Source organism: Spermophilus citellus (genome assembly GCF_964194105.1).
Source record: "Spermophilus citellus genome assembly, chromosome: 1".
In the NCBI taxonomy this organism is placed as follows: Eukaryota; Metazoa; Chordata; class Mammalia; order Rodentia; family Sciuridae; genus Spermophilus; species Spermophilus citellus.
In genome coordinates this window covers 168,979,587-169,051,675 of record NC_138182.1, presented here as the reverse complement: position 1 = coordinate 169,051,675, position 72,089 = coordinate 168,979,587, and positions in this window count along the sequence as shown.

Here is a 72,089-nt window from a genome sequence, read left to right as displayed (position 1 = left end):
CATCTTGAGTATTAAGTCTACCTGCATCTTTAAATCTTTGCCTAGAGAAACAGCTCACTCTGGCCATTGACATCATGGTGCACTCACCTTTGTAGCTCAGTCTCCCATACAAATAGGATAATGGAAGAGACTGCTACGCTTTAACAAACTACTCAAAGGTGGACTCTCCCCTTGAGCTTCTTCACATTGAAAAATAGAATCATGGCAATTCGTCTGACAGGAATAGAATTCTTGGAACCTGAAGGCACCAAAATAACCACAAATCAGTATGAAGTGGGCATAGAGTCCCCACTGGACTCAAAGAGTAAAACATTAAAAGTCTCATTAGGTTATTGATGGATTAATTTAACTTAACCTTTTTTCATTTGCATCATATCTGAGAAAAATTTAGTAATACACACCTTATTTTTAATTATTATACATCAGATCAAATGGAGAGCTGGCACTGAAGCATTCACCCATAATTTACCCAGCTACTAAGGAAACTGATGCAAGAATATCAAAACCAAGTTCAAGAAGAAGACCCCATCTAAAAAAAAAATCAGATCAAATGGCTCAATGGAGCTAAGATTGGCCTTTATAAAATGAGAGAGTAACAGTATAAAGAGGCAGTTGACATGCTAAGGGACAGCTTGAATATCTTCATTTTCTATCATCTCCTTTCTGTCCACACTGCCCACCACACCCCCATGCCCCCCTCCAAAATAAAAAAAAAACACCCAAAGTAAATTTACCATCTAGATTAAAGCATTGCTTTGCCATAAAATGTCCAAAACCACATATTCTAGCTCTCCTATTTCTAACATATTGCTACAAAAAGCCTCCCCAAGAAAAATGGAGATATCTGGAGACCTGGAGAAAGAGATTGGACCCTACTTACCTTGGTAATTACTACATGCAATCCTCCAGACTTTTTTTTTAAAGGACATTTATGGACTAGGATATCCATGAGACGTTCACTATAAAAACCCCAGGATTCTTTGTACTATCACAGAATTAACTTTGAGCTTTCCAAGGGCTGAACCAGCTTTCATATTAACCATGCTTATATATACAGACGCAATACTTTATGAAAGGATTCAAAATGTTTGCTCAGAATAAACAATAATATTTACTCAGTAGGCAACATGTATTAGTTGAAGTTACACAACAACTATCCCACCCTACCCTTCTTCATACATCGTTTGCATCTTCCCAGCCATGGCCAGCTGCAAGCAGCTTATTCTCAGCACCATGGAATATGGACTCTGGTGTGGAGTGACTTGACAGATGTGGCAAAATACAGAGCAGGAACAAGAGTTCCTCTACTCAGCTAGGGTGTGCCGTATATTTAATGGAAGAAATAGCCCACAACAGTAAGACATCAAACATTAGATGTGATTCTCATGACAATTTAGATGAAGACAGGCTGTGCCTCATATTAATTATCATATTATTTTCTTTTCTCTTTATCCTGTTAATTGAAAGATTATTATTTGAGCATATAATTCTATTTACAGCAGTTTTGAGAAGGACTGTAGCACAGACAATTCATGTGGTGTTCATACAGGAAGGGATTTCAAAATTGTCAGTGGGTATATCACATTTCAGGGGGGAAAAAAAAGCAAATTGCTCCTTCAAAGAAGAAGCCTGACATTATTGAGGATGTTGTTCCCATGGCATCATTGACTGTCCCATGATAGCAGCTTAAAATTTCCATAGAAACTGAAGCTGACAACGTCTACTAAAAGTGAGGCCCCCTCAGCATTATCAGTTAAAATAAAAAGGAAGCAGAAAATGTCCTATCTCAGTCTCTTCCCACCGCCTGTCATCTTGCAATGATTACATTTCCTTGTCATAAACTATTTTATTTCACATTGACTTTCAGCCAAAGGATTGGCTTCCTAAATCTTCAGAGATACAATAGTAATACAGATAATTCATCTATAAAATTAAAGCATATAGTACTGAACTTTATTTGTTAAGGTAAATACATTGTAAGTCTTATGGCAGAAAAGTTTCAAAAATGTTTAGTTTCTTTTCCTCTTTCCTCTTTTTCATTTCTTCTTTTCTCTTCCCTCCTTGTATCTTTTCTTCATTCCACTTATTTTCTCCCTCCCTTCTCTTCTACCTCTTCCTTCCTTCCATCTCTCTCCCTTTCTCTCTTTCTTGTTTCCTTCCGTTTTTCACATCCTTCTTTCCCTTCTTCCTCCCTTAGACATCTCAATTTTCCTTTCCATATTGAAAGAGCATCCAGGATTGTATCCTCCAGTAACTAAGAAACTAAGTGTCCTTTATCTTCCTCTCTTGTTTCCTGACTTTGTCTGATTTATAACTATTCACCAACTAACCTCAATCCCTTCTAGGGTAACTGAGAACCCACTGTGTTACACCTTTAAAGATACAGCACTTTAATGTTGTCCCATTGATCAGAGAATTTTAAAAAAAATTGGCTCTCAGAATCTTTCCGGCAGACTATTCAACAGGAAAGGTAAGATTTTCCCCTTCCTCTTTATATTGTAACAAGCTGTTGGTTTGGCCTTTCCTCCAAGGACGAAGGACCGGAGAGGAAAATCTTGAAGCAGAACTGGATACAGGCTTGATCACAACTTGATAACAAATTTTTTAATTTAAAAAAAAATCCTGACTACAATGTAACTTTACTACTTTGCATCCTCAGAAACAGGGGGGTGGGGGGTATTAGGTCTTCGTTTATTTCCTGTCTGGGCTCATTTGTCCATTTATTTATTCATTAAATTACTTATTCATAAAACAGGTATTTATTAATCCTCTACCATTTCCTTACATAGTGCTTCTTATCTGTTCCCTTTCACCTTGCACTGTTCGTTGGTTCTGTTCGTTGGTGCTGGGATTGAAGGCAGGGCCTAGTTCTTGCTAAGAGTGCACTCTATTCCACTGAGCCATATTTCCAACCCCACTTGTGGTTTTGATGTTACAATTCTAATCATGTCACACTTGTATTTCTTCAATAGCCTCTTACTTAATTCTCTTTTTTCCCATGGTCAACCCTTTTCTCCAACCCACCCTACAAACCTGTAGCTACGTCAGGCTTGCTAAGGGATTATTTGGGTGCTGCTATCCTAATTTTCATGAACTTCCAGAAGCTTCCCAATTTCATGGACTGAAACTATTTAGACTTTACTTAGTGCCCTATAATCTGGGCCCAACCATTTCACTTTTCTAATATATTTAAGCCATGCTAAGTGATTGGTCCTTCCCTCTTCTTGTCCTCTTTTTCTCTTTCCCCTTCCCACTGTGCTTTCCACCTGAACTGGTGTTTGAAAAGATATTTCTTTCCTTTTTGGCATTCTACTTTTGCTCAAATCCTGGGCCTCTTTCAATTTTCCCTTTCCTGTTCTCCAGCTGGAAGTCATTTCTGGCTCCTCTAAAATGCAAGAGCACTTTACCCCTCCTACAAATATTTGCATTTTCTCACTCAATAAGTATTCACTTGCATGGCTTATTTACCATTGCAGAATAGAAGCTCCTAGAGAGCAGAGTTCACTGCTGAGTCCTTACACCTGTGACAATAGGGTGCCTTAAACCTAGAGCACAGTTGACAAAATGGATGTACATACTGCCACAGCACTGGACCAGGTCTAAGAAGACACATTGAATAACTAACCTATTTTTAATTTCAGCTATGATAGGTGATATTATGGTCTTGTAAGTGTCTTTAGGTTGAGGCTTTGCAATCTTCTTCATCTGTAAACAGTGGCAAGCCCATCAAAACGTGGGCAATCATCACCTTCCTTTGGTACAAATTATTGTGCATCTGCATTTTTAGGATAATTAATATTCAAACTGAGGAATGTTCTCCTCATCCAACACAAGAAAATATTTTCCATTCTATTTACTAACAGTCTTCTTTAAATGTATTTTTACATAAAATGCACAAGTTTCAAACATTGAAGCATATTGTTAAACATTGCAAAAATCTCCCTTCTACCCTATTTCTCAGATATTACTGTTAAAATTTTGTATCGTCTTTCCAGAATGGTTTGTTGTAGTTACTTGTTGTTTAGTCTTTTTATGGGTTTGTTTTTTATTTTTTATTTTTGTTTGTTTGTTTGTCTATGAGATGGAGTCTCATTACATTGTCCACACTAGCCTTGAACTCCTAGTCTTAAATGATCCTCCCATTTCAGCCTCTCAGTAGTTGGGACTATAGCTTGCACACCACTCCCAGCTTTAGAAAGGTTTTTCAAAAATAAATTTTCTTGTATATATTTAAAGCATACAATATAATTTTATGGGATACATATATAGATGTATTCCTTGTATGGTTCCTATAGTAAAGCCATGATCTCATGTCGATATACATGAGATCATTTTTTTCAGTGTGTGTGGCAAGAGCAAATAATGTTTGCTCAATTAATAAAATACAGTGTAGTATTGTATTATGACTATAGTCCTCATGTTGTACATTAGATCTCTAGATTTGTTTTCATTCCACCTAATTGCTACTTTGTATCCTCTAACCCATATCTCCCCATATCTTCCCCAGTCCCTGCTCCTTGAAAATTTGTTTATTTTCAATCTCCTCAGAGAAGTTTTTATGTCTATGAAAACAAATATAAACAATTTCCCCATGTTTCCCTTCAATGATAGAGTTCTGTATACACTCTCTGCCTGTGCTTTTTACTTAGTAATGTATCTTGAAGATCTTCCCACATCAACACACAGTGCATATTCTATTGTTTGAAAATAGCATAAAGAGTTCCTTACTGATGATTAAATTTGTTTCTAAACTTGCTATTACAATCTGTCACAATGAATAACCTTATAAATATGTTTTCTATTTTGTGAACATATATACATGTATATATGTGTGTACATACATGCATATACATAAGATCCATTCCTGGAGATGGAATTGGTTGCTCAAAATTTATATACCTTATAAATTTTGAAAGAAACTTCGAAATTGCTCTTCCTAGAGATTATAACAATTTATACTATCATTAGCATTGAATGATGTGGCTTCTCCTACCCAAATACTTGCCAAATGTGTTTTAAATTTCTTGGGTTTCTGCCAAGATGATGCTGAAAACAGTATCTCAGTTTTGATTGTGTTGTTTTAACATGGAACTTTGTGAATTTGTACATCATCTTTGCTCAGGGGCCATGCTAATCTTATCTGCATAACATCAGTTTTTGTTGTATGTGCTGCCACAAAGAGCACCCTCTGTTTAAAGTACCTTGCTATCATTGTGAGTGAAATCACTGCACTTTCATGGATGTAAGAACCATTTGCAAAATTTTAATTTTGTCATAAAACTTTATTCCTATCTTTTGCCCAATTTTCTGTTTATTATTTTATTCTGATTTGTTAGAATTCTTTATAAGATAGAAAGATATGCTATGATATGACTTGCATGTATTTTTCCAAGTTTATTGCTTATTCCTTGATGTACAGTGTGGTAGTTTTTGCCAAGTAGCAAGTGTTTGTTGTTGTTTTGATGGATTCTGAATTTTGAGTCATAGACTGGCCTTTGCACACTGAGATTATAAATTCTCTTGTTCCCTACCACCACTATGCTCCACATCCAGTAGTTTTGATGGACTCTTTTCTCTACATTTACATCTAAGAACTGTTTGATGTTTATCCTGTTATGTATGTGACACCCTATTTTTATACCAATAACATTAATTTAATAGGTCATTTTATCCATACTTGTATGAGATGACAATCACATGCTAACTTTAAGTATAATTGACACTGATTTTTGAAATTTCTATCTGTTCTATTAGACTGCATATTCCTGTGCCATCTGAGACTTACATTTTTGATGATTTGGAAGATAAGCTGAAGTGCTCCAAAGAGGAGCACCTCTGAACACAAAGGATGCTGGACCAGCCTCTGCTTGAACTGAATGATATATAGAGCTCCCCAGTCCTGCCCTGCTGCTGCTCCTCTCTCTGACCTTGACTCTGCCTGAGGGTAACCAGTCCAAAGCTTAGGACTGATTTTTAATTGAAAGGCTGCTTTCTCCTTTCAACACCTTGTCTTTTTTCCCACCCCCTTGTCTTTTTCACCAAATTGTCTCTGTCTCCTCCCACAGATTCCAACTGGGCTAGAGGCTAAGCACCTTTGGGAACAATATTTAAGGGAATGTGGGTAAAAAAGAAAAATTTCTTTTAAAGCATGTTGTGTTGTACACATTTTGTAATTACATTTTTGTTGTTACAGGAACCATTTGTAAAACATTCCAAATAATTTCATAGCTCTGAAACAGCAATCTAATTCCTTTCTCACTTTTGGAAGGTAACTTTCCAGCCTAAACCCTATTCCCCTCTCTGAAAAGGAGGAAAAGAGGAATGAGCCTGCCTTACTGAGAGCCAAACAGAGCCCAGGGAAAGACTCTATTATGGGAAACCTCATAGCTCTGCAGAGTACCAGTCAAACCAGACAGGAGTTAGTCAAGAAACAAACCCTGTGCTATTTAGGTTTTGTTTTGTTTTTAACTTTAAGGTGTCTTTAGACAACTTTATTATTATTTTTTTTTTTACTTTTTTTCATCAGAAATGACCAAATTAACATGGTACGACCTCCTAGACTTTTTGTTTTTGTGGTGCTGGGAATTGAACCCAGGCCCTCATGCATGTTCAGCAAATGGTCTACCATTGAGCCATATCCTTAACCCTGAGAACTAATGTTTCTCCCATCTGTACCCACTTCCCAAGTGTTCACAGAATGGATCATGGGACCCTTAATCTTGAGTGACCACTTAATTGCTCTCCTGCCTCCTTGAAAAAAAAAAGAAAAAGAAAAAAAATTGTTTTTGCCACAGATTTAGCCATATGAAACTCATCTCATCACCCTTTTCTGGGTCTAAAGCTGCTGTATCTAAAAGTGCCATCTCACTGTGCTTTGTGTCAGTGCTAGAGAATCTTGAATAGCTTATGTACAGAACTTTTTAAATTTTATATTAATTTGAAACTTTGCATCTTTGGGGTTGGGTACCTGGTCACCCCATCTCACGTCTTGCTGTGAGGGTCCTACAATCTAGGCTGGCTGTGTGCTGATCTTTGAAAGTTTCTTTGCCAACCAATCCTCACTTTTAGGTGAGGTTTCTGTGAAGTCTATTGTCCTGCAGCTATTGGCTTAAAATGTACTCTGCTTTGTTTCGGTCTCTCTGGGGCCAGTTGGGAGAAAGAGAAACCAATAGTGCAACTGCTTTGATACTGAATCTTGACAACTGTCTTTTTGAAATAAAGTACCAGTCCCTCAAAAAAAAAAAAAAAAAAAAAACCCAGAATGCCAATCACATAATATTGCTGTACTTTTTCATAATACCAAATTTAGAATTAGCATTGTATTTTTAAAAATAGCTGAATTTTTAAATTAAGATCATCTTAATTGTATAAATTAACAGAAAAGTGATATCTTTTTGTTGCTAAATCTTTCTATCAAACTGCACTATTACTTCAGATATCTTTTGTCAGAAGTATAGTAATTTTTTCTTCATTTCTTGCTGCTGCTTAGTAATTAGTTTTATTGCTACCAGAAATTTTATCTTTTATTCTTTCATATCCTCTAACAAGCTGTTTGCACACATGAAAACATTTGTTTTAATTATCCTAATTATTTTATTCTGTTTACTGAGTTCTCTTATTTATTATAGTAATCTTGCAAAGTATATTGAAATTCCTGCCAATATATTATTCCTGAGTCAGATCTTTTTTAAAAAGGGATTGTTTTAAGAACTACTTTAAAAGTTTATAACTCTTTTCTTGAAAGTTTTTGATTGTGTTGGTTATAAACTTCGTAAATAATAATGATGTCAGTGGATTTTTGTTGTTGTAGTTCCTTACTTCAAAAGACTCTGTTTCCTATAAATGTATCATAGTGAGTCTTGGGTATTTTTCAGTCTTTTAAAGTACAATAGAAATATTTGCCATTTTAAATAAGTATATACTTATCCCTAACTTATCAATTACTCTACACCAAAGAAGATATGTAAGTGTACTAAAGGCTTTTTTAGGATCTATGGTGATGATAATAATTAGTCTTCTTAGATTTTTTTTTTTTTGTACCAGGAGATTTAAGTCAGGGATACTCAACCAATGAGCCACACCCCCAGCCCTATTTTATATTTTATTTAAAGACAGGGTCTCACTGAGTTGTTTAGTGCTTTACTTTTGCTGAAGCTGACTTTGAACTCACGATCCTCCTGCCTCAGCCTCCTGAGTTTCTGGGATTACAAGCATGCCCCACCACACCTGGCAAATATTATATTCTTTGATCTAGTTTCCTAGTGTTGAACCATGCTTGCATTAGAAGAATAAAGAGCACAACAAGCATAATATAGTTGTCTCTATTCTGTTAGTAAATATTTTATGTGGAAATATTAATATTCACATAAGAAATTTAATCTCTGAGGTTCTTCCTTTTAGTGCAATTCTTTATAAGTTTTAATGCCAATGATATTTTCATTTGCTAGAACTTTGAAGTTTCATTTTTTTTTCATGTTCTACATCAGTTTAAGTAGAATGGGAATTACTTCTTTTTTTTGTTTTACAAAAAAATTTCTTTGAAAAAATATCTTAGGCCAATAATTTTTAGTGACAGGCACTTGACAAATTTTCTATTTGTTTTATGAAAATTGGTCTTTTAAAATGCTGTTCTTATCAAAATTTTATTTTGTTAAATTGTGTTTTTCTATAAAACATCTTGTTTATAAAATATCTTGTTTCTTTTGGGAATTCAAATTTTTACACAGAGGTTGTTACAACTATATTTCATAACTTTAAATATTTATTTTTCTGTATGGGTTAATGCTTTGCTTACATGTGATTTTCAATAATTATATTTGCCTCTCTTGTAAAAATGTCTCTCTAATAAAATGTCAGCGATGTCTCTCTCTCTCTCTCTCTCTCTCTCTCTCTCTCTTTTTTTTTTTTTTTTTTTTAGTCCCCCTTGGCTTCCCTTGCATTATTTTAGGTTTTTCTTCTATGGTTCTGGTCAGCGTTTATCAGATTTTATTGCACCTTTCTTTTTATATATCTAAAATGTAACTATTGTTGGCATAAACCCTTAGAGGATAAAGGTCAAATTTTAGCCTTTTTTCCTCAATTCACCCTCTCATCCCTCACGTGGTTTAAACAGCCATCCACATGTGATAACAATGGATATGTTATCCATTGAAATTCAACATCTTAGCTCTAAACATATATTATTCTTCTGATCTTTCATATATAATAAATATATCATTGGTTCTCTTTCTTCTGTGTTTCTTATCACAATGAATGAATGCTACCATTACTTATGTAGTTTTCCAATGACAGTCCCCAAAGTCATCCCTGACACATTTATTCTTACATACTGCATCCATTTAGTCAATGCACTTTTAAACTTCTCCCTGGTAAGTATCTGTTTCTTATATATATTCTCTCCTACCCTAAGCCACCATCATCTCTTGCCTAACCATGACAAATGGCCTCCCAATCAGGAAGCCACATTGCATTCATTCTTGTTTCTTCCCCAGTCTTCATATTGAAGCCAAACTAATTCCATAACATCTCTCCTTTTCTTATTTATTTATTGGTTCTTTTTAGTTATACATGACAGCAAAATCCATTTTGACATGGTTATATAAACATGGAATATATCTTATTCTGTTTAGGATCCCATCTTGCTTAAATACATTCAAGGACTTCTCCTTGTTCAGAAAAATACTTAAAATTATTGGCCCTTAAGTCTTGAGTGATGTGATCCTAGGATACTAGTGCCTGAGGCACTCTCCTCTTCATCTTTTGGGTTCTACCAAACCAGTGGTCTTTCCGTTTCCCAAATGTAGTATTTCCTTTTATCATTTAAAGTATTCATACATGCTTGTTTTTTTTTCTTTTCTTGAAAAAGTAACCCTAGTATATTCTTCATTACTAAATTTTGTCCTTTAAAGTTTGTCTCCGTATCCATTTCTCAGATAAGCTTTCTCATATTCTCCTTTTCTAGACCCTTTTGGTAGCACTTTTTGCTCTGTATATAAGTTCATTGTATAAACAGTTATTATTTTCATACTAAAATGCAAACTTAATGTGACTATTTGTTTGGTTCATCACTTTATCCCCACTAGTAAAATGATTTGTCTACTAAGAAGCTCAAAACAAAACACTGGAAGAAAAATATCAAGAAAAAAATAATCATTTGGAAATTTTTTCTTTCTCTTTAAAACCAAAACAGAATTTCAAACCTTAGCATAATATCATAATCAAACAGGATAAAATAGTCAAGACATAATTGTAAACTTAACATTTCATCTTGGTAAATAAATGAATGGCTATTTCATTGTCAATATTGGTACAATAGTCTAACCATCTGGAATCATAAAAAACGTGAAGGCGATTCCCAGAATACACCAAATAAACTACATAATTATATATACAAACTTACATTTAAAGATGTATCTATAAAATTATGTAGAATTATGTAGCATTTTTTAGAAGAAAACATATGTAAATATTTATCTAATCTTGATCAGAATACAGGTCACAAAATTGACAACAGTGGTAGAAATCACATAAAAAATAAAATAAAAAATAAAACATTATTAATAGAATAAAAATTTGTAAAAAAAATAATAGTATCCACAAGAGAAAAAGTAGCTTATTTTATATTAGTCCATTTTGCATTATTATAATCAAATACTTGTGGAAGGTTACATTACAGAGAAAAGAGATTTATTTTTGATCACTGTTCTGATTCAAGTATGAGGGACTGCATGTGGTGATAGCCTTTTTGTGGACAGAGTTCTAAGGTGTCACAGGGCTAATGCTCTACTCCTGGTAACAGACAGGGTGTGTGGTCTCTCTCTCTCTTACAAAGCACCAGTCACTCAATCATGGGGGCTCCTCCCTAACAACCTCATCTAATCCTAATTACCTCCCAAAGCCCCAGCTCTAAACACCACAGTTGGATTAAGTCTCCACTCTCTTTACATCTCACAGTGAAAATTAAACTTCAACCCATGAACTCTCTAGGACTCCAACAAATCATACCAAAACCATATCAATGTATATGACAGAAAATAGGTTATTGTCCTCATATATAAAGTCTTTATCACTTAAAGGATAATCATTAAGAAAATGACAGATGTCTGAAATAAGAAAGCAATGATTTCAAAAAGAAAATTCTTAAAATATTAAATGCAGCATTACTGATAATTTTAACTACTTTAATAGTCATAAATATCAAAATAAAATGATATATGATTAATTTGGATGACAGTGATTAAAATAATAATATAGGGTATATATTAAATAATACACTAATATAATTGAAGAATAATAAGGAGAATTAGCTAGTATTTGGGGAAAAAAGACATTCTGATTCAACAATAGAAGGATTATAAATTGAAATAACCTTTGCAGAGGGCAACTTGGCATTATGAATTAAAAGCCTTCAGAATGGTCAAACCCTTCGCTCAGTCATTCCCCTTCTAGGAACTTAACCTAAGGAAATATTGAATTAAATGTAAATGGATGTATTTGATTTGTGCCATTTGGTGACCTATCTGCAGAAGTGAAGAAGAATTTATAGCACAACTTTTAACATCAGGTATGTTCTTATTACCTTTAATTTTCTTCCCTTTACTATTTTTATTTGTCCTTTTAAATTTATTGTCTGTTTTTTGTACATTATACATCTTTATATACTTACAAATGCATCCTGAAACAAGGTAAAATAGTAACACACACACACCCTCACACACACACACACACACTCACACACACACACACACCATTGGTGTTTGTAGTTGCATCTTTTAACAGAGTGCCTAAGACATAGAAACCATTCAATAAATTCTACTTAGTCAAACTGAAGTCAATATTTCATTGTAGGAATCACATAAGCAGAAACTACATGACCCACTCGTCAAGGATATTTGTCTTCTTGTGAAATAAAGAAATTTTTTTAGATTTCTACAAAGCTCATCTCTAGAGGCAAGGCCTATGCTTACTTAACTGACTTTGATGTGCTCTGAAGTTTTGTATACAGATTTACCTTATTTTGCAGAAACACCATCTCTATTATAGGATCTGAGACAGAGCTGCTGCTTTCACAGTGCCCTGGGGAAGTTCATTCTGCCTATCCTGCAAACCACCAATACACAGATAGGCACCTTGCATTTGAAAAGGCAAATATACAGCAATATACCTAATGGGCTAAGGGCTGATAAGGATTTTGTTAACTTTTGTTTTCAAAGTTGGATCCTCAAATGACTGTGACATACCAATCTGAATATTCTAGAATAAAAACTGTTTGATTTGATTTTTAGAAATTTTAATTTCTGGTGAGTTAGTCAATATTAACTTATAATAAAAAATAAATACAAACACAATATAAAATTCATACTATGAAGGAAGAAAAGCAATATTGTGATTTTTGTAACAGGTTACATTTTAACTAAATGTGATCTCATTGCTTCGAATAAAAAATATTACTTTACATATAAAACAAAATTTTTAATTGTAATATATAAAATTACATGTAAAATATTAAAATGTGATAATTGGACATTTTTTCAGCAGGAAGATAATACAATTACATGTGATTGAAGATTAAAACAAGGATATTGCTGCTACATAGGCCATAGGAGTTACTTACCAGAAGTCAAATCATTTAGATACAATTTTTCTGGATTTATACTACAAATGGAATAATATTCTGATGTGTCCTGAGGCCAAATCACCATTATATATTAATGATTCTGATTTGAGGATGCTCTTATAGCATTTATAGAGAGTCAGATTTTTCACACTTTGGTTTTAGGATCTTTTAAAATGTCTTTTAAAATGGTTATTGGCCATTTGTGATTGCAATTATTTAGTGTATTGCTTGGACAAAATATGATCATTTCTAAGATAATTCTAAAATTTGACAAGTTAATTCTAAAATTTTCATGTAAGAATGAAGAACTAGAAACAGCTAAAATAACTTCAAAGAATTTTGGTGAAAACTTTATTTTGAAAGTCTATTAATTAAAACTTTGTTACTAATGTTGTAAAAGAATAGTTTAATCAATAGGGCAGAGAGAGCACAGAAAGAGACTCAGCATAAATAGGAGAATGTATACAACAGAAGCAGCATCAGGTGAATACTAAAAATTTCATGCTTTAGTTAGCTTTTCTATCACTGTTGCATGGGCTCTCTCTCGTCCAGCAAGGAGGTCCACAGAACAGGGTAGAGGAGAGTGTAGTTGTGGAGTCACTAATCAAGACCTCTAGAGTTTGCAGGAAGCAGGTCTGATTTTATTGCTCAGTTACCATGTGTATATACTCAGGCAGTAGCTAAGCAGATTACAGGCAGCCATCAATGCAATTTCTGCTAACTGTCCCTGCAAGGACCAATCGAGGAGTGGCACCGTCTGAAAGTTCAGTCCATGGTTGGCCAACTCCATAGCTCTGGGGGCTAAGGTAAGAAAGAACTTCCAGGAAGAGGGTATGGCAGAGGAAAGCAGCTCAGGACATGGCAACCAGGAAGCAGAGAGAGTGCTCCATATCAAGGGCAAAACACAAACCTCAAAGTCCCACCCCACAAGTGACTTACTTTCTCCAGCCGCATTCTACCTATCTAGAGTTACTGCCCAGTTAATTTGTATCAGTGGACCAATCCAATAATTAGGTTACACCTCTCATAATTATTGCACCTCTGAAAATTCTTGCATCGTCTCTCCTCACATAAGCTTTTGGGGAATACCACATATCTAAACCATAACATATAGAAATCAATATCATATAATGATAGAAACTGGTTGGCATGGCAAAAGTTTAAAAATGTAGGTAGAAAGGGGAATTGCTAACCAATTTATCTCCAGGAAAGGAGGTGGGAGGATTTCATCAGTAAGAGTACAGATATAGTCAAAACTGTGCAATGAGTGTGCTTTCTAATTAAGAGGTCTGAAACAATATGTCAAACATTAGCATCCATTTCATCTGATATTAGTACCTATTTTTAAATGTTTAAAACATTGCACAATTAAAATGGATTTAAATATGTAGAAAAAATATTTTTATTTCTTAAAACTTCAAATATTAAGTAAATGATTGCAAATTATAATTGAATTGTTTTCAAGGTAATGTTTTCTAGGAGCACCCTCTAAATACAATATAAAAGGGCTGCTTTTATTAGAGAAAAGATATTTTTTCTTTCCAAAGATTTTTGGATGTTAGGCATTGCCAACGTTTGCTCTTTGTCCTTTTCAAAAATCTTTCAGGACTGGGGATATAGCTTAGCTGTACAATGCTTGCTTGCCTAGTGTGCAGGAGATCCTGAGTTCAATCCCCAGTCCACCAAAAATAAAATCTTCTTTCACAAAGGATCTGGTCAACTAATTCACATTATAATATTTTTAAAAAATGAAATAAATTTCTTTTCTCTACTAGTATCATTTGCATCTTACAAGGGAAATCACAATTTTTAAGTCAAGCATTGGCAAGCATTAGGGGAAAGGGGCAGGATTTTTGGTAGCACCTTGAACGTTGATAAACAAATTGTTCCACATTTGAGGTATTCCACTGTGGCTCAAGCGTCTATATACTTAGTATTGTGCAGGGAGGGGAAAAAAAACAGTACCTTAAATATGTTAGGAATAAACCAAGTGCATATTTTTCTATAGTACAATTCCACTTGGCTCACATTTCAAAAAAATAATATTAGTATTTAATGTTCCAATCTAAATACAAATTAATTTTAAATTTAAACTAATAAATTATTAATCTAGTTCTGGGCATAGAGTTGGAGGTCTTAGAAGAGGTCTGCTGAGAATAGAATGTCTGTAGGCTTAAAAGCAGAAATAAATGTTCTTTTTAGAAGGAGTCTACCAAATTGCTTTCTTCCATTTTCACTTTTTAAAGCTACTTGGATCATACTGCAACGTTAGGAGCAATAAAAATTGTATGATATTTACTCTGTCATGAAAATGCACAGTTCAACAGCATGATTACATCTTTTTCTCCTGCCTGAAGTTTTATGCTTTTCCTTTTTCTAAATTTCACTCTGAATTTTTTAAACATATGAAAAGTTGAAAGGATGAATTCCTATTTGATAATGTTTTGGCCAAATTGCTCTGTTTTTCTCATGCTCTTGCTGACTTTCCTCTCCCATAGTTTTGTGTTTTATGTGCAACAGGTTGCACCTAATGACATTAACATTCACCAGCTCAAAATAAGCACATTAATAATTTTCACACCTAAAAATATTTCATAAGTAATGACTGAATTTATCAACTTAGCAGAATTTTTTTCCCTACTTGTTCTAAATCTTATCAATACATTGTGTTCCCAAATATTGCTGAGAATATGAATTAAGGATTTTTTTATAGTTCTCTGTTATTTCTTCAAGTAAATCTAGTTCACCCAGGCACATCTGTTCAAAGTATTTGGAATGTTCTCTTACTGTCTCCCTACAGAATGCTATCCTCATTCTATTGATTTTAGCATGCTGGCTCAGTTTATAAAAGAAGGTCTAAATTATCTAATACTGAAAACTGAAATACCTTCTATCAGTTTGTGCCTCTTCGGTCAATAATTTAATCAGAAAAGAAAGGGGAAAGGTACTCTGTATAGCTTTGTCTCTTCTCTCTCCTCTCTCATTTTATGTTGATTGGGGTTCCCTTTGATCTGAGAAGTAGAAAGCAAGCCACCTGAAGGGTCTTCTCATCAGGAATGTTGATGCTCAGTTCTGCACTGTTGTCTTAGCTCCCTGTGTGAAGCACTTTCTTCCTTCACTTTGCTGAAGCAGCTGGTAGAGTGGCATCTTCGCAGCACAGGTACAAGAGTCATCATCGTTGTTGTCATCGTCCCCACCAGGTGAGAGAGACAATATCATAGGCTCTAGATCAGTGAGAAAGCTGCCATGTGATGAGGAATTGTACCACTGTGGAAAAGTTTGTCCCTGTCCTTGCTTTCTCTTCTGGAAGAAATCTGAATTTAACTAGGCACCATATTCCTGCCCTGAATCTGCCTCCATATTTGCAAACTAGCTATAGTGTTCACACTATTACTTAGGGGAATGCCAATATTTAGTTAGGATAATCCAGGATATTTGCATCAATTGCTAAAATATTTAAATATTTCCATACTGGTACTCCACCTCTAATATTCACATAGATCAGTCATTAAAAGGTTAATGCACAGGAAGTTTCTTCAAGATGTATCTCTTTTGATTATCAGCCGAGACCTTCAAATTTTTAAATATTTTGTTTTCACCTCTAGTTGGGGGTTAGATATATAAATTAAAAGCTAGATGAAACTACTCTTGTGCTTCTTAGACACAAACACTCATACACAAGAAATTAATGTGGAATGGATTCATGTGTATAATTCACTGTGTACCACATATATATTCCAGGACTTCTTTTGATCGATACCTTTGGTTGTGAATGGGAGAGAGCAGGACTGAGCAAAGAGAGAAGTTGAGGTTCAATGTAAACCAAAACAGTATTGATTGACCACACACAGAGCTCTGGAGTTAAATGATCATCATTGGTACTCCTCATTGAGATAAAATAACCAGGCCTTTATAACAACCGTCAGTCACTGCAGTGTGCTGACGCAGAAAGGGCATGATCTCAGGTGAGGTTGCTGTCTGCAGCTAAGATCATTCTCAAAGTCACTGGCAGCTGAAGGGTCTCTGCTAATACCACTCCCTTCATCGAGGCAACAAGTCCTTTGAAAAGAGATGAAGTGGTGATCTCCATCATGTCCACTCTGTATGAACACAAGGTCTTATCATACTCCTGAATGAAGGTTAGTGGGCTTTACGATGATTTTATCTTTAAAGGATAGACATAAATCAAATTTTTAAACATAATAATAATGTCCCTTGTTCTAGTATGTGTACACATATTTAATCTTGACTTCTAAAGACACCGTTATGGTTTGGTTGTGAGGTGTCCCTAAAAGCTCACGTGTGTGAGACAATAGAAGAAGGTTCAGAGGAGAAACAATTGGGGTATGAGAGACTTAACTCAATCAGTGAATTAATCCCCTGATAGGATTGAGTGGCAACTGAAAGCTGGTAGGATATGGCTGGAGGAGGTTGAGCATTGGGGAAGTGACTTTGGGGTATATATTTGTATCTAGCAATTGAGCACGCTCTCTCTCTCTCTCTCTCTCTCTCTCTCTCTCATTTCTGATCATCATGTGAGCTGCTTTCCTCTGCCACACTGTTCCACTATGATGTCCTGCCTCACCTCTAGCCCTAATGAATAAAGCCGGCCTTCTATGGACAAAGACTTCTGAAACCACGAGCCCTCAAATAAAGCTTTCCTCCCCTACAATTGGGCTAGTTAGGTACTTTTTAGTGACAGTGATGAAAAATAGATGAATAAAACATATACTAATAGGCATTAATGTGTATGAAATTTAAAATCTTCTTATACTAATTTTAATTCTGTTTCACCATTTCTCATATGACTTTGCCCCATCTATTCTTCATTTTTTCTAATTTCTTTATAAGACACCCCTCTCTCCAAATAAATAATGAATAATAAATAAATACTAAGTTAACGCTAGAGAGAGTAATAACTAACTGGAGCAGATTAATGTAGAATATAATAGACTAGGGACACTACAGCCTTTGGAAGTCATTTACACATTTCTTGATTATTGATGGCTACATACCACTTGAAGCAATGTCAAGTTTGGAGTTAAGCCACATCACTCAGTTCTCTGTACTTATCCTGCTTTTTTTTTCCTTAAGTTTCCTTGTAGACTAGAAGAAAATTTGGATGATCCTAGACATTACCATCTGCCTGAGCCTGCATAAATTAGAATAGAGAGAATACAGAACATGTAAGCCTAAGATAAAATTTGCATGCTCCATTTTATTAGAAGCGCAATACCAACACAGCAAGGATGACAGGGAAAGGGCCATGGAACAGGGCAGAGGGAGAATGTGGTGGTTCCTTTATGTGTTAACCAGGCCAAATAATGCCCAAATAGCTGGTCTTAACTTGATTTCTGAGTGTATCTGAGGGTTTTTCAGGAAGTCATTAGCATTTGAATTGGTAAAGCAAATGACCCTTTTCAATATGGATGGTCCCCATGTAACCAAGTGAGGGTTTTAAACAACAAAATGTAGAAGAAAGTTGAGTTAATTTTTCCTGAACACTGAACTGGAAAATGGATCTTCTCCTGCTTTGACACCCCTGATTCTCAAGCCTTCAGACTGGAACTGGAATCTGTACCATGGGCTCGCCAACTCTCAGGTTTCAAACTGTACCACCAGTGTTCCTGGGTCTCCAGCTTGCAGACTACAAACTGCAAGACTTCTTGACCTCCATTAGTGAGTAAGTTAATACCCTATAATAAATCTCTTCATATATGTAAACTCCCATGGGCCCTGTTTCTCTAAAGTACCCTGACAGAATAAAAGGTGACTGCTAAGGATATTTCACAAGAAACTACAACAGAGTTCTTGGTCATTCCAGATGTCACCAGACAAGTTGTCAGAGGGAGGAATGGCAAAGAATTTATCTTCCTCCTCTTTCAGATCTTCTATTTCTTGCTGCTCAAAATTGTTCCAAAGGCATTAATTTTTCCACAATTCCATGGTATTTCATGCAGGCCCACCTAGCAGTCACTGTAAAAACCAGATCTTCTTCCCTTCACATGGCACCTCCTTTGAATCTGGAAATTATGAGTAGAACTACAGACTTCATCATTCTATTGATATTAGAATGAAAGCTGTGTGCAATTCTGTCTTTCATTTCTGGGGAGACTGAGGTAGCTATAGTTGATCAAATAGTTGACAGGAAACACTGCTAAGGGCATAACTTGTGATCCCATGCACAGGCAAGGTATGGACTGAGCTTCTTGCGGGATTCCCTGTTAACTCAGGTGCAGAAGAGACTGGGACAGTTCAGGTGAGCCAAATCTGGCCTCACAGACAGGCCTGGGAGAACTCATCAAAAGAGAATGAAGGGAAGGGAGGGGGGATAGAAATAGGAAAGACAATAGAATGAATTAGATAAAACTTTCCTTTGTTCATATATGAATACACAACCAGTGTAACTTTACATCATATACAACCACAAGAATGGGAAGTTATGCTCCATATGTGTATATATGTCAAAATACACTCCACTGTCACGTATAACTAAAAAGAACAAATAAAAAATTAAAAAAAGGAAATCTGGTAAATAGTACAATTTGAATCCACTATATACATCTTGATACCATTCCAAATGATATTTTATGCATATACATAAAACCAATAGTCCTCTATTAACTTATAATAAAAAATTTGGAGTAGAAAATGACCTTAGAAGTCATGGAGGCAAGTTTTTATCATCAAGTAAGAAAAGAAGCATGAGTGACTTATTCTGCATTATAGAAAATATCTTGAGGTCAAAGAATAGAACTCAGTTCTATGAATTCATAAGCCAAGGATTTGTTTCACTGTATTACTCTGCCTCTCATATCATGAAATCTTTAAATAAATAACCTAACACAGGATATCATATTTAAAATTATATACATCTCACCAACTTTATGAAAAAGTTATATGCAAGGAAATAAACAAATAAAAAGGCAAATTACTAATATTGTGATGTGATCTTCTGGTATTACAGAGGGAAATTTTCCCAGCTGCCTTTGAATAGTGAGTAGGATTTCTATCAAGTGAGTCCTGGCACTGACCTTACAGATTGTTCAGCTCTTGGGCTCTTACTGTGGGGTTGATGATCCTCTCCCTAAAGGGACCCCTGAAATCACATGCAAAACATTGTGCAGATGTACTTTTTCACAGGAAGAGCTTTTATAGATTTTTGAGATTTCCCCCAAAGATGTCTATTAAAGCCTAAAATGATGAAAAATAGGAGGCGAAGAAGGAGAAATAAATAGGGGGGGGGGGAGCCCACCACATTGAACTGCTTAATTTTATCCAGGTGGAAACAGAGGCTCAGAGAAGTGAAGCAATAATCGCAACAATCTCCACATCCTAAGACAGTCAGTGGCCAAACCAGGACTAAACTACTGATCTTGTGACTCTAGGTCCAATGCAATTTCCACTAATGAAAACCTTCTCTATAGAGTTTTTTTGGGGGGACTACTAAGATTTTCTCATAAGAACCAAGAATCAGAAAAAGATAAGAAAACTAAATGTTAAGATTGAAAGTATTTAAATTCTTTTCTTTAAACAGATCCTACAGGTCAAATGTTTTATATGAGAAGAGTGAGGATCTAAGAGTTTTGCCTCTCCCAAGGTCTTAGGTTAGTAATGCGGATCTGGAGCCTAGGCCTCACTATTTTACCTCTGCTGAGACATATTATTACATCTGTAAGAAAAGGGAAAATGATTCAATTTCACCACTTTGGTATATTATTATTGTTTCTGAAGAAGAATCAATAGAAATTCATTGAGAGCATATATGTGAGTTGCACATTCACAAAATCAAAATTTATAAGCTCATTCTATTAATAAATCTTACATTATAAGAAGGGAAAAGCTACATGGGCTAAATAATTATGTATGTCTTTGAGGATTTTTTTTTTTTAGGTTGAAAGTAATATATACACAGCCATGGTGTCTCTTTTAATCATGCTCTTCTTTTGTTGAAGATTTAATGAGAAGCAAGCTGTTATTTTCAACCTGAATATGAATAACAGCTTATTTGGTAAAAATTATATAATTATCTAGCAAACTTTTAAATTAATTTTGTACTCTACAACTGTCATTAAAAATAAATTTTAAAATCATTTTCATTCTTTAATATCAACTGATATATTTCATTCTCGGTAGTGATTTGAGCAGCAAAGGGCATTTCAGCAATCTCTCCAAAGACACAACCCAGTGCTTTCAAAATAGAAGTCATATAAGGAAAGCTTGTGGACTGATGCAATTCTGTGAAGTTTTGTAAGTTTTGGGGTTGTGTTTTTCTTCAGAATAAAGTCATTTCTTTTCATTGTGTGCCATGTTTATTTTACTCGCTCTTTCCTTTGGATGCAGTAACTTTGCCTAAATGCTGGCTTCTTTCCTTAGTCTTGTTCTTGGGTAAATTGGTAACTTGGCAACTTGGCAGTTCTATATAGACTCTTCATTTGCAGTGAAACAGCATAGGTGGGTCTTCCTCCATTCCTTCCTCATCTAAAACTCTTTTCCTCTGAGCTGCGCTTGAGGACTGGATTTCTACAGTGGGGGTTAGAGGAGGCTACAACATCATGGGGTTTAAGTGGGACTTTGTGGCCTGCACATTCATTCCCATCCAAACCTTGTTAAATGTGTCTCACTGTGCATATTCCACTGTGTCTGGGATGCACCCTGGACAGTGTGATCGCAGATAATTCCCCTAACCCAACTAATAGAAGCTAACCTGTTCACTATGACTAGTTCAGTTGTTCTCTCATCATTGAAGTCATTTCCACTTCTCAGCCAGAGGAAAAAAACATGCATAATGTGGGTTTTCTCTCTCTCTCTCTCTCTCTCTCTCTCATTTTTTTTTTCTTTTGGCACTTGCATTAAACGCCTGAGGATGGGGGTGTGAAATAGCAGCTGAGAATTTTCATAAGCAATGTCTGCCGCCCACTTCTCTCGAGTTCTTACTTATTTACTTCATCTTTCATCTTCTGTTTGATTAAATTGCAGTTTGCTACTGGAGATAATTAGTACTGAGTATTTATGGGAATGTTTAGCTTTTCCTTTACAGCTTTGTGCCCATTAGGGAATAACCAAAATGGTGAGGTATAAGCATTTTCCCTGTCCCTTGCAGTGACTCAGAGGTCAGCTGAGAGCTTTCAATCTTATAGAAATGTGTGCCTCCCGCCCACCTCCCCAGACTCCCCACACCTCCCCAGATTCCCTAGGCTTACACACCTTTCATTGCCCTCCACTAAACATATTAATCATATTTTTCAGGACATTGTTTTCTTATCTAATTCCCAGCCCTCTATTGAAGCCAGATTTAAACATAGGTAGTTAGTGTAGTTAGGTAAATTGGGTCTAATATCGAATCAAATAAAGAAAACGGAGTCTGGTCTGAGCCCAGTAAACCAGAACAACACCTGGGAGATTGAAATATTAATATTTCTAAGCCCCCCCCCCCCCACTCACCCCGCCTATCCCAAAGAACTGTTAATGAAAGAGCTCTCAGCAAGACCTGGACATACTAATCAAATCACCCCAGGCCCTTCTTGCCCAGATCACTCCTTCCCCACCATCAGCCCACCTGTCCTTCAACTTCCCCCATCACCTGCAGAATAGAGGGAGATAAGCAAAATAAAGGACAGGAATGTAGAAGAACAAAGAAGACCTCCCCTTCCCAGGGATTCTACCTTTTAGGTTCGTCCTCTTCTTCCTGGGAGAAGTCTTTTCTGCTATCCTCTAATAAAGCCTTTTACTTTGCACTCTATATGCTTCTCTTGTGCTATACTTCAGCACTGGGGGGCTCATCAGGATAACTGGCAGTATCACTCTCCAACACACCCTAAGCAGAATTCAGAGCCACTTGGACTGCTTCAAGGCAGCACGTATTGATAATTTGAAAGTACTGTTAATTTCTTTTGCATCATTCCAATCTTTTTCTTTGATTGTGCTAGTATACTTTTGTTGTGTTTGTTCATCTTGCCCCACTCCGTATTTGGTTATATTATATCAGCAAAACTTCACTTCTTTAAAATTAACATCTGGAAAATACAACTTTTTAAATGTCTAAAATAATTCACAGAAAGACTCTTAATAGATAATACATACAAAAAGAGCATTCTCAATGTTTTCTTCCCATTGCATTTGTCACTGTTTTTAATTTATTTTTTTCACCTTAACAGTCTTTTTTCTCTTTTACAGTGTCCTCAGTAGTCCGACATTCTCAGAAAGCACTCAAATTTAAGTGTTCTCATTACTCATGGAGAGGGAGGAACAAAAGAGTGTGGTTGAACTCTGACAAGGGTTTCAGTCCTTCCCCAACCCAATACACACACACACACACACACACACACACACACACACATCACAGTCTGCAATAATCCCCTAGATGAAAATGCAATGATGAGAGATTTCCCTTGTGGCTTGACTTCACTCCCCCCAAAACACACACACACACACACACACACACACACACACACACACACTCACAAACACACACACACAAAATCATCACATGGTATAAATCCATATTAAGATTTTCTCCTGGGAAAGATTATAGGCACAATCCAGAAAGTTGAAGGTTCTCACTGAAGATAGCACCTATTGCTTCTAAGGAATAGAGTAGAAAAGCAGATGTTACCTGCATAGAAAAGTTCAGGAAATTAGCCAATGCAAACAGGTTTGTGGGTCTTCCTAAGAGTCCCCAATATTTGTCACGGATACAAGGTTCTATTGAGCTAATGGAGACTCCTACAATGTCTAGAAATTAATTCAGTCTATTTGTTCAGCAGTGAAAGTTATATTGATTTTATCAAAGTCAAAATGCCAAGCAGCTGATTGAATAAAATCTCCAAAGCAGAAGACATAATTTTTTAAAATGTTTAGCAAGGCTGAAATCACATGTGCACACACATACTTTTAAGATAGTATAGATATGAGCCAAAATATACATACAAAAAATAGAATATGTGTATATATGTGAGATATATATATGTGTGTATATGTATATATATACTTACATATATATATATATATATATATATATATATATATATATATATATATATTCAGCATTGTACCCAAAAAAATTTAATTCATGATTGTGAAGCTGAAAATCAATTCATATTATGAGAAAGTGGTTATTAAATGAAATATATTCTATATTTGACAAATGAATGATAATAGAAGATAATTTTTTATTAACAGTTTGCAACTAAGCAAGCAACTAGTTTGTCTAAACAGAAGGAATAATATCTAGAAATTATTATCACAAAGGAAAAATAGAACAATTAAATGCAATAAACATGAAAAAGTTAGGCCAGCATTGCTGTTTAATAGATTCTTTATAATGATGTTTTTAAAGGATTGTTGTTTTATTTTGTTTTGTTGTTGTTGTTGTTGTTTTGGGATTCTTTTGGCACAAGATTGAACCCAGAGGTACTTAACAACTGAGCCATATTCCCAGCCCTTTTATTTTTTTTACTTTAAAAAATGGTAAGAGTCTCAAATTAGTGAAAATCTGATTAATTGTTGAAGATGTCTTGGAACTTGTAATCTTCCTGCTTCAGCCTCCAAGTGGCTGGGATTATAGGTATGTACCATCATGCGTAGGGCTTTTTGATTTTAATATTGATTCTACATGATACTAACTTCCAAATATACATTAAAGTAGTATGAAGGAGAAAGACTCAGGTGAGAAAAATAAATAAAAAATGGGGACAAATACAATGACTCAATGTACTTTTTGTATATATTGTCCATCAACTGTCTTTCTCTGATTAATTTCTTATTTTATATATTTTAAAAGTTATCTTTTCTAAACTATAATTTTATAGTAGTAAACTTTTGCTGAAACAATATGACTAAACTCGATAGGGCAAAGTAAACAAAACACAACAAAATATACTAGCACAAGCAAAGAAAATGATTGGAGAAAAGAAAAAGAAACTAACAGTATTTTCAAAATATCACTATGCCTTGCCTTAAGATAGTCTAAGTGGGTCCAAATAGTATATAAATATTTAACATTCAGTAAATGCTTAAAAAAAGAGTAAGAAAGTTATAAGGAATTAAAGAAAATTGGGGAAAGAAATTATCTAGAGAATACTAAACTAAGATTCTATAGCAGTTAAGAACAAACTTACCTCTGAGCTTTCTGGAAGTCAAGGAAAAAAGATAAACTTGATGAAATATAGCTTTGATAGATAAGCAACAAGGAATCATACCAAGGTCCCAAAAGGGACAAGTACTCCCCTACCCATGCAGTCCATCCAAAATTCATCTTATAGGGGTTTATATAAGTAGGATGACCAATTCCTGTTTTATGAGGTGTTCTTCCAGTTTAAAGCCTGAAATTGTCTCTATAAAATTATCACTCAATAAAATAAAAGTACTGATTCAGGTTTAATGAGGCTTGAAAGTTATCTTGGCAGCCTTCCTTAAGAAATAATCTATAATTACATATACAAAATTAGGAAGGAAATATATTTATTTAGAATGAAAGAACAAATCTTGAAAGCATTAAAACTTTCAAAAGATGTCAAATAACAAACTATTGGCCTACACTAACTCAGTATTTTTTTCCTATATTTGGTGGTTCTTTTCTTCAGGAACACGTCTTCCTGGAACAATAATTTTATTGTATTATTTATTATCTATAGGAGAAAAGAGCATGATTGAATGTTTTTTATTATTATTGTTATTGATCATTTTAAGAAGTTTCTTCAAGCTTTATAACTTGTGATGTCATCTTTATTTTTAGGATTTTTGTCAAATTTGGAAAACTATCAAGTTTGTAAGATTGTAGAGAGTATGTTTTTAAGTTTTCTTGTATAGACTGATGACAAGTATTCTTAACATTGATGACATACATTAGCCAGCCTATTATCAATGTTTCAGTTACAGTGAGGTAAGAGTTTTGTTGTCTTTGGTAATGTCAATACTTCATTTCAAATCAAAATCAAATCAGCAAGATATTTAGATATTTTGTCAAAGTATTAATTTAACTTGTTTTTCTTCATTAATTGAATTATCAAATCATCTAAGAGTTTGTTTTGTTACTTCTAAGAGAATTTTATCTTTCATCCTCAGGACTTATTGCTTAGATTATGTTCTTCTTAGTGTTTTGTCTGGAACTTCCAGAATTTAGCAAGAAAATTTCTATCAGTCACATGAAGATAAGATCTAAATCATTGTGGTGCATAAAACATGCAACTTCACACATAGACTTACTTCCTTTTCATAATACTTCTACGGATTTGTGTCAAACAGAAAAACAAATTCTAGTAGATCTCTTTGTCTTTATTCCTATGAAAGAAGAAAAAAAAGAAGAAGAAGAAGAAGCTAAATGGTTCTGTCAATTGTTTATGCTGTGCTATTAAGTTTGCTCCTGGAAGGCAGAAACTTCTATATTCTCTTTCTGTCCGTGGTAACTGAATTCTCTCCAAACAATTTTACATGTCTTATAGTTAGAAGTGATTTTGAAATCTAGTTGTGGCCATCTACATTGCAAGCCCTGTTCCTTCTCCTCTACCCTGTTCTTCTAATTGTGGCATGTTGTGAGCTCAGGCCCTGCAGGCCCTCCTCACAGTACTGTGGAGTTGGTGCATTTTGTGCCAGAATGGGTAGGAATAGTGTGACTTTGTACGGAAGCGACTGTCACCACACAACGGAACCCTCTAAATCCAAAATACAAATTTGGCCAATCCAAATCCCTCTTAGATCCCTAAAATTCCTGGGGTCACAGTTGTCACCAGAAAAGAAAGTATATCAAAGAAAAAGGTGGAATGGGCCCAGATAGTGGTTTTAACAGAATGTCAATTAGATATTTTGCTTCCGTAATTTTACAGAATCATTTATTTTATGAACCCTATGTTAGAAACTCTTTCAAGGCCTCATACTTTTAATACCTATGAAACTGGAAGGCCCTGGTGGTTAAACCATTATCTTCAATGATGAAGAAGTATCAGTACTCTAAGCAAACATATATTTGTGAAATAATTTAATATTGAGATAGTTAGGGAAGGAACTGCATATTACCTGTCTGAAAGATATCTGTATATACAAACACATAAGATTTAAAATATTCACACTTCAAATTTGTTAATAACAACTTCTGTAATGGTGGTCCTAGTATTATCCAATTTGGCTTTAAGAATATTGACTTCATTTGGTAGAAGTTAACGTTAAGTCTCTTTTACTTGGGATTTTATGAAGATATGTTTGGAATTATGGATGACTGAACCTACCCCTCTATGATTAGTACTATGCATGGAAAAATTTACAGCTACTTAAGAAAAATAATCACAGTGTGAAAATCTGTTACATTGTCAGTTTTTTGTTTCATTTGTTTTATAATGACTGCAAGGGGAATTTGGGAGAGGGAAAATGGTGAGAGGTTGATCAATAGGTACTTAGGTACAGTTAGATAAGAGTGAGAAGTTCTAGTGTAGTATTGCACAGTCGGGGGACTATATCTAACAATTGTGTACTGCATATCTCAAAACACTAGAAGAATAAATTTTGAATGTATTAAAATATTACATATTACCCCATTAATATATATAATTTTTACAATTTTATGAATCACCTAAAAGTTTAATCTTTTGAGAGCAATAATATCTATATTCAAAATGAACTTCAAAATTCATAATCAAAGTCCCTAATCAATCCCATTATAATAGTGTTATCTCAGAATTACTGAGGAAAACTTACAAAAGGCAAAATCAAACGTGTGCTTAATGAATTGTCTCCATCTTTACTAAGAAAACAAATTAAAGGAGTGGAAAGGAGAACGTTATAGTTTCAGCACTTCCTTGTGCAGGACACAGTCCTCCATGGACCAGTGGACAAGTGAGGCTAAGAGATGGTCTGGGGCTTCTCAGCAGGAAAAGGGGAAACTAGAGTGGCTTCTTGAGGAACCCCAGACAGAAGCTGTGTGTCCTGAGGGGGCAAAATTGCGACATATGCAGTTGAGGGGAGAAATAAAGAATGTCCCCATGCTTCTACCCCTTTCAATGCTTTATTCACTCAAATTGCTCAATACAGTTTCACTCTATAGGTTATTAATCAAGAAAACGACAATCCTTAATGCTAGGCACTGCAATAGACATAATCAATTCACAGCAAACAATTCTAGATTAATTCTAAGCACTGCAAAACACACCTAATCATGATAAGCGAATGACAGACATTTCCTCTGCATGCTAAGTTCAAAAGTCTTAAGCCTTAGGCTTTAAGTCCAGCTGATGCACACTCACTTAGACTGTGGTGACCAGGTCCAGAACCAAGGCAGGCTTTTCCTGGATGGAGCGGATGACCGGTTGAGAAGAGGGTCGTAGGGAGAAGTTGCAGCTCTCACTAAGGTCCAGATGAGGCGGTAGAGTTTGAGAGCAGTGAGGATCATGCAGAGGCTCAGGAAATGATGACAAGTGATGGGATGTCAGGTCCTCATCAGGCTCTCCAGCTCCAGTGCATCCTTGTTTCAGCTGGCAGAATCCCTGTTCATCTGCTCTATTATTTATACTAAATTTGGGGGTTTTTTTGACCCCCCCCTTCAATCCTTATCAGCTACCACAGGATTTCTCAGTGACATCATTTACCCTGGGGTCAGAAACATCTGGTCTGGTGGTCTCCACCCTGATCTTCTTGCCTTTCCCTCTAATCAGGTGAGGACATCCTGCCAGGGACTTCACTCTGTTTATCAGGGTGAGGGGAAGTAACTTGTTTGAGGCCATACTGGAGGGCTCTGTTGGATGTGCCCCGTGAAACTGCAGATTTCAAACTGGAGTTTTTAAAAATGGATTTGCTTAGGCTCAAGCCTAAGGCCATCCTAACACTGTGTTAGTCAGCTTTTTCATCACCATAACCAAAATACCTTAAACTTAGAGAAGTAAAGTATTATGCTTAAGGTTTCAGAGTCTCAGTCCATAGGCAGCTGACTCTATTGCTCTGGGGACCAACATGAGGCAAAATATCATGGAGGAAGGACATGGTAGAGGGAAACTGCTCAGCTCACAGTGGGGACAGGAAGCAGGGAGAGAGATGGGGGAAAGGGTCATAGGAAAGATGCACCCTTCCAGGGCACACCTCCAGTAACCTCCTCCTCCAGCCACACCCACCTTCCTATAGTTACCACCCAGTCATTCCATTCGAATTCAGATGGACAGATTGGGTTACAGCTCTTACAGTCCAAAATCATTTCACTTGTGAACATTCCTGCATTAACAAGAGTTTTGGAGGACATCTTACATTCAAACTGTAACAGAAGAGGTTCTCTTTTCCTCTACTACAAGAGGAACAAGGTCCTGCTCAAGACTTAGTTTTCTCAATCATCAGTCTTATGAATGAGTAGGTAGGAGTTCATTAGATCTAATATTCAGAGCTTGGACTAGTAATCTCAGGTTTCATTTTCTCCTGTCCTCCCAAGTATTCTCTTGGTACATCATCTTCTTTATTCTGATATGTAATATTACCTTGTGCTGAATGTGTAACTTTTATAGTATCCTTCATTGTTATCATCTTAGTTAACACATGTATCGGCCTGACATGTTTTTGTAGATAAACTTACATCTATATCTAATACAAGGAGTTTTACTGTGTAATTTTCATATCCACTCTTGCCCCATCCCTCAAGAAGTAGTAAAGCTTCATGAAGAATATTGTAGAGGACTGAAATATTGTCATTGAGGATTATCTTCCCAAACCATCTTTATGACACTTTTTTTTTCATTTTAAACCAGATAAAAGATTCACATTCACTTTTCTTCTATTTTTTTTTTTTTTAGTTGTAGATGGACACAAAACCTTTATTTTATGTCTTTATTTTTATGTGGTGCCAGGGATGGGATCAAACCAAGTGCCTCACGCATGCCATGCAAGCGCTCTACCACTGAGTCACAGCCCCAGTCCTCACATTCACTTTTATAGTTAAGAATGTAGCAAATATATTTTAAGCATTAGTGTCATTTTTTTACATAACATATTAAAGGCCTTTTCCTTTAAAACTAATCCAACTGTAAAAATACATTGCATAATCAACTTTCATATGCAGCATGAGTCTGTGTTCCATTATTTCATTATTTCACCTGGAAAAAATTATATTGCTTTTCTTTTCTAACCAAAAATACCCATTTCCATAAATGATAACAAAATTCTTTTGAATAGCTAAATAACACATAATGTAAATTCTTTACAATACCAATTAAATAAGTAATTAATATCTAGCCAGCTTGTTGGTAGTATGTATGAGTTTTAAATGAAATGATAGTGTTATCTCAAAATTACTGAAGAAAAGTTACAAAAGGCAAAATCAAATGTGTGCTTAATGAATTGTCTCCATCTTTACTAAGAAAACAAGTTAAAAGAGTGGAATTAAAAGAGTAGAAATATACACAAATTTTATTTTCTTTCTACATGCAGTGCTATTTGCTACAATGATAAGTAACATTGAAAAAGTATTTTTAAGGCATTTAAGGAGTGTAATAACAAAATAAACTATTAAAGAATCATTATAAGGCTGATTTAATAATTAAAGCATGATTTCTTATGATAATTTTTTGGGGGGTACCAGGGATTAAATTCAAGGGCATTTGTCCACTGAACCACATCCCAAGCCGCATTTTGTATTTTATTTAGAGATAGGGTCTCACCGATTTGCTTCCACCTCACTTTTGCTGAGGCTGGATTTGAATTCTCAATCCTCCTGCCTCAGCATCATGAGCCGCTGGGATTACAGGTGTGCACCACCATGCCTGGCTCTTATAATAGTTTTTTTTAAACTTGAGTTAAAATTTTTGAAATCATGTCAAATACTTGAAAAATAAGAGTTCAGATATCAAAAACTAAGGTTTTATCAAAACAAATTTTAAAACAAGAAAAGGTATTTTAAAGCTAGACTTTTTCAATGTAATGTCACTGCAAGCATTTCTAAGTATTTTGTGAATTACTTAGAACAATCTAGTTAATGACTTCAATTTAGAAGTAAAAATTACATTTTGTAATAAGTCACTAGTCAAAAGTATTGTCACCAACAAAAATTTTTCTTTTCCATTAAAATGAAACTGGAAGTTACTTTCAATACCTTATTTGTGCTATCTAGAAAACAGTTCTTAAAACTCTAACAATTACATTTTTTTAAATTAAAAATAAATCTTTTTTAAACCATGCAATTTTTTAAATAAAAGATAATATAAAGAAAAAAATTACCAGTACTATATATGTAATCATAAAAAAATTGTATCATCCTTTTTACATCTTTTTATGATTCCAAATTTTTCTAAAATATGGTTAGATTATCTTTTTTTAGAAGAGTTATAATTAGAAATGATCCTATCATGCTCACATGTAAAACCTTGGAATACATTTTGCCTAGTATTGCTTTCCCCCCCAAAAAAAAAAAACTAAAAAAGATTTCATGTTTCTATATACTTGAAAACATCAGTGCTTAAAAAAATTTAGTGCTTAAGATCAAATTAATTTGAAATTTACTTTTATTTCAAGCATTAGCAGAAGCTTCCTTTTAAGCAATAGTTATTGAAATATAATTCTACAGAAGGAAAATGCACAAATAAGGTGCTGCAGTTCAATGACTCTTTCACAAATTGAACACAACCATGTAATGAGCACCTGAATCAAGAAATGATATCTCCTTCAGCCTCTTGGAAATTCTCATGGCCCCTATAAGTTAGTATTAACCCCTCAGTCTTATTTTCTTTTCTTATAAAATGAGGATAAAAATAGTGTACAGCTGTGTGAAATTGTGATGAAGAATAAACAAGATAATGTATAACATTTTGCATGAAGCAAATAAAGGACAGCTAACTACCAATGCTCCAACAGTCAATACCTCTAGAGCTGAGAATGTGGTTCAGTGGCAGAGTGTTTGTATAGCATGTACAAAGCCCTGGGTTTGATTCTCAGCACGCACGCACACCCACAAACACTGACACAGGTACACAAAGTCACTACCTCTAAATTAGATTTACCACTAACTACATGTCATTTTCATGTTTATAGAATCACTTAGGTTCAGTTATCACTTTTATTAATTATCTGCATGAATTTATGAACTGCTAGAATTTTAGGAGGCATGCCTGCTTTTCAAATAAACGCTGCCTACAGCTACTTCTTAGGAGGAATGCCCTTATGCTCTATGTGCCCTTACTCATTCTCTCTGTCCTCTGTGTTGTTTGATCCATGCCATGTCTCTTCTGAACTGTGCAAACAAATTGGAAGTGGACTTTGTTTTATAGGTTTAAGTAGAAAAAGAGCTGCTTCCAGGGCTCAGATGTTCTTTAGCTGTACATGGAAAACCTAAAATACAAGTTACTTCCTACAGCAGCTGAATTTGCTTGCTTGCTGGTTTTCTTCCTTTTTTAAATTTATTTAATTTTTTTCTTTTACTTTTTTCTTTCTTTCTTTCTTTTACTTTTTTCTGGTGTGTTGGGGATGGTGTTATCGGTGACTAAACACAAGGTCTTATGAATGCTAGGTAAATGGAAATTCACTCTTTCAATCACACCATTATCATATCATAGATCATTTTTCTACATTTAAGTGGCAGAGGAACTTCAATAACAATATATAATAGCTTTGGGGCTGGGGATGTGGCTCAAGTGGTAGCACGCTCGCCTGGCATGCGTGCGGCCCGGGTTTGATCCTCAGCACCACATACCAACAAAGATGTTGTGTCCGCTGAGAACTAAAAAATAAATATTAAAAATTCTCTCTCTCTCTCACTCTCTCTCCTCTTTCACTCTCTCTAATATATATATATATATATATATATATATATATATATATATATATATATATATATATAAAATAGCTTTTACTATCTCAGAAAGTATTCTGGATTCCCTAATTTGTAAGGTTCATTTATTTCATTTAATTTATTCAACTATTGGTTGAGCACATTCTATGTGTTGGATAACATTTTGGGTTTAAGAGTTTCAGTAGGAATCACAGGTGAAGTGTGTTATGTCGGGAGGGAGTTTTTATTTAGAATGTTGGCTAATAGATGAGGGTTCTTCTCTCACCTTTACTCAAATGGAGAAAGAGTACTCTAGGCAGAGAAAAATCAGTACAAAGACCCCATATGATGTCTTATTGGGCCACAAGCTAAGCCAGAGATCAGAGAATACACCGGGAATCAAGGACAAATGTGTAGATTCCCATAGGCCATTAAAGGATTTTGACTTTTACTTTGGGTTATTTAAAAAGTCATGTTATCTCTGTAAAGTAGAAAGAAGTACATGTATGTTAAGGCTGTCCAAACGTACAGACAACAGGATGCGTTGTTATGTTAGCTTCGCATCACTGTGACCAAAATACCTGACAACAATTAAAGGAGGAGAAGTTTATTTTGGCTCATGGTTCCAGAGGTTCAGTCCAGGGACAGCCAACTCTATTGCTCTAGACCTGAAGTGAGGCAAAACATCATGACAGAAGAGCTTGGTAGAAGAAAACACCTCAGGTCATGCCAGTCAGGAAGCAGAAAGAGAGAAGGAGGAGCCATGGGACAAGATATAATCCCCAAGGGCATGCCCCCAGAGACTCACCTCCTCCAGGATGCCTCACCTACCTAAGGTTACCACCCAGCACAGTGGTCTTTTCAACTTATTAATCTACCAAATGGATTAATCTACTGATTATGTTACAACTCTCATAATCTAATCATTTTACTTCTGAACATTCTTGCTTTAACACAGGAGCTTTGGGGAGACACCTCATATCCAAACCACAGCAATTGCTAAAAATTACTTTTACTTAAAGGGAACTCGGTGTAGCCACATCAGCAGGTATAATAAGTATTCACCCAAGTGCAGGAAGGTGGGTCAAGTTCCACCTCTATAAATTATAGGTTACTAAACCTTATACCAGTTATTATAATGTCTGAACTTCCCTCTTCTCTGATTATCCTTTAGGCCTCAAAAAATAGCTTTAATTTCAAAGGTATTATCAGGGAATGTAGATGTGGTGGTTGGCAATAATACATTTAACAATGATCAGAATTCAGAGATGAAAGATCTTGGGCATTGAGAAGGTAAGTTTCATGGTAGCTGAAGGAATGCCTCCAATTTGATAAGTGTTTAAATATCAGGCAACTGAGTGATGGGTGGTTAGTCACAATGGCATTGACAATGGTCAAGGCAAAGTATCAAAATTAACATAGTAACTACTTGGTTTTTTTTCACCTATGGAGATATTACAAGCAAGAGGCAAAAAGTGCCAAATGTCCAGTATTCAATTTTCCTTCATGGAACATTATCACAACAGGATCAGGGGGATAAAGAACAGAAAATGGAGACTCTGCAATGCCAAGGAGTTCTTCCTATGGATCCATAAATGGAGAACAAATGAGAGGTGTGAAGAGGGAAGGGCTGGCATTGACCACTGAGTCCAAGTAGAATAAATGCATCATTAAAGATTCCTGATTAGGTCTCTAAACAGAGGTACTTGGACTAGAAGTGCAGATATATGTGAGCATAACCAACTCTAAAGGTCCTGAGTCCTTGACTGCTACTCCCTCCAGAAACCTGCAAGACACAGGCTGTACACTGAGTCTCCTGTGGAAAAACAGCTTCCCTATGTGAAGCCTGTCAGTCGAAGTCTGGTAACTGCCTGTGGTCAGACCTGAATATCACACATAAGATTGTGGCTGTATCCAGGCTCCTCATTAACAGACTTTGGCGTTGAACAGCTAGATGTTTACTAATAATGGTCATAAAGGAATAAATGGAAGGAAAATAATTAAATAATGAAAAAATGTTTCACAATGAACAAACTTCATACTTTTTCTGAGAAATGATTCAGAGTAAATTTGATTAGAGCTGATTTAGATGCATTAATTAGCTGAAAGAAAATTGAGTCAGCACAAAATAGAAGCAAAAGTACATAAAAAACTGTCAATCTCTATTTTGATTTTTTTTCTTTCATAGAACTGCAACACGTGAGAATGTATCATTTAAATCAAAGTTGCCTTGAGGGAAGAGCTCAAACCAGAATAATATGTCTTTAGTGCCATAATTTCTCTTAAAAAAAAAGCTATTTGAAGTGGAAACAACTTTGTCTCCTATTATCAGTAAGATTTTAATCATTATATCTATAATTTATGCTTACTTTTAGGCCTGTTTTATAGTGATTTCTTTAAAGTAAAAGGAAAATTTTCTTGATTTCATCATCATGTATGATAATTTTTACTAGTAAACATGAGATATTGAGATAGATAAAATTTAAAAGTAAAATAAGCAAAAAAAATATTGAGAGAAGTGATGGGAGGGGAGGGGAGGGGAAGGGGAGATAGGAAGGGCAGCAGAATAAAATAGAGAGTAGTATTGCTGTATATATATACATGTCTGTATAACCAATGTGATTCTGCAACCTGTACACTCAGAAAAATGAGAAATTATACCCCATTTGATTCAAATGTATGATATGTCAAGATCATTGTATTGGTCATGTGCAACTAATGAAAAAAATAAAAAAAAAATAAAAGTCTTGGAAGGGAGAGTTGTGTCTCCTTCAGGACATCTTTTTTCTCAGCTTGTTAATGAAAACCAAATTGATTCAAAACTCAGGGTATGTTTTTAAGGTTGAAATTACATGGTTAAGAGATTTTTTAAAAATATATGTGTATTGAACTAAAATTTAACTGCCAAAAGTCCATCTTTTTTTTTAATCTGGAGAAATAAAAACTTTCATGAGTTAACAAGTATCAGAAAGTGTTATTGTTATGACCTAGGAACTCCATCTCTCCAAAAGTAACCCAGTGAAAAGGGAAAGAACCCCATCTTGTCTAGAGCCACAAAGAAAGCCACTGGGAATGAATCACAGTCAGGGTCTGCACCCCACATGTGAGCTTCGTCCTCGGGTTGTATTCCTGCTCTCCAGGGCTTCACCACCAAGAACACAGACATGTTCAAGTTTTCCTCCAGGACTTAACGAGCTCAGAAAAAAAAAAAAAGTAAAGAAAAAGAAAAACAAAGAAATCACTTAAAGTACCCATTATCAGATATCCAGCTGTCCCCAAAAAATAACACATTAGCACAACCTGCTATACACCAAAGCATTTATTTAAAATTTCAAATAGTATTGTTAGTGAATATAAATACAAATTTGTACTTATATTTTACAAATGTAATCATTCTAGCAAACTTTTGGTGAAATGTGAAGAGCCACAAAAAGATAAAAAATTTTTCTAAATTTCTTCATTAACATTATCTGAATTGTCACACAAGTAAAAATAACATAATATTTGGGAAATTACATATTAAAATAAAAACTACGCACTCATTTCTATGTGGATTAAAACATATATAAAAAGACAGGCCAAAGTATACAGCCTCCCTTCAGGACAGAATGATTGGAAACTTCCCTAGAGAATGACTGGTTAGATAGTTCACTATGGAAGAATGAAGGAATGGGAGTCTGATGTCCTCAGGCAATTGCAGCAGCAATATAAGCACCCACCCAAGAAAAAATGGCACCTGCATCCAGGTTGGCTTCCTCCTTCTTCCTCTCCTTCCATCCAGGCCCCCAGCCCATTGTGCCACGGATATTCAAGGTGGGTATCTTCCTGAGTTTTGCTGTCTCACATGTCAATCATCTCTGAAAATACCTTCATTGTCAGGCCCAGAAGTCTCTTAATTCCATCAAGATGATAATCCAGATTTGCTATCACAAATCCACTCTTTTGTCAGTTTAACATCCAAACATAGCACTTTAAATCATACTTAATCTCCAAATAAATACAATAACAAGGTCATAATTCTATCTAACATGATATGACTATCCTTTATAAAACTGAAAATGCACTAATTTATTTAAGGAGCAGTTTTTTCATACTCACTCTTCTGATATCCCACCACTTAACACTATAATGTAGATTTACCATCCCTTTAAGTAGGACATTAAGTCAATCAATATTATGTTATATAATAAAGTAATAAATGAGGAGAGTAAACAAACAAATCTACTTAATACATGTATATATAAGCACAAACATATTTTAACAAAATAGAAAAATAACCATGATAATTAAAGTCCTTGTTTCTGTAATTAGTTTTGTGGCCAGAGTTGGTATTTATAACTACCTTTTTCTACTACCCATTCTGAATTCCCTCTGTTATTAGCAAGCACTTCAGCAGGTCTTGCTTATTTACCTGGAGGAGTGACACACACTTTCATTCCTGAAGTATCTGAGATACTTGTAATCTTGTCTAGATTGGGTTGTAATTTCCCATTAACCTTAATAACAAGACATGGTAATATTAAGGGATGTCCTGTAGAATACCCTGCACTCCTGAATTCCTTACCTCCATTGTGGAGTAATAGTCTAATATCCCTTAATAATCTGAATTACCCCCCCCCCTCCCACCAACACCATAACTCTCTTCTTCACCTGTCGGCTCAGAGGCATGAGGAGCCCAAAGTAGCCAGAGAAAGTCCTAACTTTGATTTCAATGGAATCATTGGTATGTTTCCTGGTATAAGCCATCCTCTACTGAAACCAAGACTTTTAGGCCAGTGGAGCATAAGTCGTAGGGACAGTAAGAAAAAGTTTTGCTATTGGGTCTCTAAGGATATTGGTGAGTGGTATCATTCCCATTCCCACCCCTTGTTTCCTGGACCCATGAATCCTAGCTATAGAAGAGACAATACTGTATATTGGAATGCTGATTCAGAGCATATATATCTTCTGGAGGGTTTGCTCAGCCCTGAAAGGTATTGTCACTGGAACTGCATCTTTAATAACCAGTTCTACCATTTTATCAAATCAGTTACTTCAGGATGGTAAGACCATAAAGAACATGGTAAGAAGAACATGGAAAGACCAATGAACCCCATGAGCATGATCCCATTGCCATACTTCTTTGACTATGAATGAGTTCTTTGGTCAGAAGGAATGCTGTATGGAAAACCTTGATGGTGGATAAGGCATAGATGGTGATTTTGACTGAAGCATTACATGCAGGAAAGGCAAATCCATACCCAGAATATGTGTTTATTCCATTAAGGATGAAGTGCTGCCTTGTTCATGATAGAAGTTCATCGAATATAATCAATCAGCCACCAGGGCACTGGTAGATCACCCTGGGGGATTATTTCACATTAAGGGCTTACTGTCAGTCTCTGCTGCTAGCAGATTGGGCATTTAACAATGGCTACAATCAGTTTAAGTCTTGATAAGTAGAAGTTTGTGCTGCTAAGCCCATACATAGCCTCCATCCTTGCAACCTTGGGCACTTTTTTTTTTTCATGAGCCCATTAGGCAATGAAAGGAGTAGGTGGGGAAAGAGATGGACTGTTATCCGCAGACTGGATCACCCTATCCATTTGATTATTAAAGTCCTCCTTAAGTGAGGCCACCTTTTAAAAAAAATTTTTTTAGTTGTAGGTGAATACAATACCTTTATTTTATTTGTTTTTATTTTTTATATGGTGTCAGGGTTCGAGGCACCCAGTGCCTCCCATGTGCTAGGCAAGCCCTCTACCATTGAGCTACAACCCCAGCCCAACTGAAGTCACCTTTTTTAAAAAAATAACGTTATTTATTTTTATGTGGTGCTGAGGATCGAACCCAGGGCCTTGCACATGCGAAGCGAGCGCTCTACTGCTGAGCCATAACCCCAGCTCCCTGAAGTCACCTTTTGATGAGCATTTATTTACATGGGATCTAAATATCTGTATATCCTTTACCCATTTGGAGAGGTCTATTTACACACTTCTTACCCAAATGCCTTTGTCATCATTTTTCAAATCATGTTCTTTCCAGGTCCTTGATCATCCAGCCAAACCATTGGCTATACCCCATAAATCAGTATATAGTACCATATCTGGCCATTTTTCTTCTAAGCAGAATGTGTTGCCTGAAGTTCTATCTACTGTGAAATTTTTCTTCATCACTGTCCTTCAGGGATGTCCCAGAATGTCCATTTTCAGGTAGTACCCAGATATTGTGCAGAAGCATCTGTAAAACAGGCCATAGTCTTCTGTTCCCTTGTCAACTAATCATAAGGTTCACCCCATGAGGCCATAGGTTCACTCTGGGAGAAAAGGGACATTGTAGCAGTAGTAGGAACCATGGGCATTGGGGCCATTTCATGCAATTTATTCATGCCTTCAGGACCTGCTTTGGCCTGATCATGTACGTACCACTTCTATTTGATGACTAAGAGCTGCTGTGCAAGTCCAACTTTATAGCTTGGTGGGTTAAATTGTACCCAGTTCATGACTGGCAGTTCAGGAAGCATAGTGATTTGGTGGTCCATGGTTAATCATTCAGTTTCCACGAAGGCCCACTAGAAGGCCAAGAACTATTCACACAGGGAAAGTAGTTATCTGCAGTGGATGGTGGGGCTTTGCTCTAAAATCCCAAGGACCTCCTCTGTAATTCACCTATGGGGTCCTACTAAAGGCTTCAGACTACATCTCTAACTGCCACTGCTACTTCAAGTACTACTGGATCTACAGGATCACATAGCCCAAGCAGAAGAGCAGTCTGCACAGCAGCCTGGACCTATTGCAGAGCCTTCTCCTATTCTGGGCTCCACTTAAAACTAGCAGTCTTTCAAGTCACTCAGTAGATAGACTGGAGTAACACACCCAAGCTAGGAGTGTGCTACCTCCAAAATCCTCACAAGACATTGTGCTTCTTTCTTGTTTGTATGAGGGTCCAAATGCAACACAAGGGATATCTCAGAAGGCCTACACCATAGAGATCCCAGAAATAACTTATTTCTTATCCCATGATAGCAAAGGCTTCACTAGAAAGTCCATAGTGGGTTGTTACCTCTTATTCAGTTGGTCCAATCAGCATAATGTCATCAATGTAATAAACCAGCATGTTACCTTTTGGAAGAAAAAGGTGATCTAGATCTCTGTGAAATAAATTATGACACAGGACTGGAGAGCTGATATACTCCTGAGAAAGGACAGTGAATATATATTAGTATCCTTGCCAGCTGAAAGCAAATTGCTTCTTGTGGACCTTGTGAATAGATATGGAGGAAAATGCATTTTCCAGATAAATAGTCACATACCATGTACCAAGAGATGAGTTAATCTGCTCAAGCAAATAAACCACATCTGGTATAGCAGCTGCAAATGGAGTCAGCACCTGATTAAACTTACAATAATCAACAGAAATTCTACCAGACTCATCTGTCTTTTTTCACAGAACAAATAAGATAGTTAAATGGGAATAGGGCAGGAACCCACACCCCTGCATCCCTCAAGTCCCTGATGGTGGCACTAATCTCTGCAACCCCTCAGGGATATGATATTGTTTTCATTTTATATTTTCCTAGGTAGAAACAACTCTAATGACTTCCATGTGGCTTTTCCCACCAAGATGGCCCTCACACCACAGGTTAGGGAACCAATGTGGGCAATCAGCCAAGTGATAAGTATATCTATCACAATCATGCAGGGTAATAACCACAGGATGACTTCAAGGACCCATTGGATCCACCATGAGTCATACCCTGACCAAAAGTCCATTGATCACCTGACCTCCATAAGCCCCTACTTTGACTGGAGGGCCATAATGACATTTTGGATCTCACAAAATCAATGGCAGTCAGAGTCAGTATCTGGTCATCCTGAAAAAATCTGATTATTCCCTCAATGCACAGTTACACTGGTAAAATGCTGTACCCTGGTAAAAGGCCTGGTAAAATCTTTGGAGAATGATGGGGGAAAGATTCACACTAAAACTTCTTGCTAGTGTACCAGGGTTCTTCCATGCTTGAGTCTGAGAATTGGTTAAGGGGCTATGATTCTCTAATATTATGATACAAGGCAGACTTTTGCACATTTACATTGGATTTAAGCACTAAACAATACCTAGGAAAGCTTTCAGTAAGATAAGGACTGTAAAGAATGTGATAACAAAGAAAATAAAGAGTGGAAGCTGGCCATTTCCCATATCTCCAATCTTTAGATGAGAATGAAAGTAGAGTGACCTTGATTGTAAAGTAAAAAAAAAAAATCATAAGACATCTGAAGAATATCAGCTGTTCAGTGGGCATGTAACCTATCCTATATATTCCTCTGCTAGAAGACATGGTAGAGACCTCCATTACATCCCGGACACTGAGAAGTTTGTATGCAATAAAATGTCCAAAACCTCTCTGTTGAGCACTCCAAGTTATTTCTTTGGCAATTGTAAACTGTTTGGGCATTTGAAGCCCTGAGGCTAAATAGTTTATATAGTCACAGGATCCCAAAGAGGAATGTATTGAGTTAACCCGAGAGTTGGGAAAAAGCATGGGACCTGCAGCAGAAATCACAAGCTGTCTATAAGCCTCAATGTGATTTAAGCTGGCATCCCTATTGGAGGGGTGGTGACCACTTCAAGAGTATGAGGATACCTCGAAAATACCAGAGAAATTGCTGAATGTATTGGAAACAGCATCCAAAGTAGTCATAGAAAAATGAAAGGAGACCAAGAATGCTGCAGTAGCAATGGCATAGCTCCTGCTATATGCATTACAGTTAGCCAAAGACAGGGAGTTAGCCACTCAGGCTTAGTTACGTAGAATACAGGAAGAGGTAAATTAGAGAAAGAGGCTCATTTCATGCAGGATGATAGCAGTGATATGCTGTCACAGTACTTAGAACTTGCAGGTGAACATATGTAAGTCATAGCATGCCATTCTGTTGAACTGAGGGGACATCATTGGTCCAGGGTATTAGTGACTATTGTAAACTGGAACCCTCGCATATGGTATACACTCAGGGTGTCCACTAGTTCCAGTGACTCAAAAGTTAAGATAGCTGGTAAAGATATAATGGAAACTAGACTGGTAATGATACAAAAGTTAAAAACATAGCAGGAGTGTTCTGTGGGAATGGATTCAGATTTTCTCCCTGCTCCAGAGAGATATTTATGTACCATGATGAGACCCCATATGCCAGTGGAGCTAGCAGAACTGGGGTCCAAGTTCATGCAGAAAACCAAAGAAAGTTACCAGCATGGCTGTTCTGCTTGTGGGACACTGGAGCAGATGGGATAATGTTGATTATTATAAAAGTGTCTAAACTGCCTTCAGTAACTTCTCACCCTGCTTTACTTCAGTGGCTTTATACCAGTGTTGCTGACAAAAGTCATTTCTACCTTGACTGCTTTTTTCCATTCATAATACATGAACAAATTCAGGAGATATCACTATCCCTGGAGGTACCTGGGCCTCTAGTGGAAGGAACTACAGTTCTACTTGTAGGAACTGTGAATGAAACACGCTATTTATATACAGTCTTTCCCAGGACCAGACAGCATGATCTTTATTGCTGGGATGAGAGATACAATATTACAAAAAGCTCCCCCCCACCCCCACCCCTGGGGGTAAAAAAATATTATCCCCACTAGTAGGGCAGCCCCTCCAGCAAGCAGCACAGATCTAGGGGAGGCAGAAAGATTGCAATATAAAATTGGAGACTATAAAACTTAGCCCAAATTGGAAGGACCTGTTCGAATCTCCCATGAACAAATATGGATGGACTAAATAATAGAAGTAGATGAAAGGAAAATAGATAAACAAACTAATGCCACCCTAACAATTACAAAGGAAATTGCCAAAGGACAAAAGATTTCAGCCGTTACCTCACATCAAGGAAAAGAAAATGGGGATAATAAAAATGTAGGATGAACTCCTATTCCAAAATATAATGCAACAAGTTTTTCCTATTTGGTGATGTAATGGAAGCAGAGCCCAAAGCTTCTCCTGAGGAATCCAAGTACTTGATTGTGGAGGGGGAGTCAAGATTCAGGGATCTGAACCATTTCTCTGGACCAGAAAACATATATAAAATTGGCAATATGTTGGTTTTCAAAATATATTTAGAGAGTAACAGCACTGGTAGACACAGGAGCTGGGTATATATTGATAAATGGTAATCGTCACAAATTCTCAGGCAGATTAACTGCTGTAGGTGGGGATGGGAGAAAAGCAATGAGAGGCTTAGTAATAATGTTGACTCTGTTGCTTGAATGCCTGCCACCCATTCCCTACCCAGTGTTCATAATCCCATTCCTGAACATATAATAGGTGTTGGTATCTTGTGAGGTAAATGCCATAAACTCCTATAAGGAGTTCTCTTTGCATTGCTGGGAGATTAAGCATATGTCAGCTGTAAAGCCAATTTTAATAGGGCATGCTAAACACAACTTACTGTTTAGCCTTCACCCTGCTGAATTATAGCCACCAAACAATATTAACTCCCCAGTGTCTAACAACAGATAATAGAGAATATACATGAATTGGCTAAAATAAACATAATTAACCCAACCCACAGTCCTTTATAAAATTGTTTGTTGTTTTTAGATATACATGACAGTTGGGTGTGTTTTGACATATTATAAATACATGGAGTGCAACCCATTATAATTTGACACCATTCTTATGGCTGAACATTATGTGGAGTTACACTGGTTGTGTATTCATATATAAGTATAGGAAAGTTACATCCAATTCATTCTACTGTCTTTCCTATTCCCATCCACCCTCCTTTCCCTTCATTTCCCATTGTATAATACAATTAACTTCTATACTTCCCTTCTCTACCCTCCTCTTTTATGGGTTAGCATCCACATATCAGAGAAAATATTTGGACATTGTTTTTTTGGGACTGGCTTAATTCATTTAGCATGATATTCTCCAGCTCCATCCATTTATTGGCAAACTCGATAATCTCATTCTTCTTTTTGAATGAGTAATATTCCATTGTGTATATATACAACATTTTCTTTATCCATTTATCTGTCAAAGATCACCTACGTTGATTCTATACCTTGGCTATTGTGAACTGAGCTGCTGTAAACATTGATGTGGCTGCATCACTGTAGTATGCTGATTTTAAGTTCTTTGGGTATAATTTGAAGAGTGGGATATCTGGGTCAAATACAGTTTCATTCAAAGTTTTTTGAGAAATCTCCATAATGCTTTCTAGGGTGGTTGCACCAATTTGCAGTCCTACCAGCAATGTGTGAGTAAACGTTTTTCCCCACATCCTTGACAACATTTATTGTTATTTGTATTCTTGATGATTGCCATTCTGACTGGAGTGAGATGGAATCTCAGTGTAATTTTAATTTGCATTTCTCTAATTGCTAGAGATGTTGAACACTTTTTCATATATTTTTTGATCATTCATATTTCTTCTTCTGTGAAGTATCTGTTTAGTTCCTTTGAACATTCATTCATTGGTTTATTTGTTTTTTGTTTTTGTTTTGTTTTGTTTGGTGTTAAGTTTTTTTTTTTTTTTTGAGTTCTTTGTATATTCTGGAGTTTAATGCTTTATTCAAGGCACAAGTGGTAAAGATTTTCTCCCATTCTGTAGGCTCTCTGTTCATGTTCTTGATTATTTCCTTTGCTGTGAAGAACCTTTTTAGTTTGATATCCATTTATTGATTCTTGATTTTACTTCTTGTGCTTTTAGAGTTTTATTGAGAAAGTCCATTCCTGAGCCAATATGATAGACAGTTGGACCTACTTTTTCTTCTAGTATGCACAGAGTCTCTGGTCTAATGCCTAGGTCCTTGATCCACTTTGAGTTGAATTTTATGCAGTGTGAGATATGTGAGATATAGGGGTTCAATTTCAATCTACTATATATGGATTTCCAGTTTTCCCGGCACCATGTTAAAGAGACAATCTTTTCTCCAATGTATATTTACGGTATAAATATACCTTTGTCTAGTATGAGATAACTGTATTTATGTGGTATGTCTCTGTGTCTTCTGTGCTGTTCCATTGGTCTTCAATTCTATTTTTGTGCCAATACTATGCTGTTTTTGTTACTATAGCTTTGTAGTGTAATTTAAGGTCTGGTATTGTGATAACTCCTGTACTACTTTACTCACTAAGGAATGCTTTCTGGGACTCTTATTTTTCCAAATTAATTTCAAGAATGCTTATTTGATTTCTATGAAGAGCATCATTGGAATTTTAATCAAATTGCATTAGTTCTGTATAGAGCTTTTGGTAGTATGGCCATTTTGACAATATTAATTCTGCCTATCCAAGACCATAGGAGGTCTTTTTATTTTCTAAGTTCTTCAATCTCTTTCTGTAGTGTTCTGTAGTTTTCATTGTAGAGGTCTTTCACCTCATTCTATGAAGCTAGTATCACCCTGAAACTAAAACCAGACAAAGACACATCAAGGAAAGAAAACTTTAGACCAATAACCCTCATACACATAGATGTAAAAATTATTAATAAAATCCTAGCAAATCACATACAAAAACATTTTAAAAAGATAGTGCACCATGATCAAGTGGGGTTTATTCTAGGGATGCAAGATTGGTTCAACATACAGAAATCAATAAATGTAATTAATCACTTCAATAGACTTAAAGACAAGACCCACATGATCATCTCAATACATGCAGGAAAAGCATTTGACAAAATGCAACATTCATTCATGTTCAAAACACCAGAAAAACTAGGGAATAGTAGGAACATATCTCAATATTTTTATGCTATGTAAGATAAACCCAAGGCCAACATCATTCTAAATGGAGAAAAAAAATATAGTATTCCCTCTAAAAAATGGATGCCCTCTTTCACCATTTCTATTCAACATAGTCTTTGAAACCCTAGCCACAATAATTAAGCAAAAGATAGTAATTAAAGGGATATTAATAGAAAAAAAAGGGCTCAAACTATCCCTATTTGCTAATGACATGGCTCTATATTTACAAGACCCAAAAATCTCCACCAAAAAGCTTCTTGAACTCATATACATATTCAGCAAAATAGCAGGATATAAAATTAACACCATAAATCAATTGCATTCCTATACACCTATGACAAATGAGCTGAAAGAGAAATCAGGAAAACTATCCCATTCACAATAGCTTCAAAAAAAAAAAAAAAACCCTGGGAACCAATCTAACAAAAGAGATGAAAGGCCACAGTCCTTTTAACTTCCCTGTGTGGTCAGTAGTAATGCCATAATGCCAGGTGGAACTTGGTGTATGACAGTGAATTATGAGGAATTAAATAAGGTGATCCCTTCACTTTATGCAGTAATCCCAATATAGTCACCATTCTAGAAGAGCTCAGTACCCAGATGGAAACATATCATGGTATATTAGCTCTTGCTAATACATTCTTTAGCATAGATATAACACTGAGCATCAACACCCTGTTTGCCTTTGATATAGGACAGAAGAGGCTGGACACCCAAGCAATTTTCAGGAAACAGGTTTATTGACTGCAGAGTCCAGAAGGGATATCACCTAAAAATTCTCTGGACAATGAGTTTGGAAATTCTTTGAACTTTATACCCAGTGGGGGGGGGGGGTTGAAGGTTTACATGACAAGGGCTTTTTGTGCCATTTTTTAAGATTAGGCAAAGGTTTTACAAGTTTTATCATAAAATCAGAGGTAACATCATCAAGTCTGCAACCAAACTTAGCTTTTGCAAGACAGAGTAATTTAGTCCTCACAAAAAATAGGAAGTCCTATCCTACATTGAGTTGTTGTTGTGTTTTTGTTTGTTTGTTTGTTTGTTTGTTTGTTTGTTTGTTTGTTTCATAAATTTGGCTGATATTCTGTTACAAAACTTTCTGACAAGAAGAGGAACTTATATGTTACAAGTATGGTGGGGGTTTCTGCTTAATTATGGTAAGAGTCTTCTGGTAGAAGTCTCTGGTCTGCTTCACTTTCACATGAGAAGGCCAATAATGGATGTTTACAATGTTACCTCAATGATATATCCATAGCCCCATCATGTGTCAAGGTGTGATAGCACAAGATTTAGAATCCTTGTCCTGATCTGAACAGATAAAAATGTATCATTATATTGAAGACCTTTGTCCTACTTCTGAATCTTTTTAAGCACTAAGGCTGTCCCATGCTTTTGACTCATTTCCAAGGGAGAGCCTGAGCTGTGAACCTTAACAAAATGCAAGCTTATTGGTGAGATTCTTATGTGTTGTCTGGTCAGGTCAAAGGTTATAGCTCAGGTTGTGATAGCCATTTTCACTCCCAACACTGTAAAGCATATCTAATAATTTGTGGGGCTACTGAGGTTTTGGAAGGTTTTCATCCTTCATCTGGCTCAGTTATTATGACCCCTCTATAATTTGTGTAGGAAGGGTACAGTAAAGGACCAGACTGATTGGCATACTGAAGCATTTAATCAAGCCAAATAAATAGTAAAATAGTCACAATACATTAGGACACTAGACACATGGTAACCTGCTGAGCTTACCACCCATATCACTCCAGATGGCTTTGAATAGGGTTTATGGGAGCATATTAAGGGACATAAGACCCTTATTGAATTTTGGTCACAGTCATGGAAGTGGGCAGATGAATGTTATCACTTGTTGGAACAATAAATGTATGCTATTTATGCTGCCCTTCTTGCCATGAAGACCTTCACCAGAGAAGCACCAGCCAAATTGTGACCACCTACCCTATCGGTGGATGGCTACAATAAATGACCAAGACCCCCAAATCAGGGGAAGCTCAGATGGCGACCACTATGAAATGGGGTGAATACCTTTCATAGGAGGAATGGACAGCACTTTATCTCTCAGCTTAGAGCTCCAGCCATTCCTGGGACTAGTCACATATATACCAAAAAAAGATGAAACACCAGAAGACACACCTCTTCTCCCTTCACTCAAGAAGGTCAGCCTCCAACACCAGAGCCAGCCTGGCACACTGATGGTCAGCAAAAGGGAACCCCTTAGAGTGGAGAGCTGTAGTCTATCATCCAGTGACTGAGACTCTGTGGATCAATGAAGGACAAGGACACACCAGCTAGTGTGCTGAATTACAAGCAGTATGGATGGTTATTGCTCACAAAAGTGGGCCATTAACTATATTCACAGACAGCTGAGCCATATTCAGAGGACTCACATTGTCATTGCCTCAATAGCAACAATGGATAATTATTGACATGCATCTGTGAGGAAAACAGCTGTGGGAAGATATTTAGTATTGTATCCAAACCAAACTTGACACAACATACCATGTGACTATCCATTGCTTTCTTCAATTTCAAGGAAATGATGAGGTTGACCAACTGGCAAAGGTAGATGGCTGGAGGAAGCCCCAGTAGAAGAGGTTGCCACTTGGCTACACTGCAGATGAAAGCACTCAGGTCAAAAGACTATGTGTGCAATGGAGACACATAGGGAACTGAACATAAAAATATCTGATGTTTCTGCATTCCAGTCTTGCCTGCTCTCAGCACAACCCACAACAACTGGAAGTCTCAGGCATATCAAACAAGGTAATATCCCTCTTCAGTGATAGCAGGTAAACTAAGTGGGCTTTCCCATTATCAGGAGCTGAATATGCATTGACTTTTGTGGACACAGTTATAGGCTTGATGCAAGCCTTCCCCAGCTAAAGAGCCAACTATTAAGGGACTGATCCAGCTGAGTTCCATGTATGGCATATCAAAGGCTATTGAGAGAGACCAAGGAACTCATCTCACAGGCATACCATGCAACAGTGGGCTCAGGATCAGGACATAGATATTTTCCACCCACCATAAAATCCAACAGGAGATGAACTAACTGAAAGAATGAATGGCCTGCTGTAACAATGCTTAAGCACTGAGAGTAACTCTTTGCAGAGGTAGGTTGCTCATCTGCACGATGCACTAAGAACACTAAATAAAAAAAAACCAGGCATCAGTGGCCTATAGCCATTTCTATGTTATTTTGCTCCTAGCTACCAGCATTAAGGTCACAGATAAATGATATATCTGAAACTGACATATCTTGAACATTTTCTTAAACTGGCCTGTAGCACAAGTAGCAATATCAGAGACAAGAAGCATTTGTTGGCCATGGACTATACAAGTAAACCCCCTAGTGGTTTGTCTTAATGACCTTCTGAGTTATCACAGGTGATGTTACCCTCAAGTGTCATCAACCAAAGAACATTTTGTGAGAGTTTACCACAGGCAATTTCACCTTTATGGGTAAGTAGAAAGAACCAATCAAACATAAATAAATAGATGAGTGAAAGGAAGACAAGTAGAGTAGAAGAAGATTGTGAGAGGAGAAGGAGGACAAGAGGGAAAAGAGTGGAGAGAAAAATGGGGATCATGAACCAAAATTGAATTTTATGCCTGTATAAGTTTGTTGGGATAAACCCAACTACTATCTATAATTATAGAGCTCTAATTTTTATAAAATTAATGCTATTGATACCCTTTTTTAAAAAAACTTAGTTGTAGATAGACATAATACCTTTATTTATTTTTACGTGGTGCTGAGAATCAAACCCAGTGCTTCACACATGCTAGGTAGGTGCTCTACCACTGAGCTATAGCCCCAGCCCTATTGATACCTTTTTGATTGATCCATTCTCTAAATAGTTAACTGCCCTGCCCTTGACATGATGCCATACTTTCTACGTTATCTTAATTACCCTGACATGGCTAGTGATAGGTTCTTGCTCTTCATACTGCTTTGGGGAGTATGGATGAAATGTGCCTTCAGAAACCTGTCCCAAGGGCTTTACAGAAGACATAAGATGGTGTGCAATTGTGGGGCTTCTGAGGTACTATGGAGGGCAGAGTGTTGGGTTAAACACTAATCAGTGTCTAGGAAAGCTTGCAATAAGATAAGAATTGTAAATAATGTGATAATAAAGGAAATGGAGAGGGTAACCTAACCAATGCCCTTATTTCCAAACTTTAGGTGAGAATCAAAGCAGAGTTACTTGGTTGTAAAGTAAAAGAATGTACTCAAAAACAAAGAAATTCACCTGCAGTAGGCATGCAACCTATCCTATATATTCCCTCTGCACATAAATGCAGTGTAGCCCTCCAATGTATCCCAGCCTGCCACCACCAAGGAATGCATGAGAAATAAAATGTTCAAAACCTCTCTGTTCAGTCCTCCAAGTTCTTTCTTTGGTATTGGCAGTCAGTTCACTGGAGAATATGCAGCCCTGGGGATAAAAAAAAATTCCCCAGAAATTTTTTTTGCTTATAGAAATGAAGTAAAAATTTGGTGGGTTTCCCATCTATTTGACTTCTGGGGAAAAAAAATGATTGATTAGCCAACACCACAGATCTACAGATCTTTTGACCCATATTTCCCCAAACGAACAGACTATCAGTACCTTTTATAACACTGCCAACTGCTACATTAAATCCAGAATCTCTGCTTAATGGGTCCATATCAAAAATTTCAGCCTGATCTAATTTTATGTTCCTTCCACCATTATCCCACATCCTTAAAATCCATTAATATACATGTTACCCAGATATCTGCTTGTATGAATTAGAAAACTCAAGAAATTTCTTTAGAGTATAGCTCACTTCTTGGGTCACACTTGTAACTCAACTCTAGGGATTTGTTTTGACTTGGATCAGGACATAGAGATTTTTGCCTACAGACAAAAAGTGGATGGTAAAGGTGGGTCCTGAATACAAAATCATATCAAAAAAATTGTACACCATGATCAAGTAGGATTCATCCCTGGGATGCAAGGCTGGTTCAATATACGGAAATCAATAAATGTTATTCACCACATCAATAGACTTAAAAATAAGAACCATATGATCATCTCGATAGATGCGGAAAAAGCATTCAACAAAGTACAGCATCCCTTTATGTTCAAAACTCTAGAAAAAATAGGGATAACAGGAACATACCTCAACATTGTAAAAGCAATCTATGCTAAGCCTCAGGCTAGCATCATTCTGAATGGAGAAAAATAGGAGGCATTCCCTCTAAAATCTGGAACAAGACAGGGATGCCCTCTCTCACCACTTCTGTTCAACATAGTTCTCGAAACACTGGCCAGAGCAATTAGACAGACGAAAGAAATTAAAGGCATAAAAATAGGAAAAGAAGAACTTAAATTATCACTATGTGCAGATGACATGATTCTATACCTAGCAGACCCAAAAGGGTCTACAAAGAAACTATTAGAGCTAATAAATGAATTCAGCAAAGTGGCAGGATATAAAATCAACACGCATAAATCAAAGGCATTCCTGTATATCAGCGACAAATCCTCTGAAATGGAAATGAGGACAACCACTCCATTCACAATATCCTCAAAAATAATAAAATACTTGGGAATCAACCTAACAAAAGAAGTAAAAGACTTATACAATGAAAACTACAGAACCCTAAAGAGGGAAATTGAAGAAGATCCTAGAAGATGGAAAAATATACATTGTTCATGGATAGGCAGAACTAACATCATCAAAATGGCGATATTACCAAAAGTTCTCTATAGGTTTAATGCAATGCCAATCAAAATCCCAACAGCATTTCTTGTAGAAATAGAGAAAGCAATCATGAAATTCATATGGAAAAATAAAAGACCCAGAATAGCAAAAACAATGCTAAGCAGGAAGTGTGGATCAGGTGGTATAGCGATACCAGACTTCAAACTATACTACAGAGCAATAGTAACAAAAACAGCATGGTACTGGTACCAAAACAGGCGGGTGGACCAATGGTACAGAATAGAGGACACGGAAACCAACCCACAAAACTACAACTTTCTTATATTTGATAAAGGGGCTAAAAGCATGCAATGGAGGAAGGATAGCATCTTCAACAAATGGTGCTGGGAAAACTGGAAATCCATATGCAACAAAATGAAACTGAATCCCTTTCTCTCGCCATGCACAAAAGTTAACTCAAAATGGATCAAGGAGCTTGATATCAAACCAGAGACAAGGCATCTGATAGAAGAAAAAGTTGGCTATGACCTACATACTGTGGGGTCGGGCTCCAAATTCCTCAATAGGACACCCATAGCACAAGAGTTAATAGCTAGAATCAACAAATGGGACTTGCTCAAACTAAAAAGTTTTTTCTCAGCAAAAGAAACAATAAGAGAGGTAAATAGGGAGCCTACATCATGGGAACAAATCTTTACTCCTCACACTTCAGATAGAGCCCTAATATCCAGAGTATATAAAGAACTCAAAAAATTAGACAATAAGATAACAAATAACCCAATCAACAAATGGGCCAAGGACCTAAACAGACACTTCTCAGAAGAGGACATACAATCAGTCAACAAGTACATGAAAAAATGCTCACAATCTCTAGCAGTCAGAGAAATGCAAATCAAAACCACCCTAAGATACCATCTCACTCCAGTAAGATTGGCAGCCATTAGGAAGTCAAACAACAACAAGTGCTGGCGAGGATGTGGGGAAAAGGGTACACTTGTACATTGTTGGTGGGACTGCAAATTGGTGCAACCAATTTGGAAAGCAGTATGGAGATTTCTTGGAAAGCTGGGAATGGAACCACCATTTGACCCAGCTATTCCCCTTCTGGGTCTATTCCCTAAAGACCTAAAAAGAGCATGCTACAGGGACACTGCTACATCCATGTTCATAGCAGCACAATTCACAATAGCAAGACTGTGGAAGCAACCTAGATGCCCTTCAATAGACGAATGGATAAAAAAAATGTGGCATTTATACACAATGGAGTATTACTCTGCATTAAAAAATGACAAAATTATAGAATTTGGAGGGAAATGGATGGCATTAGAGCAGATTATGCTAAGTGAAGCTAGCCAATCCCTAAAAAACAAATGCCAAATGTCTTCTTTGATATAAGGAGAGTAACTAAGAACAGAGTAGGGAAGAAGAGCATGAGAAGATGACTAACATTAAACAGGGATGAGAGGTGGGAGGGAAAGCAAGAGAGAAGGGAAATTGCTTGGAAATGGAAGGAGACCCTCATGGTTATACAAAATTACATACAGGAGGAAGTGAGGGGAAAGGGAAAAATAATACAAGGGGGAGAAATGAATTACAGTAGAGGGGGTAGAGAGAGAAGAGGGGAGGGGAGGGGTGGGGAGGGGGGATAGTAGAGGATAGGAAAGGCAGCAGAATACAACAGACATGAGTATGTCAATATGTAAATCAGTGGAAGTGTAACTGATGTGATTCTGCAATCTGTATAAGCGGTAAAAATGGGAGTTCATAACCCACTTGAATCAAAGTGTGAAATATGATATATCAAGAACTATGTAATGTTTTGAACAACCAATAAAAAAAAGAAAATAGAGGTTCTATTTGTAGGGTGCAATAAATATTTTTTCTGAACAATAAAAAAAAAGGTGGGTCCTGAGAGGAATCAGTATTGTCATTCTCAGCAACAGGTTATGGAAGGTTATTATTGCTTCCACGGGCAAAGCAGGATTAATTTGCTCAGGGAGAGTTGGAAATGGTAATATCACAGAAGGTGGGAGTGGGGATATCCCTACCACAAAGAGTGGGGAAGCCACTTCCTCTAGCAAAGTAAACTCATCAGAATGTAGGAGTTCAATGTCCCCAGGCTCTTCAAGGCCCTCCCACAAGTCTTCATTTCAATTTCCCAGATCTCATTCTTTTCAAAGCAATGCCCTCACTTCCACTATAGATAACCCTTCAAGACTAAAAGTTAAACTTGCATCATCATTCATCCAATCACCAGATAAGGTTTTCCGTTTTGTTTTTTTGGCAACCTCAGTCCCATAGCAACTGGAGAGAAGATGCTCCTTCAGATTACACTGAGAAGATTTTAGATTGGCTGTGCACATCTGGAACTGAGAAACTGAATCTCTGAGCCCATCCTTGTCCATTGTTTCTATGTCCAGAAACAACAGAAGAATCCAGTCTATGCCATTATATTCCTTAGTTTTCCTTGTTCAAAAGTATCTTGTACAGAGTCATGAAACTTCTTATGTCTCACAAGTGGTGAATTAAGATAATTGAGTATATTTACTTTGCATATCTCTTTAAACTATTCATGCCATGGATTAACAGCGCTGCCTGTACTATCAGCAGGAGACACTTAAGCAACTAATTTGGAGAGCCAACTCTAAAAACTACCAAATCAATTACAGAAATTTATACTTCTAGTTCTGTTTCTCTAGAACCACACCTCAAATCTATTACTCAGGGTTCTCTCGAGGAAAGGAACCAATAAACTTATGATATCATAAGTTTTTATTAGTAACCTTGGTATTTTTTCCAATACTTGATTAGCTTAGATATGGATTAATATTCTTATCTAGTAGCTATATAAGCCCCTTATATATATATGATTATAAAAAATGGGATTTATTAGATTGACTTACAGGATCAGAAGTTGTATAGTCCCATAATGTCTGTTTGCAGACGGGGGAGTTGGAAGAACCAGTAACCGCTCAGTCCAAGAAGAAGGACTAATGGCCTCAAAACTCCCTGGAGAATCTCTGGTTTGAGTTCACTTTGGAAGAGTTAAGGAGCTGGAGTCTGATTCTTCAGAGAATAACAGCAGCAATATAAGTACCTGTCCAACAAAAATGGCACCTGAATCATCCATGTTGGCTTCCTCCTTATTCCACCTTTCTTCCATCCAAGCCCCTAGTCCATTGGGATGTACCACCTACATTTACAGTGGGTCTCTGCCTCTCTGTTGGCTGTCCCACATGTCAATCATCCCTTGAAACCTTCTGATATATCTGGAAGTCTCTTGTCCAATCAAGTTGACAACTCAGATTTACCATAAGAGATAGGTAGCAGACAGACATGAGCAGTGAGAACATGAGATTAAGGGGATAATTCTATAGACCAGGCCTACTATAATGAACCCCCACATTCTTTTTTTTTTAAGAAAGTAATTTACTGAAGAGTTCTCTAGCCTTTCCCTGGCTTAAGTCAATAAGATACATTATATTTCTCAGCAAACTACCTATTATTTGCAAAAGAAATGCAGGCCCAAAGACTCTTTCTTAATGATGATGAATAAGATAGGATAGAAAGATAGTAAAATGAGCAGTTAAGGAAATGGGTCCCAAAGGCTTCTCTAAAGGTAAAGGCACTCTATGAGATTAACCTGTAGAAACATTCCAAGCATTTCGACCAACTCCTTTGTCCAAAGGCAGTGGGAAAAGAGAGGCAGGATACACTTGAGTGGAGGCTACAAATTCAAGGGCTAACCAATCAGAATGTTGCAGGTTCAACCAATAGCTTTGGCACTTTTCCAATATCTGCAGAGCATAAGTTTTGACCAATAGCTTTGGTATTTTTCCAATATTTGATTATCTTAGATACAAATCAATACCCCTCTCCAGTGGCTACATAAGCCCCTAGACTAGTAACTTAAGTAGCTACTCCTATAAAGACCCTTCTTGCCCTGCAGGAATTCCATCTCTTTTCTTCTCACTTGAATAAATCCTACTCTTTTAATCTTACTCTTCCTTGTCTGTGGATTTCATTCTTCAAATTCATGAGACAGGAACCCAGAAAGAAATTGGCCGTGAGCTGCTGGGGTCTGCAGCAATACTGGGGGACATAACTTGCCATTAGAGCTGCTAACACCAAAATGAGCTTTCTCAGGTGCAGAGGCCTGTAATTTACACACACCCTACCTACCAATAGAAGTGGAGAATCTGGATTCTTCTCAAACTCTGGTTTCAATAAGATAAACACAAGTTACCTTGAAGGGAGGACTTCAGTTTTATCAGACCGTATCCCATGATTCAGAGAGACAGGAAAATTAGAAGCAAAACTCACCAACCATAAAATCTGTAAGAACAAGTTCCAATTAGAACCAGTGAGCATGAGCCAAGGTGACCTGTTTGGATCTTTGGAATGTCACTATTGTAGTAAAATTCCTCCTCCATAGGGTAAAACCATTCACAGTGCGTACTTGAAAGTATGATGCTATTCTTCTGTTGGTGAAAAGTTCAGAGATGGACCTGGGCGGGACTCTTTGGAAACTTCCCTGGGAAACCCCACCCCACCCCACCCACAGCCCAATTAAAACTGGAGGATAGGGGGCATGCCTTTTTGATAGAACTTACTCTCTCCCTTTCTTCCTTGAGAATGTGCCTTTATTCTTTTCCTTTCCCTTCTAATAAACTCGCAATTATTACTGTGTGAGACTCACTTGAAATCCTTCTTTTGATAGTTCAAGGACCAGTGACCTAAATGAACAAGAATGCCTGTGGCTGCTTCAACTTCTGGGTCTCCCTACGAAATAGGTTTAATAATACTTAAAGTGAAATGAAAACTAAATACTGAAATTTGTTTAAGATTATATTTGCATAAGAAATATCTAGACAGTAACAAATTTAACAATGGTGCTTCTGGATATGTTAAACGATTTGAGGGTGTTGGGGTGAAAAAGATAATTATATTAATCATAAAGGATCTCTTTAGCTTTTTTGTGTTTAATTTTTTTACAATACAAATTAGCTACTGAACACAAACTCCTCTACATTATACTTCAGTAGACTATCTTACAGGTACTTTCTAAGTTATATTTGTGGAAGACTAAATTTGCACCTACTTGTTTGATCTTTGCTTTATATATTATATTCCATGAAAACCAGACTGCACAATCATTGAAAATTACACAATCAGAATTAAATATAAGTGGAAAAAGTACAAGGATGGAAGAGAATGTAAAGTTTTAAAAGTACAATATAAATCACGCTTCAAATGACCAGTATCAGGGAAGGGATATGAACAGCAAATTTGGCCAAATGCAAAATGAGTTTTTCTAATCTCCCAAGAAGGATGCTCCAGCTAAAAACTTTCTATAAGATTTATTTTGTTGTTGTTATGCAACATTTCTGAGTTTAGGGCTGGACTGGGGCCAGTAATTTATGCCAGAGACCAACTTCCTTTGCAAATTACCTTCTTCACCCCCCATTACTTTAACCTTCTTTCTTTATCTGTCCCATTTGTACAAGATGTTAACATGATATCAATTTACTTGAAATTAAAATATTGCTTTATTTAACAAAAGTTCATAAATTATATGTTAAGAAAAGAAACAGTGAACTACCTTTAACATGGAAGAGAAGGTCATTTCTCCAAACCCAGAAATGAGTGTTAAGGGAAATCTACAGATTCAAGATTGATAATGTGTCAATACAGATCATGCTAGTATGTATCACCATGCACAACTCCTTCTACAAAAGGTCTTGACCTTGATGTGCCAGAATTTTCATGTTTGCAAATTTAACCTTCTCTGAAACTCTGCTACCATTGCAATTAACTCCTGGGCATGATCCTACAATCTAACTTGTACCTTAAGGAGATGAAAATCTCTTTTTGCTGTCATTAAGATCTTTGATTTTGCACTTGACCTTAAAAAGGTGATTAATCACTTACAGCCTTTCATCATCTTTCTTCAAAGTCTCTATTAATCCTAAAATAGCCATCAAATTCCTTGGTTTTAATAACTACTACTTTTCCCTGACTGCTTAAAAAGCTTCAGACTGTACTCACCAGTGCATTTATTATCCCTATATCCCAATTTACAACCTACTTTACATCTGGTAAAAATTTTAACAGTTATACTTCTATTGTAAGCAAAGTACCTCATCTACCACTGGTGACAGATCCTCTGCCAGTCAGCTAGGAGGGAATCCAGTTCCAGAATTCATTTTCATGCCTCCTTAATTTGACCACTCCTGCCACCAATGGTCACATATGTTGTTTACTGGGAAATATTCTAAGGTGAGAATGGTTTGCCTGTGACATTTTGGAGAATTCTGTCTTGGGACCAACACATTCAATGGAGTAAGGGGATCAGAATTCTATAAAGGGAGATTTGAACTGACATGCAATTGCTACAGAATCTCCCATTAATTCCATGGAAACTCTAAGCTGGCAAAAATGTTCCAAAATAAGTCCAGTGAGTGAAACTTGGGAGTCCCCTTCCCCTTTAAAATGTCTGCAAAAAATAATAATACAAATTAATACTTTCATTAGGAAGTTCCCTTTGATCTAGGGCATATCAAGGAGGGGGAAATTCACCTGTGAGCTATTAGTAGCAAACATGCCCTGCAACTGGGAGCAATGAGTACCTCACTCCTTACAGGGAATCTAAGTGTTACCACATAGTCTAACACTCAAAATGCCACTCTCTACTTCAAGTATCCCTCATCCTATACAGACACTCTTTGATTTATAATGAGGGTATGTCCTGATAAGCCCATCCTAAATTGCAAATATTATAAGTCAAAAATGCATTCATGCACTTAACCCACCAAATAGCATAGCTGGGCAACACAGTATCCAGTAGAGTATTCATTGTTAATCTTCATGATTGTGTGGCTATGAACTGTGGCTCACTTCAACTGCCCAGTATCACCAAAGAGTGCCATACTACATATTGCTAATCTGGGAAAAGATTAAAATACAAACTTCATAATATGATTTGTATTGCTGAACGCATGGTAAAGCGGAAAAATCAAAAATCAAACTATTGTACAGATAACATTAAACTATCTGTACAGATAACATTATGCTTAAAAAACTAACCTTGTGCCACTAATGCTTGTTCATTTGGCTCATTTTTATTATTTTTTATTCTCAATTGTGGAATTTAAAAAAATTTAAGAATAGGGATTATGCATCTAGCCAGTGGTTTACACATCTTGGGTACTGACTAACACTTTGTTGTGTGGGAACACATTGAACACCCTTAAGGTCTACATACTAATTCCAAAGGACCTAGACAATTTTGTAATTTGAGCACTTATTAAAATGATGAGTGTTTATTATGCAACAATATGGATACATAAGACTACAGTACAAGATGATAAAGAGTACAATGGAAAGACAATAGTTCTTCTTAATTTCTACTGTTATAAAACTATTTTAAAAGTAGAATGAAAGGAAAGAAAGCCTTTCTAACTATGAGCAATGTGAAAATTTTGGAATTATTACATTTAGCACCTAATTTTACAAATATAGAAATAAGCTCAGAAAAGTTAAGTGAATACTTGATACCATGAACCCACTTATTGGTTACAACAAAATAATAATCCCTTTGACTCTGCTCATCAAGTGAGCACCAGCTTTCTCCATAGTAATGAAGACATCAGTGGCCTTGCAACACATTCACTACCAGCATCAATGTTGATAGGATCTCACACCTGAAAATTGAATATGGACTTTCTGTTGATAACAAGTTTCCCATTCTCAGCCTTGACTGTGCCATTGAAAATGTAGACCATATGGTTGAGGTCAACAAAAGGATCATTGATGAAAGTATTCACTTTATTGAAATTGAAATCAGCTCTTGTGACCAGGCACCTATACGGCCAAATCCATTCATTCCAGCCTTCAATATAATATCTCAGGGACATAGCTGAAATTGCACAAGGTGTGAAAATGTGGCTATCAGCCATACAGGGAGGAGCAGAGAGTCTAATTTTGCATTCTCAAATCCTATATTTTATAGCTTATACTGGAGTTTTGTCTTTCCATTTTAGAGTTCTCATTGATGAAAATTCAGCTACATTTCTTTATTCTATTTTATTTCTTTATTATGTTCACTAAGACTTATTAATAGGCACTAAATAGCAGGCCATTGAATTCATTCTACCACTTAGAAAGTGCACTTTTTTTCTTCCCAGACTAGATTTGTTTCTAATAGTACTTAATCCATCCCAAGTATTAGTTATATTGTTTATCACATTTTAAATCCACATAATAATTTTTGGGTGTAGAAATGCATATTTCTCCAAGCACTGTGGTACATACCTGTAATCTCAGCTACTTGAGAGGCTGAGGCAGGAGGATCACAAGTTCAAGGGAAGCCCAGGCAACTTAGCAAGACACTATTTCAAAATAAAAAGAAAATTAAAAAGGGCAGAGGATTTAGCTCTGTGGTAGAGTGCCCCTGGGAAAGAAAAAAAGAAAGGAAGGGAGGGAACCCACTTATTGGCTACAACAAAATTATTATCCCTTTGACTCTGCTCATCAAGTGAGTGCCAGCTTTCTACATAGTAATGAAGACATCAGTGGCCTTGCAACACATTCACTACCAGCATCAATGTTGGTAGGATCTCACTCCTGAAAATTGAAGATCCAAGAGAAGGGAAGGGAAGGGGAGGGAAAGAAGTAGACACACATGCACGTGTTACACTCCAGTCTCTATTGTATATCAGATATTTAACTTAGCATGTATGTTTTGAAGATGAAAAAGGTATATCCTAAGAACATTATATTAGAAAAGTCATTATAACCACCAGAGAATTTTCAAAGAATCTTTTTCTTTTTGTTTTAACAAACCTCAGCATACCTAGGGTCCTGTTATCATTCAGAGAACATGAGGGAGAGTTTATACTAAAAGTAGGCAAATATCTTGCTCACTTTTAAATTGCTATTGTTCTGAAGTCTGCAATATACAATTATATAAAACCAAATAATTATAGAAAATTTTGAAGAAAAACTATATTAAATTCTGACTTAAAATTTTCTGTGAAGGTACTAAATTACTAACATAAGACCCAACAGTTTTGTTTGTTGAGTATAAGTAGTTTACCTGTTAGACCAATAAGATACTTAACAAGTTGAATAATACAAGAATATATACAGAGAGAGAAAATAGTTTTAGAATCAGATTTAACTTTACATAACAGGAAATTGAGCTATCAATATACTTAAACTAATTTTTACTTTTGAATTTTATTTTTGAATAATTCACTACATACTATATACTATTGAAGTATACATGATTGAAAACTATTTACTATTGAAACTATGATTTGTTTACTTGGAGAAATCTGCATATATATATACTATTGAAACTATATACTATTGAAAACTAATATTTAGATGCTCACTTGGATTGTAAAATACATTTTCCCAAAATGTCAGATTTGAAAGAAGTGCTTTGAAAGTTTCATTTGTAACACAGGGGGTTGTTTTGAGACTATGAAACTTTTCAATTTCTTTAATAAAAAAATTAAGAAGTAATAAAACAATATATTTCTTTGAGTAATGAAAGGACATATAGCAGGAATCCTTAAAATGAAATTTTATATTTATATTAATTCACTTTTAGAAAGAAAATAATGGGCAATGAATAACAGACTGGTGATGGTGTACAGATTTAGAAATGTGTAATACGTGTGGGCTGAGCAGCATGGTTTATCTATAGCCATATTGAAAGGAGGGGACAGTGGGGACCCTTCCAACAATGGTCATCTACTAGAGAATCAGCTAAAAATTCAATACCATATACACTATTCTCTAGGAACTATATATTAAGAGCACAATTTTCAAATAAGTTGACAACACTTGGTCATTGTTTTAGTAGATAATTAATGCTGAGATTTAAAGGAAAGAAATGATGAACTCTATCTGGTTAGTGGAGCTGTTCATTAAAATCCATGCTGGTGTTCTGTTTCTGCAAAAGACCAGAGTTGATCATTGGCTTCCATGCTCAAGATGTATACTTTTAGAAGAAGAGAGACTCCATTCCTAGACAAATAGAGAAAAACCAGGATACTGCTAAAGCAATGATATATGGGCATTAAATTAAAAGTTCACTTTCATCACTGAGACATTCCAGCCAGTGGGTATGGGAACAGGGAGATGACACACTAAAGAGACCTGGAGTTCATATGAAAATGGAAGCACCACTGTTGAGTCCATATGGGGATCAGTGTCAGCACCAAGCAACCATCCTGACTATATCTTAGGAGATCTTTCCAGATAGGTATATATGGCAGCATCTGTTTTCATCATATGAATGTATTTACCCAGTCCATATTTCATTGTTTTTAAGCTTTGGCTATTTAATTTTTAAAAAGCCAACCATTTCTACAAGAAAAATAGTCTATACATAGCTTTTAATATTTTCAGTATCTACTTAGATATTTGATTTTCTATGTACATATAGAATTTTCACACTAGGGGTTTTTATAAGCAGAGAGAGAACATTATAATTTGTTGAAGCAACGTATTAGTAAAATTTTAAAACTGGAAATTCAGTAATTAAATTTCACTAACATGAACATGGCAAAGGCAGGATATTGCTTTGGCTCAAACTCATGACTAGTTTAACTCTAAATTTATAATTTTGAAGAATATTTTTTTAAATACTAACTTCTTATCCTCTCTAAATCCAAGTCAATGTCTGTAAAATTATAATGACAATTGACCCTCAAACCACCTAAAGCCAAGCAATACCATATACACTATTCTCTAGGAACTATATATTAAACATATTACAAGTATAATGAATCCTTTTAAAAGGCTCAAGTAGAAAGATTACTTGACGCTGTGAGTTTAAGACCAGTCTGAGCAGCATAGCAAGAACCTCATCTTAAAAAGAAAGAGAGAAAGAGAGAGAGAGAGAGAGAGAGAGAGAGAGAGAGAGAGAGAGGACAAAAAGAAAATGTTTCTTCTTTTTATTTACACTTGCTATACATGCAATAGCTTCTTTTGTTGTCTTGAGAAAAAGATTAAATTAATGACAGTGATAATTAAATGAATTGCACCACCTGAGATGTATGGCACAGGTTGTAAAAAGGCAGGAAAATGCAGTACCTGTGGGTTTCCTCAAAGACATCTCTCTGGTTCATACCTGTGCTTTCTGAGTGTGCAGTGCTGTTTCTCTGGGGCAGAAGGGGACATGTCTATTGGGCTTGCTACGGGTGAAGCATGGAGTTATGATTGGACCTCACAACATTGTCATTTTTGTTTCACAACAGAATATACAAAAACAGAAACTCTCTGTCCCCTAAAACTTGTTGCTGAATACATTATTTATCCAAGACTCAGTCTCTCCTCCACCAAAGTTTGTGTGTGTGTGTGTGTGTGTGTGTGTGTGTGAGAGAGAGAGAGAGAGAGAGAGAGAGAGAGAGAGAGAGATCCAGACCTGTCTAGACACTTAAGAAATAATCTTAAAATAATAATGATAAACTCAGTGTATCTATATGAGTTAATTATAATTATAGTAAGTTTTTAATGTAAAGACAAAATCTCTAGGTATCCTAAAATATTTACCTTATTATTTATTGTGGAAGAAGAAAATTTAGACCCAGCTCATAGAGTGAGCCACTCTTGGAAGCCTCTTCACCTTTTATTTTATTTTATTTTATTTTATTTTATTTTTGTAGTTGTAGATGAACAGAATGACTTTATTTTATTTATTTTTATGTGGTGCTAAGGATTGAACCCAGTGCCTCACACATGCTAGGCAAGCACTCTGCCACTGAGCTGCAGCCCAGCCCTCTTCAGATTTTTTTCTTAAGGAAAGTAAAGTACCTTTGTAGAAACCATTGCAGAATGTGAAGGAAGCCTCTAGTCACATTAATGAAAGACCAGTGTCTAAAAGTTAACAGTCCTTGCAACCTTGCTCTAAGAGTTTTTCATTTGACCACTAGGTCATCCTGCTACATTGTCAATAGGTTGCATATAACAACCTAGACCCTCTTAGCATGCAGGCCTTCACAAAGCCTTTCACACCACATATGTGGGGACTTGCTTAAACATATTAAGAAAGGAGAGTAAATTTGTCACTGGCTTTTCAAAGACAGACCAAGACCAATCTACATCATTATAGGCAAACAACATACTTAAAGGAAGTGTGTGTGTGTGTGTGTGTGTGTGTGTGTGTGTGTACACACACACACATTCATTTATTTCATGGAAGGAGCTTTATACTGAGGTTTTTACAGAAGAATAGGTTAACAAGGCAGTATCTTGGAAGTATGCTTACAACATATATTGATGTCTTACATATAATATATATGCATTAGTAATTATTAGTATATTTCCAAAGAGTTAAATATGTATCAAAAATTTAAAATATTGACTGAGTTATTTGCCTGCAGCATCTTAAAAGAATTGTGAAGAATTTCTGAGCTTCTAGAAACATAGTTTGAAAATCCTAAAATGAGATTTCTGACTTTGGATGACTTTGTAGAATGAAGTTGGGTTATTGGCACTTTCCAAATGGATAAAAAACAAACAAAAAAAGAAGAACAAAGTCAAAGGGATTTCAGCTGATTTAGGTTAATTACATAGTAACTCAGTGGCAGAAAAGAAAAGTAGAGCTCAGATTTTCTTTGCTGAAGTTCAAGAATTGAAGGAACTGAACTTCCAGCAAATAGAGCATAACACTGAAGTCCTAGATTAGAGCTGCATTATTGAATTTGGTGTAAAATAAAATTCATTTCACTTAAGTGGCAACTATTAGTTGTTCCAAATAAGAGTGGTATAATTTCCTATTACTTTGACTGAGCTCCTAATTTATGCCTGATGTCTGGTTAATGATAAAAGATTGAAGTGTAAAGAAATGTGCAGGGAGAATTATTAGGCAATGAGGATAGAACTATACTGGGTAAGAATTGCAAGCCACTGTCTTAGGCTATAAAGTCATTTGTAATAATATTTCCAATAGTATTTGGACCCTCATGTTGTACTGAATATCATCATGAATCAACTTAACATTCAGATTTTAAAGGGTCTACAGGAAATCAAGTGTCATTTGTTTTTCCTTGAAGTATTGCTAAAGTTTTTCCCCCAAAAATATTATTTTAAATGACCATCATTTTAAAAAGAAATCTTTTTCCTCAAAGACTGAAATTCAGAGCAATCTACCTCAAAGTGAGGGTTTCCCTGGTGTTTTGCATTCAATCTCTTTCTCATGGGAATTTTGAATTCCCATCCTGTGAACCTGGGGACAGGGCATCCCAGACAAAGTACTGTCCTTGGAAATTCATGGCAAGATTTGGAAAGTGAAAGAAGATGTTGGGTAAATACTCACTAAAGTCAAGCTATTTGTTCACTGAGGAGTTAAACCCAAAGGATGGGAAAGGATCTAGAAATGGAAGTAAAAGTAAGACAATGTGATACCTGGTGGGCAAGGAGTATGGGGGTATCTTTTTATCCTCGCTGATTTTCAAGTATGTGATTCATTATTTTTGAGTAAAATCATCTTATTTCCTTTACTTGAGAATCTCTGACACACTGTAGGGCTCAGGGTCAGTGATTCAGTGATGGTTAGTGCGTATGAATTTGTAATATAACAACATGTACTAGTGGCAATGGAAACTTGTTGTGTCACTTCAGAAAACACATGTTGGCTAGCATTGTTGCTCTTTCAGATAGCAGCCTTTCTCATCATTTGTCACAGCCAAAAGGGCGGGCATCTCCCATGAAGTTGTTTACATGACAGATGCTTCTTGCATGGAAGCTCTGGCTTAGCTGTCTTTCCAGAGATTCCTTTCCAGCTCAAGCTGGGATTACAAAAACCATTCGGCAAATGAACACTGACCGGACCAGCTGTTCCTTCTATAACATACTGAGGCTCTTCAACTTGTCTGAAGCCTTGTACAATTTATTTGCACAGGTGCTGCAGGTGAAAAGCAATTAAATTTTCATTTATGTTGGCATTTCACTAGAGGCATTTGAGTCTCCCAGAGTGGAAAGGGTTGTACTCTTAAATGGTAGGATTCACAGGAAGTTCAAATCTTCTAGAGAGAAGCAGGAACATGTTGGCAATGACCCTGCTTGTTCATAATGGCTCCTTGGTTTCTGAACTCATTCAGTATCTCACCCTCCCCTGACTCTCCAGCTGCAGCTGTGCCAGATTCATTAACCAAATAACCCTCCTTTTCATGTTGATGTCAAACATTTCTAATGTTCAAATAACAAACATTGGTCTCACTGGTGTGCTGTTGACCTTGGTCACTGAGCTTGTTTTGAACCTGCTAGTTGTTTTCAGCTTAGTCTTCAAGACTCTCTGAAAGTTATCAGGTACTATTCTAAGAAATCTGATAAAAGATGGTACAACAGACCAGAACAACATACAAATGGATGATTTTTCCAATCCAAACATTACTGAAAGAAGAATAAATAGGATAAATACATACTAGTTTAGAAAATGACCCATCTCTAGAGAGTAGAAAAGGAAGAAAACAGGGAAATCTGATAACTTTATGTTAGAGACTGGACATAAAGTGACATCTTTCAATTCCTTCTAATCTGTTTTAGAGATGATATCATCCTTGAGTCTGAATGTGTCTGAACACAGGTCCAAGTTGAATGTAGTAGAACCCACTGAACTCCTAAAGATGTGGCAGGAGTCCTATACAGTATCTGCTTTATGAGAGGGCTGCAGATTCTGTTTTAGAAAGGACATTAAGATCCCAGCTATGTATTCTAAGCAGCCTGTGATATTAGTGTACTCTGTTGTGGTATTTCTCTTTTGTCATTGTCTCCCCGTCTTTCTCCTCCTAGGAACATACACAAGAACACAGAAATTTCTTATCTTCAAATTTTTAAACATTTACACTGTGCCTAGTGCTCTGCTAAGCATATATGCTTCATCACTTCATTTGCTACCTTCCAACACACAGCAGAGGTAACCATTCTTGACCTGAAATGGAGCTCAGAGAAGTAAAGAAATTCCTGCAAGATCCTGTTACCATGTGATGGAGCAGAATTCAGATCTATATCTCCCTATAAAAGCTTTTTTATACTCACAGGATTTATCTGCATCAAGTCTAAATCCACATTTTCTATATAAAGTTTGAGAAAAAGAGACAAGGTACTTGACCTATATTAAAAGGGAATTCCTTAGACTTAAATTTCAAAAACATTAAATTCGTGAAATAGGAATAATGGGAAGAAGAACAAGCATCCTCTAGAGTTGTAACAGTTGCTCTTCCCATGCTCTTGTGCCTGTTTCATCAATTATAAGTTGATTAAATTTCAATAAGAAAAGATCACTAAGACCTAATGCTGAAAAAGTTAAAGTCATCTTTTGAGGATTTACAAGTGAATGTGTGATTCTCCCCGAGTGCTATGTCATAAGGACAAATATAGATCTAATTAGAAAATGTGATTTTGTTCCTCTCCAGATTCTAGAAAGAAAGTGTGCTACGCTGTAGTGAACTCTACCAAGGGAAATACGTCTAGAAAGTGGCAAGCAGTGTTAGCAATTGCTCAACCAAGAGGAACACCCCCTAGATTGATAGATGTTGTCTTGAAAGACTTAGGAAGGTTAAATGCTGAATAATTATCATGGTATGGACGGTGGTGGTGATATAAATCATCACAATCTGCATAATGATGATATATGCAGGTAGAGATTTGTCCAAAACCCCAAGCAATAAAATGGCCATCTTTACAAAATGAAAGGTGGCTTTTACAAGATAAACATTCTGTAACTCAAGATCAAGAGGAATTTCAATTTAAAAAAAAAAAGGAAATGTGATATTGATTAATTTTTGCCACCTGGAGCTAGTGTGTCTTTGGACACAGCACATCCTTCTGGTGTGTGCTTTAGATACACCAGATCTTCAGTTACCATCTTGCTGCCAGTAAGTTAGAGGTGCTGCTGCTGATGGAGTCCATTGGCAGTTCCTTGTGTGTCTTCCTGCTGTTCCTAACTCCCAGTAGCTGTCATCGCTGTATCCTCTTCCTTCATTGCTCTCCTCGGGCATCACAGGTGCTGGTACCCCTTGGCACCACAATGAACCTGGAAGCATAACATCTGCTCTTGAAGCCAATCGTGTCATACGTTGAATATTTGTCTATTTAAATCTTGCCAAAAGCTAAATTAGCACCATGGTTTTCTAAAAATTATTTTTACATTTGCAACTAAAAAAAATTAAAGCTCTTCCCAGCTTATCTTTTGTCATTTTCTCTTATTTCTTGAATATTTTCTATAAATTCTCAATTCATTCAGGCACCATGTTTATTATATTCCTTTTCTTAGTTTTATGTTATTCGCTGTCCATTTTTGTTTAAACTTCTTTAAATATTTTTCACAGTGACACTGGCCACGGAGAAGGGAATGTGGAAAAAAAAATCAGAATGTTCACGTTTCCATAGGAAGTGGAGCCAGACCTTTCTAAATTACATAAAATCGTCGTTATCCCAAACCACAAGATTAGATTAATCATCCATGAGTCAGTTTTGCATATTTCAGAAGGAGAACCTTTAGATTCTTTGTTACATTCGGTATCAGATAAACAATCCCCAGTGCCTATACATTTGTCCAATTAGTCTACAGACTTCATTCTACAGATTGCATCGGTATAATAAGTAATTTGGTGCCTGTCATGAGTAGCCTTACCAAGAATGTTCTAGAATCATCAAGTTCACTCAAAACCTTTTGGCCTTCATTGATCTCCCTCAACTTATTGTGTTCAGCCAGCCCTTCTAAACTGTTTTACTTGTTTTTCTGGTTTCTACCCAAGTTGGAGAACCTGTGATTAGTCCTCCCACAGCAGGTACACTCAAAGTTACTCACCCTGATGCATCACAGTTTTCCATAGCCACCAAATGAAGTGGGAAGTTATTGTGAAGAGGAAATGTGTTAATTCCATCTGGCTGGAATCTCATGAGACTCACTTCCCATACGATGTGCATGCTTTCATGATTTTATAGCCTTTGTCTTTTAAAAAACAATTTTTTTTAAATTGAGATAAAATATATGTAACAACATTTTCAATGTTTTTTAAAGTATAACATTTAGTGGTATTAGGAACATCCATATTGTTGTGCAACCATCATCACAATCTCTTTTCAAAAGTTTATTTATTTGCAAAATGGAAATACTGCCCTTTAAGAAACAACACCCCATTTTTCCCTTCCCCCAGTCCCTAGACATCACCATTCTACCCTCTGTCTCTAAGAATTTGACTCCTCCAGGAACCTCATGTAAGTAGAATCATACATTATTTGTCTTTTTGTTACTGGCTTTCTTTTTTCACTTAGCTTAATGTCTTCCAGCTTCATCTATATTATAGCCAGCTGACAGAATTTCCTTTCTTTTTAAGGCTGAATACTATTCCATTTATGAATAGACCACATTTTGTTTATCTATTCATTCTTTAATAACACGTGGATTGCTTCCACCCTTTGGCTATTGTGAATAATGTGGCTATAAGGTGCATGTATAAATATCTGATACAGATCTTGATTTCAATTCTTTAGGATATATATACAGAAGTTACTGAATCATACGATAATTCTATTTGTTTGAGGAGCCTCTGTGTTACTTTTTACAGTGCTCGCACCATTTTATATTCCAACTAAAAGTGCACAGGGGTTCCAATTTCTCTGCATCTTCTAGTAACTCTTTTCTGGGTTTTGGATAATAGTCATTATAATGTTTGTGAAGTGCTAGTTGAATGTGGCTTCGATTTGAAATTTCTCTAATGATTAGTGATGCTGAGTATCTTTTTATGTGCTTATTGAACATTTATACATGTTCTTTGGAGAAATGTCTAAGTCTTTTGCTCATTTTTAAATCAGTTGTTTGCTTTTTGTTTTTTTTTAAATTTTTAAATTTATTTTTAAAAACAAATGACAATGGGATGCATTATTACAATTCTTATTACACATATACAGCACAATTTTTAATATCTCTGGTTGTATATAAAATATGTTCACACCAATTCATGTCTTCATACATGTGCTTTGGATAATGATGTTCATCACATTCCACCATTCCTGCTAACCCTCAGAACCCTCTCTTCCACTCCCACTGCTCTGCCCTATCTAGAGTTTGTCTATTCCTCCCATGCTCCTCCTCCCTACCCCACTATGAATCAGCTTCCTTATATAAGAGAAAACATTCAGCATTTGTTTTGGGGGGATTGGCTAACTTCACTTAGCTTTATCTTCTCCAATGTCATCCGTTTACCTGAAAATGCCATGATTTATTTTATTCTCTCTTATTTCGGAGTAATATTCCATTGTGTATATATGCCACATTTTTTTTATCCATTTATCTACTGAAGGGCATCTAGGTTGGTTCCACAGTTGAGCTATTGTGAATTGTGCTGCTATAACATTGATGTGGCTGTGTCCCTGTAGTGTGCTGTTTTTAAGTCCTTTGAGTATAGACCAAGAAGAGGGATAGCTGGATCAAATGGTGGTTTTATTCCCACTTTTCCAAGTAATATCCATACTGCTGTCCATATTGACTGCACCAATTTGCAGTCCCACCACCATTGTGTGAATGTACCTTTTTCCCCACACCCTCGCCAATACTTATTGTTGTTTGTCTTCATAATAGCTGCCATTCTGACTGGAGTGAGATGATATCTTAGAGTAATTTGTTTTTCATTTCTCCAATTGCTAGAAATGATGAACATTTTTTCATATATTTGTTGATTGATTGTATACCCTCTTCTGAGAAGTTTCTATTCATGTCATTGGCCCATTTATTGATTGGATTATTTGTTTTATTTTTTTGGTGCTTAGCTTTTTGAGTTCTTTATATACCCTAGATATTAGTGCTCTATCTGATATATGCAGGGTAAAAAGTTGCTCCCAAGACGTAGGCTCTCTATTTACCTCACAGATTGTTTCTTTTGCTAAGAAGAAACTTTTTACTTTGAATCAATCTCATTTACTGATTCTTGGTTTTAATTTTTGTGCTATAAGTATCTTATTAAGGAAGTTGGTGCCTAATCCCACATGATGAAGATTAGGGCCCACTTTTTCTTCTAGTAGACACAGAATCTCTGGTTTAATTCCTGGGTCCTTGATCCACTTTGAGTTGAGTTTTGTGCATGGTGAGACATAGGGATTTAATTCCATTTTGTTGCATATGTACTTCCAGTTTTTCCAGCACTATTTGTTGAAGAGAGTATCTTTCCTCCAATGCAGGTTTTTGGCAACTTTGTCTAATATAAGATAATTGTAATTTTGTGGGGTAGTCTCTGTGTCCTCTATTCTGTACCATTGGCCTACCAGTCTGTTTTGGTGCCAATACCATGCTGTTTTTCTTACTATTGCTCTGGAATATAGTTTAAGGTCTGGTATAGTGATGCCACCTGCTTCACTTTTCCTGCTAAGGATTGCTTTAGCTATTTTGGGTCTTTTATTTTTCCAGATGAATTTCATGAGTGCTGTTTCTATTTCTATGAGGAATGTCATTGGAATTTTGATTGGAATTGCATTAAATCTGTATAGTGCTTTTGATAGTATGGTCATTTTGGTATTAATTCTGCCTATCCATGAGCAAGGTAAATCGTTCTATCTTCTAAGGTCTTCTTTGATTTCTTTCTTTAGGGTTCTGTAGTTTTCATTGTATATGTCTTTTACATCTTTTATTGATTCCCAAGTTTTTTTTTTTTTGAGGCTATTGTAAATGGGGGAGTTTTCCTCATTTCCCTCTCAGAGGATTTGTCACTGATATACAGAAATGGCTTTGTTTTATGGGCGTTGATTTTATATTCTGCCACTTTTCTGAATTAATTTACTAGTTCTAGATGTTTTCTGGTGGAATTTTTTGGGTCTTCTAGATATAGAATCATCATCAGCAAATAGTACTAATTTAAGTTCTTTTTTTTTCCTATGTGTATTCCTTTAATTTCTTTTGTCTGTCTAATTGCTCTGGCCAATGTTTCAAGAACTATGTTAAATAGAAGTGGTGAAAGAGGGCATCCCTGTCTTGTTCCAGATTTTAGAGGGAATGTCTTTAATTTTTCTCCATTTAGAATGATGTTGGCCTGGGGCTTAGCGTAGATAGCCTTTATGATGTTGAGATATGTTCCTGTTATCCCTAGTTTTTCTAGTGTTTTGAACATGAAGGGGTGCTGTATTTTGTCAAATGTTTTTTCTGCATCTATTGAAATGATCATATGATTCTTATCTTTTGAGTCTATTGATGTGATGAATTACATTTATTGATTTCTGTATGTTGAACCAACCTAGCATACCTGGGATGAATCCTACTTGATCATGGTGCACAGTCTTTTTGATATGTTTTATATTCAATTTGCCAGAATTTTATTGGTAATTTTTACATCTAAGTTCATTAGAGATATTGGTCTAAAGTTTTCTTACTTTCATGTGTCTTTGTCTGGTTTTGGAATCAGGGTGATATTGGCCTCATAGAATGAGTTTGGAAGTGCTGCCTCTTTTTCTATTTCCTGAAATAAATTGAAGAGTATTGGTATTAATTCTTCATTAAATGTCTTGTAGAACTCGGTTGTGTATCCATCTGGTCCTGGGCTTTTCTTGGTTGATAGGCTTCTTATGGTTTCTTTTATTCCATAACTTAATATTGGTCTGTGCCCGGAAGCGGTTTGAGTCCGGGACTCTCCCCAGGGCCATCTGGGGCTGCCCGGGTCGCTGCAGGCGAAAGACGGCCTGCGTCCCTGAAGTTTGATCATTTCCAAGGCCAGTAACTACAATGGTTCTCCCACACCTGGAAGCTAGGCTTATTTCAAATGTAAAAAAAAAACCTTGAGATAATGTACTAAATTGTTCAGAAGGTTGTTTTCTTAGTGGAATGCTACAGGATTTTCTTTAGCCAGCATTGCCAGAGTTCCTGCCTTCGTTCCAGTGCCGGTGAGGACGAGGGTGGAAGAATTTCCAGTGTTGCTGAGAACCGGATGAGACTTCGGATCAAGCTAGCTGCCTGCAGAACTTACCTGGACTGTGATTTAAGCTAGCTGCCTGTAGAATTTACCTGGACTGTGATTTACCTGGACTGTGAGTTAATCTATTGAGACACTGCTTTACCTGGACTGAAACAACAAATTGTAACTCGATATCTTTGCTAACGGTGTCATTGCTGGTATAATTTCTCCAAGGGCTTCTTGCATGGAGCCATCAATTGGCTTGGTATTGTGGCATTTTGTATCCTCCCCTTCTGCTTGTAGCAGATTATTTATGGTGTTTGTGTAAAAACCACTATGTCCTTATTTAAATTAAACAAAAGGAGGAAATGTTAGGGTCTGTAAACAAGTCAAGATGGCACCTGGCATTTTGCCA